The sequence below is a fragment of the Pteropus alecto genome, unplaced genomic scaffold (genome assembly GCF_000325575.1).
Source record: "Pteropus alecto unplaced genomic scaffold, ASM32557v1 scaffold25, whole genome shotgun sequence".
NCBI lineage: Eukaryota > Metazoa > Chordata > Mammalia > Chiroptera > Pteropodidae > Pteropus > Pteropus alecto.
The window spans coordinates 1992729-2053080 of record NW_006441955.1 but is presented as its reverse complement, the minus strand read 5'-3'; the positions used below and the strand labels follow the sequence as shown (position 1 = coordinate 2053080).

The 60352-nt window shown below is 40.0% G+C and overlaps 2 protein-coding genes across 2 annotated transcripts in view; one reads left to right on the top strand and one right to left on the bottom strand.

Moving 5' to 3' along the window:
* Positions 1-9954, bottom strand: part of SLC5A9 (solute carrier family 5 member 9) — a 19916-nt gene extending 9962 nt beyond the window's left edge. The window contains exons 1-10 of the mRNA XM_006919167.1: positions 9741-9954; positions 7701-7772; positions 6611-6715; positions 6128-6292; positions 4937-5042; positions 4005-4085; positions 3505-3710; positions 3190-3325; positions 2629-2736; positions 567-717 (exon numbers count right to left, since the gene is read on the bottom strand). Of these exons, the coding sequence (XP_006919229.1) occupies positions 567-717; positions 2629-2736; positions 3190-3325; positions 3505-3710; positions 4005-4085; positions 4937-5042; positions 6128-6292; positions 6611-6715; positions 7701-7772; positions 9741-9896 (1286 nt within the window). The 5' untranslated portion in view covers positions 9897-9954. The remainder of the gene's footprint in view (positions 1-566; positions 718-2628; positions 2737-3189; positions 3326-3504; positions 3711-4004; positions 4086-4936; positions 5043-6127; positions 6293-6610; positions 6716-7700; positions 7773-9740) is intronic.
* A 12269-nt stretch (positions 9955-22223) lies between these two features.
* Positions 22224-46528, top strand: LOC102879440 (selection and upkeep of intraepithelial T-cells protein 7-like). Its single transcript, XM_015595057.1, has 5 exons — positions 22224-22374; positions 35417-35494; positions 39334-39681; positions 40031-40323; positions 46466-46528. The coding sequence occupies exons 1-5, from the start codon at positions 22224-22226 to the stop codon at positions 46526-46528; spliced, it is 933 nt and encodes a 310-aa protein (XP_015450543.1).
* The last annotated feature ends 13824 nt before the right edge of the window (positions 46529-60352 follow it).

Sequence of the window (60352 nt, the reverse complement as noted above, 5' to 3'; positions counted from 1 at the left end):
CTGCATCCTTTAGAGACAAACTTCCTGTGAGCAACTCCATCGATGCAGGCCCCTCACTGCATTACCTATGTCTCTGCCTTTCTCATTAAATTGTGCACACCTTCAGGGCAGGGACCCAGCACAAAGGCATGATGCAAGGTGGATGCTCAGGGTGAGACTGATGAAATAAATTAATAACCTTTCTGTTACCCTGGAAAAAAGCCAGAGCTGGTCTGAAAGACCTTGGGAGTGAGCGGCTTGCTCACTTCCTCCCACTTATACGGTTCACCTTTCATTTCCTCGTCAGCTTCTCTCATTGACCCTGTTGATCTATTCCAAGAGAAAATTGAACAGGCAGAGAAGAAATTTTTTTTTTCTTTCTTATTCTGGAGAGGGGGAAGCGGTCCAGAGCTGGGGAGGGACTTACCTGAAGTCACGTAGGAAGTTGGTGCTGGAACCGGGAGCTCTGACTACCAGTCCAGGGCCCAGACCCAGCTACATCTCCCCCAGGCAACCAAGGGCAGGGAGGAGAAGGGAGAGGGGGCCTGCCCACGGGAGCGGGCGCCTGGAAGGACGGGCCAGCTCACCTGCCCACCACCATCAGCTCCTGCTCCGTCGCCTTCCTGCGGAAGCGCTGCCACACGTCAATGGCGAACAGGGTGCTGCTGCTGTTGAAGATGGAGGTGAGTGAGCTCATAAGGGCGGCCATGAACACGGCGATCATCAGGCCCCGCAGACCTGGGGAGAGACGGGGTCTCCATGGACGACGGGCTGTTAAGGCTGGCTCTGCCGGGAGGCATGGGGGCTGCAGCACCCAGCAGTGTCAGGAGTCTGGGATGGGGATGGGGTGAGGAAGGTATTGAATGAGGTTCCCAACCCGCACAGATAAGGAATCCAGGGAACCGGAGGCTTAGCTCTGGCCAGGCTCTGCCTCCGCCTAGGGTGAGCCATCTGTCCTCCCTGAGCCCATTTCCTCAGCTACATCACTAAGGGTGTGAGGTTAGGCGATCTTCATGGTCCTCTGCAGCTTGACGTCTCAGTCTGGGTTTCGGGGCTTGTAGACACTTGGTTAGTGGGTTACTGGTGGGGACGGTGTGACTGTTCATAATTTTCAGTGTTTTGTACCATTTTCATTGGCATTGGTGCCAAGCCAAGCCCTGGCCTGGGCAGCAGAAAGCTTAGATTTGTTTCCTGGTTCTGCAAATAACTAGCTGCGTGATCTGTCACTAAGTCCTTCCTTATTGGGCCTATTTTTCCTCCTGTACCAAGAGAGGATAGGCCACACCGATTCTTGAAGTCCCTCTGACTCTAAGACCAAGCGTCTAGAAACACAGCTGCTCGTTCCTGGGGAGACCAGCTGCCTGGCCCCACCTCAGTCCTCCTCCCCACCCCAAAGTCCAAGCCTTTCACCACCTCCTGCTCATCTCCCTGGAAGACTCAAGGTATCCCAAAGCGAGGCCAGCATCTTCCTCTGCGGCCTCTGTTCCTTCCTTGGGTTAATAATGTCTTTTGTGCCTCCATAAGAGACTCCTCAGAGGTGCCCTAGACCCTCCTCTGCCCTGCTCCCGCCCCCTCCCTCTGCGGCTGCTCTGTCATAGCCCGGCCGCCCCGCTTCCCGACCATTTCCACTATTTTTTGGATTCATTTCTTATTCTACTGGGGGGAGGGATGACTCAACTCGTCGACCTCTCTTTATAAACCTGCCTTTTTACCTATCTCCTCAATCTCAGCATCTCCAGCCCGAGACCTGGGAGCCCTCTTTGGATCCCTCTCTCTCTCTGTCCCTCAAATACAGCCGGCCATCCAGTCCTGCCCGTTCCACCTCACAAGGGTCTTTTAAACCTCTCTCTCCCTCTCCGAAGACGCTGACCTGGTCCAAGCCAGGTGACCCCTCACCTGGCCCACTGCCAACCCCGCGAGCATCACCCCCCTGCCTCCCCCGAAGCTGAACCCTCCAGGCAGTGTGGTCCTTCTAAAGCACGAATCTGATCACGCACACTGGCCTCGAACCCCCAGCAACCCTCCATCACCCGCAGAGTAAAGGCTATGCTCCAGAACCAGGTGTGGCTACCCCTCTTCTCCACGATGGCTGTCTTCAGTCCCCCTGTATGCGAGCCTACCTGGAGCTACGTGCCGCTCAGACTTCATGCTCTGCCCAGGCCCTGGGCCTTTGCACACAGAGGTCTCCCAGACATTTCTTGCCCATCTCTACCTTTGTCTAAGATGTTCCTCGGGATGCAGGTCCACCTCCTCTCCTCTGAGAAAGCTTCCCCAAAGTGGGTCAGGTGCCTCCTTAGGACTCCCTCAGCTCCACTGTGTCCCTGCCCTGGTCACATTGTTGTGGCCTCTGTGAGCCCAGATACACTGGAGACTATGTGGAGCCGAGACCAGGGGCCTACCTTTTACCCCTGCATCTCCAGGAGCAGGGCACAGAGCAGAGCCTCACAGACGCCTGTGGAAAGCATGTGTCTGTGTGTCTATGTGTCTGTGTGTGTCTGTGTGTGCATATTGGGAGGGGGGTGTGGAGGTGAATGTTTTTATTCCTTTTTCCACCCATGTCTATCTTCAATGCTGTCCCTTCTGGGCACCAGGGATTGAAGGGAGCTGGGAGGTAGGAGGGACAGGTGGCACGGGGGACACGGGACTCACCAACAGGCATGAGAGCTATGACCAGCTTGGGGTAGGCGATGTTGGAACATCCCACTCGGGCCCCGCAGATGCTTTGGCAGACGTCAGGGTCCACGCAGCCCACCTCGTCTGCAGAAGAAGTAACGGCCGTAGAGCTGAATCATCCACCTGTGCCTCTTCGAGTGGGCCTAATGTTTGCTTTCTGACCCCACATGGAAGTGTTCACTGGTAACTCTGGCCAGGGCCAGCACCCAGAGGCTCAAAGGGCAGGTAGATGTCTGGTTACAATGACTTCGCTCTTGCTGGTAAAGCTTTCGACCATATAGTACTCTGCAAAGCCTGATAAGCTCTTTTGGGTTTTAGGCCTTTTATCCTGATAAAAGACAAATCTCTTTGGAAGGCACCAAAAATGCTTTAACTGATCTTTCCCTTATAAAGGAAAAGCAAGATTTTAGAATGACATCTGGTAACAAGTTCCGTCTGCCAAAATAACTACTGTATGTTCGGCCCACGAAGCCGGACATACTTCCTCGATGCTCTTGATGAAAACAGCCAGCACAGCCCAGGCGGGGCCCCTCTCACCTGGGTACAGGGCCCGGCTGATCATGCCGGGCATGACGATGAAGAACATGGGCAGGATCTTCAGGTAGCCGCCCAGCACTGAGCCTCCCTTGGCGTGGGACAGACTCTTGGCGGAAAGAGACCTCTGCACGATGACCTGGAAAGGCAGCGGTGGAGGCAAGCCGCTAGGGCTGGGCCCGGATACGGTCACTGCCTCTGCCCCTGTGGAGGTCCCAGAGTGGGTCCCAGCCTCTGTGCATCCAGACACCTGGTTTCCTGCAGAGAGCCACCCCAGTGTGTGGTGGGCAGGGCCAGACCTGGCTGAGGCATCATCACCTGGTCCGTGCACCAGCACCAGGTGGCCAGCACTGTCAGCCCGAAAATGAGGCCTGGCCAAGGAATGTCCCCGCTCACAGCATCCCGGAACATGTGGAAGGCATCGGGCTGGGGTAGGTGGCAGGTGGTGTTGGGCACTGTGACGTTAGGGATGGCCTGTCTGTACCGCTGCTCCAGGCCTGGGTACCAGCCCACCTCCTGAAAGCCTGTGGGGAGAGACCACCATGAGCGAAGCAGTCGTGAGGCCCCACTGGGCCTGTCTCGTGTCCCCCCAACTCCCAGTTCCATGGGGCAACGAGGCTTGGAGCTTGCATGGGACCTGGGGATGGGGGAGGGATGCAGGGCTCAGACCCCCGATTTGGCATAGGGAGAATCCTGCCCCTGGCCTGGAAGGGGTGATATGACTCTGTGCTCTGGAAAGTTCCCATCAAACCATGGAGGTGACAGCCCAAGACAGATGAGAGCGGAATTTAGGGGCGAGGGTAGGGTGTATTCCTTACCCAGAAACATGAGGACCAGGGCTCCCCCAACCATGATCACTGTCTGCAGAGCGTCTGTGTAGATCACGGCCGTGAGGCCCCCTGGGGACCCAAGGAGAGGGCTCATCAGTCAGCGCCAACAGGGGCTCCTCTCTGGGTGCCCACCCTGTGTGTGGCCACCCTGGGGAGAGGCCACCCAGAGGCCTCTTCGCGGGTGGACTCCAGCCACCTGCCTTTGCCTGGACTGCGTCCCCTTGGCGGGTGGAGACTAGTCACAGTCATAGGCTCAGCTCCTCACCCTGACAGCCTCTGCCTGTGGCTGACCCGGCCGCAGCTGCTTGTCGTTATTTAATATCCCACGTCTGTTCTTTTGTGTGTCCTTAGCTCCACCAGGTGTCATCCCTCCCTCCCCACTTGAATGCCCATTTAAGTCCCTCAGCTTTCCAGGCCGGCTTAGCCTCTGGAAATCTGCCCCGAGCCTGTCCCAGGGTGTCCAGGTCTGTGAGAGGTGCTCTGGAGGGGCCAGAGGAAGGTGGGTCTGTGGCTTTGGTCTGGAGCCGTCCGCAGCGACTCTGGTCCAGGTGGCAGTCCCCTAATCAGAACCCTGCTCCCTGTTGCAGTAAGTCTCCTCGGGATCTCTTAATGTCTCTCCTTCCTGCCCCTCTCCAGCTGGCTCTATTCCCTCCTGTCCCTGCCCTGCCTGTCTTCCTTAGTCTCTGTCGCTTCAGTCTTCTCCTCTGTGCTCTCTTCCGCTTCTACGCCTCCGTCTGCCGCTCTTTGTCTCCGTCGCTCCCCGTTTCTCAATCTGTCTCAGGGTCTGTTTTCTCTCTGCCCCTCCCTCGGGACCTCTCTCTCCTCCAGTCCTTCCCTCCGTGCCCGAAGCTTCCCTCTGCACCTCTCCCTGTCCCCAGGTCTCTGCTCCTGGCTCCCGCACCCCTCTCTGACCTTCCTACCTGTGATGGTGTAGACGGCTGTCACCACCAACAAGACCGCCGTGGAGAGGTAAAGGTTCCAGCCCAAGGCCATCTGGATGAAGAGGGCTCCAGAGAAGATGTCGGTCTGCAGAGCCCGGAAACAGGAGGTCAACCGGTGTGGCCACCGGGGTGTGTCACCCTCCGGCTCAGCAACGCCAGCTCCTGTCAGCCCTCCTCGCACGACGAGGAAGAAGAGCCTTCAGTGCTGCCCTGGGAGGAAGGGTTCCATCTCGCAGGCGCGAGCAGCAGCGGAAATTTGAAAGCAGAGGAATATGCCGCACAAAACGCCGAGACCGAGAGCAGAGTGGTCTGTCCGCCGCGAAGGGCGAGGCGAAGGAATGGGGCAGAAGACTGAGGAAGTGAAGCAAGGAGCTGGGGCAGAAGAAGAGGCCATAGGGGAGGAGACTGGAACCCCGGAGAGGCCCCGGCTGCTCCCCGACAGAGCGGGGGCGCACCGCCGACCTGCTGAGGAGGAGCCTGGTGCAGATAACCACCCGCTCTAACCCCCGTGTTTGGGTTTATTCGAGGGCCCGAGGCCCTTCGTCCGCCTGCGCTGACTGAGGTGGTTCACAAGCATCGGTGGAACAAGAGGCTCTGCAGTGTTCTCCAGCCCCGGAGCTGGCAACCGAGAGGTTCGGTTTCCTTCGCTGCGTGCTCGCCGATCCCATTCCATGGCTGTGTCGTGAACCCATTCCAGGGCCTTCAACGTGACAGAGCGGCAGGAGGCCTGGACTGGTCATAGGACCCGAACTTTACTTCAGGTCCCAGAGCTGGCCTTGGACTTGGACAAATCATTTGATGTAGGATTTGCTTTCTGAGGCTAGGTCCGTAGAGGAAGAATAAGGACCTTTTTAACTATAACAATCGAGACAATTAATGCACAGTACTGAATGAAGAATCCGTTAATGGAAAGATATGTGAATGAATGGATGAACTCTAGATTATGAGGTCTTTGAATGGAGGGACTGTCCTTCACTCAACAAACATGTATTGTTCATCTCTGATTATCCACCCCTGAGAGGAGTGTGTGATGAAAGTCTGTGGATTCATTCTTCCTTCCTCCTATTCTTCTTTCTATCCAGCCAGCCAGCCAGCCAGCCAGCAGCAAGCTGTGCCCCATACTCGGCATTTTCAGAGAGAGAAGTCAGCCACGCCAGAGCGAGTACTCACCGAAATCTTGGTGAAGATGTAGAGGATGAGCGAGAGGACAGACATGTACACCTGGATCCTCTGGCCCCCAAATCGCTTCTTCAGGTACTGCGGCATTGTGACCACACCAGCGGCAATGTACACGGGGACGAAAATCCAGCCGAGGGCCACAAGCAGCCAGGTTGCCTGGGGAGGTAGGGAGGAAGAGGTATCCATACCCTGGATGCAGATGCAGCGGTGTCTCCTACCCAGAGGTGGTGCCGTGCAGGGGGGAGCCCTGAGCAGGGAGGCGAGGGACCTGGATCTGATCTCAGTGCTGTGTGACCTCTGATGGCCCCTCTGCCTCCTCTGGGCCTTGGCTGCCTCATCTGTAAAACGGGTTCTCCATTCGCCATGCAGCCTCCCAAGGCACATCTTAGGCCGCTCTCAGGACTAAGGCCAGGGAAGGGTGAGGTGGTTGCAGACCCCAGTAGCCCTGAGAAGCCTCCAGGTCAGCTTCCTTACATTCCACTCAAAGCCACCCACAGCAAGGCCTCCAGCAGCCCCTGTCCCAGCCAGGCCTATGAACAGGCCGCTGCCCACGTTGCTGGACATCAGAGATGCTCCAATCTGCAAGACACGAGTGGAGTCAAGGGTCAGGGGTCAGTTTTAATCAGAGGCAGGGCCATGAGCTTCCAGAGCTGGGAAGGAGGCAGGGAGAGCAGGGCCTGGACTCCGGAAATCTGAGATCAGAAAGAGGAGAGGAAGTGGGGAAAGCAAAGAGGAACAGGGAGAAAAGTGACATTTATTAATTGCCTCCTGTATGCCAGGCACTGTCCTAGGCATTTTATGTGTGGTAACACACACTTAATCTCCACAAAGATTTGGAGGCATGAGTATTCGTCTTTCTAATTCACAGAGGAAGAAATTAATATTAAGAAAAATGAAGTCACTGCTCCAGGCCACCTGGTGCGTGAGTGGCTAAGTGGGAAAGATGGGAAGCCATGAGGAGCAGGCTCCATGTCGAGAGGATGAAGCTCTGATCCAGGCCATCGATCTGAGGCCCTTCGGAGAGAAGGAAGTTGAAGCAGAGAATGGAGGAAACAGGTGGGGTGGCCTGAAAGAAGAGCCTAAGTCACAAAGTCTAAGGAGCAATTTCTTGAGGGATTTTACCTCTATAATTTTCCTCATTTAACTGTTCTTCAGTATTAAGCTGATATATCACCTTCCCAAGAAAATCTTTGCTAATCTTACTTCCACTGTCCAGAGGTCGGAGGCCTCCTGCAAGCTCTCAAAAGCCCCTTTGCTCCCCGTATAGCTCAGCAGTGATCAGGTTGTTTATGAGGCCCTTTGCCCAGCTCAATTCAGCTTCTCTAGGACAGGAACATTCTAGATTTGCTCTGGAGGTCCCGTGTCCAGGCTGCTGCCCATTAGGAGATGCCCAGTGGGTGTCTGTCCAAGGTATGTGTTAGCAAGATTGCTCAAGTTGCAGGTGTATTTGGACCAGAGAGGAGCCCAGAGCCAAGAAACCCACTGAGGAGGCCGTTGCCTTGTCAGGAGAAGATGAGACGAGGATGCGGGTGCAGGAGGAGGGGACGGAAGAAGGTCAACTCACTGGCCACCAGCTCATGGACCTCCCCGCCAGGAAGTAGCCACCAATGGTCCCTCGGCTCGCACGAATGGAAGACTGAAAAGGAAGTGGCAGGAGGTGAGGGTTCCTGAGCCTCCCTGAGCCTCCCTCAGCCCTCCCCCAGACCCCTTGCCCCCCGGCACAGGCACTGTGGGGGTGCAGAGGGTGAGAACTGAAGCAGGCGGTTGCACCATCTTTACTCTACATGTCTTTGGGAGGGTCGCCTCCTCTCTGCGCCTTGCTGCTCGTCTCCCAGGGCTGGTATGAAGACCGAAGGAGCTAAGGGAGGCACGAAGCCTCCACGATGGCACGAGCGCCATCTCCTTGTGCAGCGTAGGAGACTGTTCTTATTTATTACGCACTTTCATTCCCTGTCTTTCTCTTCGTCCAAGCTTTGTTTCAGGAAATGAGCTGGCATCTCATCATCAGGTGCACAGTGGCCGCCCTGTCCCTTCCTCTCACAGGACACCTAAGGGTGCAGCTGCAGCTCTGACGGGGGCTTTGGGGCTCAGGCAGGGGCAAGGCTCTGTTTGGGGGCTTCTCCTGCTCTGGCCTGAAGTCAGAGCATGCGGAATCCTGGAACAAACCCCCGCCTGCACCAGTAGGTGGTCAGTTAGTGATCTGTGTGGGGATCGCTTTGAAGAACCAAAGGAGGATGGGGAGTGAAAGAACTTTCTCTGGGGACACAGTGGGTGAGGGCAGGGAGGCAGGGAGGGAAGGATAAACTCAAAGCCGTTATTATGATGCTGAAGCCAACAGGTCTCTGACTGGGCCTGGACAAAGGAGAAATACCGGAAGGGGAGGAAGGAAAAAGGGAAATTTACAGAAGCTTCTCTTCCCCAAAGAAAAGTAATGAATTGGTGACTAGGAAGTGATCAGTGTGTCAGGGGCCTGGTGCTTGTTAAACATTTGCTTGAACTTTCCCATGTCATCTCTGGTCTCGGGGGAGCCCAGATGAGCAGAAAGAATTAATTTCATAGGTGAGGAAATTGAGGCTCAAAGTCGGGGAGCAACTTGTCCAAAGTCAGTGAGGACTTAGTGCTTCTCACAGCTGACCTCCTCCCAGGAGCCAGTGGTCGTCTGCCCACTTCGTCCTCACAGCAGCCCTGGGAGGCAGGGAGTGCTCCCCACCCTCTCTCTTCCACACACCTCCCCGGCCCACCCTTTACAGAAACCAGACTCAGAGAGGATTATGACCTTGCCGCAGCCTAGTAAGTGGCCAGCTAGGCAGCTCTATTCACAGTCTGCCTCATGGCAGAGTCTAAAGGTGCTGGCATTTCTCTCCAATGCCGTGGTGATAACAGCAGTCTTTTATTGCAGGGCACTGTGCCAGGTGCTTAAATGGGTCATGTCGCTGAATTGTCATAACCACTCTACTGTGTAGTCCTTATTCTCATTGTCCAGATGAGAAAACTGAGCCTCAGAGAGGCTTCGTATGTTCCATGTGGCCCTAACTTTTGGAGTTAGGATATGAACCATGGGCCCACTGACCTCAAAACCTGGCCCCTTTCCATGGCACCGAGGTTTCGGTGAACAGTGGCTGACAGAAGGACCTTGGGAGAAAGACCTTCCCGTGAGCACAGGAACCCCAGCTCCTTTAGAAAGCACTGCTCCTTTCTTGCCCAGACACAGACTAGGGGAAGGTGGGGTAGGCAAGGGGTCAAGCATTTGCAGAGTTGAGGATCTCAGCATGGTACAGAGGGGAGAAATGGGGCTCAGGGTGGCCAGGGATGGTGGGGCCCAAGGCAGCAGATGCATAGAGACAAGGAGTCAGGAGACAAGGCTCAGGCCTGGCCTGCCTCTGGCTTGCCGTGTGAATTGGGGCGAGTCACACCCCTCTCTGGACCTCAGTCTGCCCATCTTTAAAAGAAGGGACTGGTGAGGGTGATTCCTGAAGGCCCTTCCACCTCAGCCCCTGTGCTTCCCTGACCTGCCTTCCATCTGCCCACCTGGTCCCTGACTCCAGGACCAGCTGGAGATGAGAGCACGCCTCTGCCTCCTCTGCCATGCCCCAGACCTACTCACCCAGACGCCCACGCCGATGACGAAAATGAAGTAGACGACCAGGACCACGATGTCGTAGGCATGCAGGCTGACTCCGGGGCCCATCGCTGAGCGTGGAGCTGTCACGGTCCTGACCCTATTTCCTGAAGCTCCAGGCCCCATTGCTGCCAGCTCCATGCTCCTCTGTCAGAGTCGGTCACCACAAGGCTGGACTTTGAGGCGCTCCTGGCTTCATTCTTTTCCTTTAATGATTAAACAGCCTCAGGTGCCACTAGCTGCTGAGAAAGCTCTGAGCCCCCGTGGCACGTAAAGTCCTGGCCCCCCTTTACCCTAATCGCTGTCACCCTCTGCAGGACTCCTTTTCCTTGTCCCCACGAACACACACACACGTGCACGCGCACACTCTCACCTCCAGAGGAGGAGCGGAGCAGAGTCTTGGAATCCTGGAGCTGCGAGGAACTTCAGAAGTCAGTGTTCAAGTTCTTGCTTGTGTAGAGGAGAAACTGAGGCCCAGAGAGGGAAAGGTCGCACAGGCGAGAAGAGGCAGAGCTGGGCCTGGATTCCGGTTTCCGAGGAGGAGTCAGTTCTCTGCAGTTGGTCTGCTCTGTGGGAGGAGACGCGGGAGGAGGGAGCCTGCTATTACCCTTGCAAAGCAGCCTCACGTGCTCCCACCTCCAACCCACCCAGGTGTCATCTTCCCTTTTCCTATGGTGCAAGAAACAGAGGCCCAGGAAGAGACACTTTCATTCCAAGCCACAGAACGGGGCCAGAATTCATATCTTCTGGGTCCACAGTCCTGCCCCATGCTGTGACAAATGAAAACTCCTGAAAGAGACACAGAGCTCCCCGGGTACAGGGAACACCATCTGCCCCGAGACCCAGGCAGCCTGCTTTCTAGTCCCAGCTGCACGTCTCACTGACCTGCAGGGTGATCGAGGGCAGGTTGCCTGAGCTTGGTGTCCTTGGTCGGCATGGCCTGTGCCCTGCCCACCTCTCAGTGCCAGCTGAGTGCACTTCCTCCTACCCTCATCACCAGAAGGGCCCGCCCTGGCCCTCAGGAATCTACTGCCCATGTACCCTGCCCCCTAACCCCATCCTCACAGATGCCTGAGGCTGAGTCCCAACCCTTGCACAGTTTATCTCACCCTAAATCAGCAGGTTCAGGCCCACAGCAGCCACTCCCATGTGTTGGCTAATCAGGAAATTTAGCATCCAAAGAGACCAGAGAATGCCAGGAAGGGAGCACGCAGAGGCTTTGAAACCACCTGAGTAGATAAAGCCTGTGCGCACGGCCAAGCCTTGCATATCAGTGAGCCCTGAGCCCCCTACTCAGCGCCTGTCTATTGTTGCTTTACCTCGAGCAACTGTGTTTGTGCTCCAGCTCAGGGCAAATTAGAAACAACAATTGAGCAGCAGGAACGAGGTCGCTAGAAGGCCACAGGGATGGAGAAGAAGGGGAAATGGCCCACCTGAGAGCGGGAACCAGAGGGCGAAGTCTTAACCTTTAAGTGAAGATAGAAGCGTTGAATGATATATGGCACTGAGAGATTTAATTTTGGAATAACATCGGAGTCGAGACTGTGTCTTCAGAGTTAAAGTGCCAGCAGGGGTGGCTGTGGCTTAACAGTACCCAAGAAACACACAAAACAGCCTCAGTTTTAGTCCGAAGGTACAGGAAGAGCTACACTCCGCAGAAGTCGCTTAAGTCCGTGAGTTGAGAAAGCTGCTTTTAGGATCTCGCTGTGAGATGCGCATGGAATAGAGTGTGGATCAGAATCCTCCTCGTGCTGCTGCACCCCCCTCCCCCACACCGCCCTGCCCCGTGGTTCCGGACCAGCCGTGCTCCCCTCTCCTCCAGTTCTTCATCCATGCTGTGTCCTTCACCCCCATCCTTTCTCGGAAGGCTTCTCTGACCCCCCAACCTGGGGAATGTCTACTACCCCAACCTACCCCCCATTTACCTACTGACGGTACCTGTTGATTTGGGGCATGTCTCCCAAAGACAGGAGCAGGGACCTGAGTGCCTCGTTCATTTTCGTGTGCCCAGAGGCTAGAGCAAAGTCAGTGCTTACACAAAGGAGGACGTTTTTAATAGACTGTGTGGGAGTGAGTGCAGTGGGCAGCGGGCAGGGGCGGGCAGGTGCTCCAGGCAGAGGGAACAGCAGGAACACAGCAGAGGCATGTAAGCAGGCATCATGTGAGGTGAGAACGAGGAAGTTGGCACAGTAGTTTAGATATGGGCAGCTGGCTGAGAGGATGGAGAAGAGAGGGTTGTGGCTGTCCCTACTGAACTGGCAGCGTGCTGACCTTTGCAGCTCCCTCATTCCTGGAGTCCCTGCCCTGACCCTGGTGCCAGGGCCCGGGATCCTCCGTGTTGGGTGCCCCTCTCCTTTGGTGGTGCTCCCCCTCAGCTCCCGGTGCCTGCAGGTGCTCATCCCTGCCACGGAGCCCTGAGTGAAGAGCAGCCTGGGGTTTGTTCCAACTCCAAAGGAATCGACATTGTAAGCAGGATAGGTAGGGTAGGCAGCCTTTGGTAAAGGGAAGGAAGCACTAGTGGTGAGATCTTGAGCACAAGGCATAAAATGCTGGTGATACGAAATGAGCCTCAGCCCCTGGAGCCCACGAATTCTCACCGTGGATCTGAGTTTTCCATGTGGAAGAATCCCCTCTCATGCTGCGCCTGGGCATTCCTCTGTCTCCTTCAGCATCCTGGGTCCACGAAGAAATCTGAGAAGGTTCGGCTGTACCTCTGACAGGACTCGCCCTGGCTCCTTGTGATGCAGGGCAGGGCAAATGTCTGCTAGCAGCGGGGGAGACCAAGTCCTGCACAAGAGAAGAAGAGGGTCCTTTGAAGGAGAGTGTAGAAAGAATTCGACACACACGCCAAAGTTAGAGTCAAAAGGAAAGTTTGTTAGAAAAGGGGCGATACTCCACAGACAGAGTGTGGTCTCCTCTCGGAGGCAGAGTGTGAGAGGGACCAAGAGAGACAAGGAAAGACAATGAGTAGACAATGAAGAGGCGAGGACAGTAAGAGAGACAGAGTAAAGGCACGGAGAGGGACCCTGAGTGTTCAGGGAATTCAGTTTATAGATTATTCTTTGGTTCCTGTGAGTTACAGTTTAAAAGACTTTGTTTACCCATTTCCTTTGATATGGACTTACAGTGAGGAAGGGGAAGGGGCAGAGTATGTAGTGCTAAAAGCCAGCTGGCTGGCACTTCCCAGCCTTTAATCCTTAGGTTTCCCATGGTTGTGCCCATAGGGAATGACTCTTGGTTCCTGTTTCCCCGGCACAGGTGTGGGGAATGGGTTGTTAACAATCCCAGCAGAACTCTTCCTCTGTTCTGCAGGTGTCGGACTTACAGTGAGGAAGGGGAAGGGGCAGAGTATGTAGTGCTAAAAGCCAGCTGGCTGGCACTTCCCAGCCTTTAATCCTTAGGTTTCCCATGGTTGTGCCCATAGGGAATGACTCTTGGTTCCTGTTTCCCCAGCACAGGTGTGGGGAATGGGTTGTTAACAATCCCAGCAGAACTCTTCCTCTGTTCTGCAGGTGTCCGCCTGGCCTGGCTGCAGGGCTGATCAGCACATTGCGGTCTCTGAATGTAGCCTGATTAACATTTTAATTCTTTTGCCTCCTCCCTGCATTACTTGCAAGTTCTTGCTGAAAAATCACTCTCACCCATCTCCTGCTGAGAACTTCCTCTTGCAGAACAATGAAGGGTAAAGACTAATATTTATTAGTACGTGCCAGATGTATTGGGGAGGTCACATCCCAAATACAATCGCAATTCTTATACTGATTGTGTGAGTGGACTTCATTATTCCCATTTTGTAAGTGAAGAAGCTGCTGCTCATTGGTGATGTTCCATAACTATAGCTTCTTTGGGTTTTGAATTCAGGCCTGACTCACTATAAAATCTGTGCCACACCACCTGTCTCTTTCTTTAATCCTCTGTCTACGGAGAGACAGCACAGAGGTGTATGCTTCCGGTGGTAGAGTAGAAATCAGCTCTGTTTTGCCCTTTCCAAAGTGGGCTCTGAGCAGAGCACAAAGATAGCTGGGCTGAGGATGGGAACCCCAGTGGGTTCTGGGTTCTGGTAATAAAGACCTTGTCAGATCTCTCTCCTGTCACCCCAGCCCTCCATCACCCTTCCTTCCCTGCGGCCTGTCCCCTACAACACTCTAGCTTTCAGGTGATGCTATTTTTTTTTAATCTCCTTGTATTCCTCTCAATTCAAATCCAAATGCAATTCTATGTAATTGATCCCAGTCATTTACTGAGCACAGGCCCTTTTGTCAGGGCTGTCTGTCCCATTGCATAACCCCAGGGGATGTCATTCCCCAAGAATACGATGTCAGTGGTGCCTCTGGCATTGTGGAAGGCAGAGGCTGTGCTCTCTGCTTTGAGAGATAGAGGTAACAAGACCTGGTTCTGGAAGAGAAAATCGCATTGTCCTTGGAGGCTGGCAGAAGCACTCACTTCTTGGTGCCTCCCCTGCCCCCAGCCACCAAAGTGTCAAGGCATCGGGAATTCTCCCAGGTCCAGTTTGCACAGTGGGGAAGTATGGGAGCCCCATGTAGGCAGGATGGATGCTTAATTCCAAGAAGAAAGGATTCTTATATAGGAGAATAAGGTTGAGGAAGATGGCGACAGAGACTCGAGGATGGAGCAAATAGAGGAAAGGAAAGGAAGAGAATTTCACACTCTAATTACTAAAAACTTATCCCTGCAGACCGGGCTGACCCCTACCTGTGCAGCCTGGCCTTGGACAAAACCTCCCGGGGCCCAGTATCCCAGCATCTCAGCCTCAGGCTCCGGGCGGCAGCTCCCCAGTCTTGTGTGGCCGCCTCTGACAGCCCAAGTCAAAACCTTAGATGAGCCCTGGCTTCTCCTCCGGGTAAGGTGATAGGGAGGCCCTGAGCTCCCACCCCAGCCCACTGCGCCCTGGGTTCTGAGGGGCAGTACCTGCCTTTGTTACCAGTGCTGTCCTGGAGAACAGAGAACTTGTTCTGGACTCAGGGTTCTCGAGGACCCTAGGGTCACTTGGAGGATCACAGCCCAGAGTTAGCTGCAGTGGCTAGCCCTTCCTCCATGTACTAGGGCAAACAGGTTTCTCAAGCCAGGAGGAGGGGGCGGGGCTGACACTAAAAACTTGGCCATTGTTTGGAGCTTAGAAAAAAGTGCTTGGCGTTGAGCCACTGCGCATGCACAGGTGTGACTGGCATATGCGTGCACACACGTGTGCACACACATGACTAGAAGCTTGTCTAGGAAATGCTGTGGAATAGTGACGAATACCCACAGAATTTTGAGTCAGACTTGCCCGTTTAGGGTCCTTTGCTCACCAGTGTATGAGAGTACCTGACATCCAATGTCTCCTCTGCAGATGTCACTTTTATGAGAAACCAGAGTTCTATCCAAGAGTGAACAGCTGAGCCCCATGGCAGCAGGCAAAAGAGGAGACAGGTCTGGCCAAGGAGCGAGAAGAGCTGTGCTTCTATTGCTGGAATGTTGATGATCTTCGAACATGGGTCCGTGTGTCTCTGTGTCACTGTGAGCCCGTTTCCTCATCTGTGAACTGGGATGTCTGGGGTCGTTTCGAATGACCTTAGAGATCTAAAGTGCTGTCCCCTCCAGCCTGTTGGTTCTAAGGGTTGTGGAGGACGTGGGATCCAGCTGGAGCTGCAATTGAAAAGCAGAAGAAGAGTGAGGACTCAAAGTCCACAGGCCTTAAAGTCAGCCACCCCTGGCACCCAAGCCCACCCTGGCGCTCACCAATCATGTGAGGTTGGCCTGCTTACGTTCCCTGTCTCAGCCTCAGTTTCCTTGCATGCGAAATGATTAAAAGAAAATTTACCACACAAAGTCATCTTGAGGTAGAAGTTAAGTGTGTGTGCAACACAGAGCACTGGCCTGGCACAGTAATGCTCTGTCACTAGGCCTTAGTGTTCTATTATTATTATGTGGGTAAGAAAGTGTGTGACTCTGCACTGGTGTTCACCCTGAACAGTCAAGCCATTTGGAGTCTTCCTTCGTCCTGACAAGTTCCAGAGCCCAGAGAGGTCCCAAGTGGGGTTGGTGGTGGGCGGTGCAGGGGTAGGGAGGGTATTGGCTTCATGCCTGAGTCAATACCACCCCATTTTGTCACATCTTCTTCAGAAAGCAGAGCTGTTGGCTACCCCAACCAGGCTTTAGTGAGCTCTCCAACTAGCATCTGGCCCTTGCTGGGAGGAAAATAAACAAGCCCAAGGAGTTGGTTAAGGAGAGGCAGAGGAGTCTGGGATTAGCAACTGGAGACAGAGCCTGGAACCTGGGCTCATGGTCCTGTCCACCACCCCATTCCACCCCATATCATGTCTTTTTCTAGATTCTGGGTTGTATGACACCCCACGCATGCCTGTGTTTTCCCATTATAACTCCTAGCCCTTATGCTCAAATTCCTTGTCTGTTTTCCCTGCTAATGGTGGACCCTAGAAGGCAGGGGCTTTTTCAAGTTCATTGCTGAACCTAGCAAGTGGCATGTGGCCTGGCACCCAGTAGATCTTTGCTATATTTTCATTAAATAAATGAATGATATATGCTACATTAGTTTCCTCCTTTCCTCTGAAAGCTCTTAGTAAACTATAAAACTCAAATCCATTGAGATTGTCCTTAGCAGAACCACATATCTTAGTCAAGATTATGTCTGGCTATAATACACATCCAAGTTAAACAAGTAGCTTAAACAAGCAAGATTTTTTTTTTTTTTTAATGTAAAAATTTGTGGTGGATAGGACTAGGAAGGTAGTTCACAATTTTTTAAAGAGACCTCAACTCATCTACCACTTCACATACTTACCCCTTTTTTAGTGAGAATGTTTACTGTCTACTCTCTTAGTAAATTTCAAATATACAATACAGTATTTTTAACTATAGTCACATGCTGTACATTATACACTCAGAACTCATTTATCTTATAACTGAAAATTTGCACCCTTTGACAAACCTCTCCCCGTCGTCTCCGTTTATTCCCTGGCAGCAACCAATTCTACTCTCTGTTTCTATGAGTTTGACTTTTTCGTTGTTGTCATTCCACATATAAGTGACACTATACAGTATTTGTCTTTCTCTGTCTGGCTTATTACACTTGGCATAATGCACTGAAGGTTCATCCATGTTGTTGCAAATAGCAAGATTTCCTTTTTTTTTAAGATTGAATATACATATATATAATCCATTCATCCATTGAGAGACACAAGTTGTTTATATGTCTTGGCTATTGTAAATAATGTTGCGAAGAACATGAAAGTACAGATATCTCTTTGAGATACAGATTTTTGTAACCAATGTATAATCGGTATGTCATATAGTGGTTCTATTTTTCAGTTTTTGAGAACGTGTATGCTGTTTTTCACAATGGCTGTATCAATTTACATTTCTAGCAACAGTGTACAAGTGTTCCCTTTTCTCCATATTCTCACCCACATTTGTTGTCTTGTTTTTTTAATAGACATCCTAGTAGGTATGAAATAATATCTCATGGTGGTTTGGATTTGCATTTCTCTGATGACTAGTGATGGTGAAGATCTTTTTTAGGTACCCAATGGCCATTTATTTGTTTTCTTTGGAAAACGTGTATTCAGATCCTTTGTCCATTTTTAATTGGATGATGATGATGATGATGATGATGATGACGATTTTGCTATTGAGTTATAAGAGTTCTTTATATATTTTGGATATTAACTCTTTATTCTAAATATTTTTTGCAAATATTTTCCCCCATTACATAAATTGCCTTTTCATATTGTTGAGAGTTTCATTTGCTGTGCAGAAACTGTTTAGTTTGATGTGGTTCCATTTGTTTATTTTTGATTTTGTTGCCTATGGTTTTGGTGTCAGATTAAAAATGACAAATGTCAAGGGGCTTTTCTCTTATGTTGTATTGTTTTCGATCTTACCTTTAAGTGGTTAATACATTTTGAGTTGATTTTGGGGTATGGTGTAAGAAAAAAGTCTATTTCACTCTTTTTTTTTAAGTCGAACAGTGTTTTATTTTTTAAATATTTTATTTTCAATTATGGTTGACATATAATATTATATTAGTTTCGGATGTACAACATAGTTATTAGACATTCATATATCTTACAAAAAGTGATCACCCTGATATGTCTAGTACCCATCTGACACCATACATAGTTATTACGATATTATTGACTGTATTCCCTAGGCTGTACCTTACACCCCCCATGACTGTTTTTATAACTGGTAATTTGTACATCTTAATCCTTTCCCCTTTGCACCCATTTTCCCAGCCCCGCTCCTGTCTAGCAACCATCAAAATGTTCTCTGTATCTATGAGTCTGTTTCTATTTTGTTTGTTTGTTTATTTTGCTTTTTGGATTTCTCATGTAAGCAAAATCATATGATATTTGTCTTTCTTGGTCTGAGTTATTTCACTTAGCATAATTCCCTCTATCTTCATCCATGTTGTTATAAATGGCAAGATTTCATTCTTTTTTATAGCTAATATTCCATTGTATACATGTACCACATCTTCTTTTCCCATTCATTTATCGACGGACACTTAGGTTGCTTCCATATTTTGGCTATTGTAAGTAATGCTGCAGTGAACATAAGAGTGCATACGTCTTTTCAAATTAGTGATTTGGATTTCTTCAGATAAATTCCCAGAGTGGAATTGCTGGGTCGTATGGTAGTACAATTGTTAATTTTGAGGGGAACCTCCATACTGCTTTCCATAGTGGTTGTACCAATTTACAATCTCAAAAACAGTGCACGAGGGTTCCATTTTCACCATAATACTTTTTTTTTGTTGATTTATTAATGATAGCCATTCTGACAGATGTGAGGTGATATCTCATTATGGTTTTGATTTGCATTTCCCTGACAATTAGTGATGCTGAGCATCTTTTCATATGTCTATTGGCCATCTGTGTGTCCTCTTTGGAGAAATATCTATTCAAATCCTCTGCCTATTTTTAATCAGATTGTTTTTTGTGTTTGTGTGTTAAATTATATGAGTTCATTATATAATTTGGATATTAACTGTTTATCGGTTGTATCATTCGTGAATATTGTCTCTCAGTAGATTGTCTTTTCATTTTGTTAATGATTTCCTTTGCCGTAACTCTTTAGTTTGATGTAGTCTCATTTATTTATTTTTTCTTCTGTTTCCCTTGCTTGAGGAGACATATCCACAAGAAAATTACTAAGAGCAATGTCAAATTGTTTACTGCCTATTTTTCTTCTGGGAATTTTATGGTTTCAGTTCTTACATTTAAGTTTTTAATTTAATTTGAATTTATTCTTGTATATGGTGTAAGAAAGTGATCCAGTCTCATCCTTTTGTATGTGTCTGTCTTGTTATCCCATTTGTTCATAGCAGTCTCATGATCCTTTGTATTTCTGTGGTATCAGCTGTAACGTCTCTTCTTTCATTTCTGATTTTATTTATGTGAGTCTTCTCTTTTTTTTCTGATGAGTCTAGCTAAAGGTGTGTCAATTTTGTTTATCTTTTCAGAAAACCAACTCTTGGCTTCATTGATCTTGTCTTTACAGTCTCCTATTTATTTATGTTCTGATAATTATTTATTTCCATTTTATAACTTTGATCTTAGTTTGTTCTTCTTTTTCTAGTTACTTGAGGTATAGAGTTAGATTGTATATTTGAGCTCTTTCTTTTTTTTCTTAATGTAGACATTTATCACTAAGAATTATTTACTGTGAATATGCAATATCAAGAGATGGACAGAAGGTGGTGCTCCTTCCTACTGCATGGCCTTTGCACGTTGTCCTCACCTCTTGCTTTGTGCTCTCATACATTTATGTTCTTCCCATGAGCTCCAGAGAGCCGGGATTGGTCTGATTTTGCTCATCATATTATTGTCAACATAATGCCAGCCAGACGCATAGTCAATACGTAGTTATGGAAAGAATGACTAAATTATCTTTCTAGAGCGAAAGATCTTCATGCTATCAGATTTTCCTTCTGGAAAAGTATGTAATTGTGATCTTTCATTGCTTCTCCCTTTTAATTTCTCAGAGTGGGATTTGGTGGGGCGAAATCTTAAATCATGACTAGGAGGGCTTTAGCATTGGCAAGGGGCCAATGAGGAGGTGGGGGAGGGGTAAAGGTTTTTGTAATACAACTGGGAGAGGGAGAAATTTCTCCTGCTTATTCTGACAAGCCTTCTGCTTTGCCAATGGATATGCTCTTCCTTCGGGGCCACCCTGGGTTCCAGTAATTTTATCCTAATGAATGGAATCATTGATTCATGCAGAAGCCCAAAAAATGTTCCCATTATGAGACAAGGTAATAGATATTTATGAGAAAGGAAAGGGGAACAATTATATGAATAGAAGGAAGGCAATTCTATTGGTGCAGATAACATAATAACGCTAACTCTAAACATAGTTTTTAATTTTCTATCCAATAGTCATTAGTCCGGTAATCATAACTACTTTTTTGTTATTTTTGCAAGTTTTGTGATGCAAGGCCGCTTAGGCCCAGTCCAAAGGTTATTTTGCCCTGTTTTAACATTTCAAAGTTTTGAGGCATAAGACGTGCAAGGTAGATCTTGCACTTAGGTGTCTGCATTGTATAAGAGTATGGGGCTCCGTCCTTGGATCCCCACAAAAGATCTGCTTGGAGGTCCCACACTCGAAGAAGGAAGACAGTGGAAGGAAAGTAGCAGACAGAAGCAATTATATTAAGTAAAGCAGGCAAAGTAAGGTACACTTGAAAGAAAGTCCAGGCCTGCAGCCCAATAAAAACTGAGTGCTCTGAGAAATTGGGTGTCTGACTTTTCATGGGCCACAGAATTTCTTTGTTCTCCTTCTGTCCCTCCTACCTTGAATGGTGTGAATTCCCAGCTCCACTTTGGACCGCTTCCTTCTGGCCCGGGCATGTGCAGTGTGTGCCCGTAGATCTGAAGTCATACTCCTGCGCAGTGGGGGTTTTGAGGGTAGATGCGTGCTCACTTAACTAATTTTGCCCAAACCAGTCACTCGGCCTCCAAAGTAAGTTCATATAATGGTCATCTGCAGTTAACTGACCAAGGGAGAGCAAGGGAGAGCAAGGGGGAGCACAAGGAAGTGAGGAGGCACCAGGCCCCGCCAGGTACTTTGTTGGGTATGTTCTGCTGAGCCGGTCTTGGGGCCTTGTTAACCCTTTATTGTCCCTCTCCCTCTGGCTGATATTTACCTGTCTACCCTGTCAGTTCCTCCGGCTCCATTTTAAAGTGACTGCATTCATGTTATTGTTTACGAGTTGAGCTTACGAATATTCATTATAACTTATTTACAACTATAGACCACTAGCTACGTCTTAAGTGCTTAACAATATTGGGGTGGGGAGAGATGGTGGTGGTAGTTTTGAGGACTGGATTTTTCCCAACTCTTGAGGTTTACTTTCTTGTGAAAGGGGCTTTTGCTATTACTAGAATAATATCCTTGGCCTCTCTCTACCCCTTCACTTACTCCTCATCATACTTCCATGGTATAAATTTGGCATCAGGAAAGGAGTTTGTGTCCTGAAACGTCTCATCTATCTAAAGAATTGGCAACTGACAGAGAAAAATGTATTCTCAATTGCTTTCAGCTGTGGGGTAAGTTGAGCAGTGAAATCTCTGATTCTGTGGGAGTAGGCTATCACGGCCTGTAACGGCAGATAAATTAACCAAATACTGGAGTTCATCATTAAATCGTCCACTCACCCACACCCATAAGCTAACTTTATATTATACCAGTGATTTATAAAGATGATATCTTAAGCTACAGTCTTCCTTATTTTTTCATATTCTTTCTCAATTATTTCAGAACTTAAAAAAATAAAAGTTATTAATAAAAAAATAAAAAAATAAAAGTTATCAATAAAAAAATTAAGTTATTAATTGGGCATGAGTTTGGGAACATGAGTTTTCTGGGAGCGAAGTCTGTGGTTTACCAGTTGTCCCACATGGACCTTGACAGGAAGAGGCCTGAAATTTGGTGCTTTGTGGAATAGCCTAATGAAGGTGGGAATAGGAGTGTCATAAAAGATTGCTGTTTCCTATCCATTGTGGAGATAGTCACAGACTTCTCTCTGGAGTCAACAGCCCACAAAGAACTTTGCTCTCAGTTGCCCTTGGGCATATCCCATGTGGGAATCTCTAGTAGTGAAAGGCTCAAGTGATGGGTCTGGATAGGTCTGCCTGGTTCTTGGATTTAGTATTTAGAAATTCACTTGTCCATCGATATTAGGTGCATTTTCTAATATCAGGTGTTTTTTTTTTCTTTAGCGAAGGTAATTTTTGGTCTCTTGTGTCTCTTACTATTTAGTTTTATTTTCTCAATTAATTTAGAACTTACTCAAGAAAAAGAGGAGATATTTTGGTCCCCTCTGAGCCTCAACAAAATATAAAAATTTTTAAATAAATTATAGGACACAAATATATTGGAAATATGTAAATCCAACTAAAATTACATTTTTTGAAGAGTAAAATAAAGATTTTCATAATATAGGTTATGGAGTGTAAAAAAAAGGAAAGTAAAATTAAGGTGTTTCTCAATTCTTCAAAAAGTGTAGCCTCTGTATTGAGAGTATCAGCATTACCTGGAAACTTCTTAGAAATTCAAATTATTGGACTCTGCCTAGACCCGTTGAATCAGAAACTCTGTGAGTAGAGCGCAGTGGTTGTGTTTTAACTTCTCTAATCATTATGCACACTAAAGTTTGAGAAACACCTGTCTTTAGCACACACACAGTACTGGATGAAAATATACCAGCATGATCGTAGTCATTTTCTTTGAGACATGGGGCTACTGGTGGGTCAGTGTGTGTATGTTTCAGTATAAGTTAATGTTAAAATAAATAATCGCATTTTTCAGATGTTTTTGTGAATTTCTTGGCTTATGTCCTATCAATAAATCTCGTAAAGTGCAGCATCAATTCTTGACGTCATTTGGTGAACTATCAGCATTTAATTTATCAAAGCTAAGCAAGATTATGGATATTTGTAGTTAATGAGAGTAGATTAATTTTTCCATTTAAGAATTTTTATTTTGAAATAATTACATATTTACAGGATTTGCAAAGATAGATCTAAAATAAATCAATTTTCGTATATTAACCATGTATCCTGCAAACTTGCTATAACTGCTTATCAGTTTCACGAATTTGTTTTTGTTTTATTTTTGTGATTCTTTGGGATTTTCTTTATAGAGAATCTTTTTGTATACGAACAGCCTGTCATGTTTTACTGTGGCTTTGACCGATGTTTAAAAATAAAACTCTAGGATTTCAATATTTGTCTCTTTATTTTTTGTCTCTTTCTGACTCATACCTCAAGAATGGGCTCTTGCAATGATCAAGGAGATTCTAATGTAGTGTAGAGACAGGTAAATATCCTTAGGAAAGGAAAGTTAGTGAGAAGTGGAAAATTTCCCATTCTGGGCTAACCGATTATCAACTGATTTCTTTCTGGACCCCTAAAAAACTGAGGTAATAGTGGAATCACTTATTTGTTTATAATCAAGGCATATTTTATTTATTCATTTTTATTAAATTTATCAAGGTGACGTTGGTTAATAAAATTATATAGTGTACAATTGCAAGTGTACAATTCAAAAATACATCCTATGTTCCCATTCTGGGCTAACCGATTATCAACTGATTTCTTTCTGGACCCCTAAAAAACTGAGGTAATAGTGGAATCACTTATTTGTTTATAATCAAGGCATATTTTATTTATTCATTTTTATTAAATTTATCAAGGTGACATTGGTTAATAAAATTATATAGTGTACAATTTCAAGTGTACAATTCAAAAATACATCCTATGTGTACTGCATTGTATGTTCACCACCCAAAGTCAAATCTCCTGTCACTATATTTTTGACCCTTTTTTATCCTTATCTACCTTTCTCCCTGCCCCCTTTCCCTTGTTTGTTGCTTTAAGTTTTATATCCCACATATGAGTGAAATCATATGGTCCTTAACTTTTTCTGTCTGACTTATTTCCCTTAGCATGATTTTCTCAAGATCTACCCGTGTTGTTGCAAATGGCAGTATTTCATCTCTTCTTATGGCTAAGTAATATTCCATTGTATATATGTACCAAATTTTCTTTATCTAGACGTCTATCAAGGACACTCTGTTTTTTTCTATGTCTCGGCTACTGTGAATAATGCTACAATGAACATTAGAGTGCATGTATCTTTATGGATAAATGTTTTCAAATTTTTAGGTAGATACCCAGAAGAGTGATTGCTGGGTCATATGGTAATTCTATTCTTAATTTTTTGAGGAAACTTCGTATTGTTTTCCATAGTGGCTGCACCAATTCACATTCCCACCCTCACTGTATGAGGGTTCCTTTTCCCCCACAGCCTCTCCAACACTTATTATTACTTTTCTTGTTGATACTAGCCATTCTAATGGTTGTGAATTGGTACCTCATTGTGGTTTTGGTTTGCATTTCCCTAACAGCTAGTGAAGTTGAGCATCTTTCTATAAATTTGTTGGCTGTTTGTATGTCTTCTTAAGAGAAGTGTCTGTTCAGATCCTCTGTCCATTTTTTAATTGGATTGTTTGGTTTTTGGTTGATGAGTTGTGTAAGTTCTTTGTGCATTTTGGGTATTAGCTCCTTATAGACCTCATTGTGGTTTTGGTTTGCATTTCCCTAACAGCTAGTGAAGTTGAGCATCTTTCTATAAATTTGTTGGCTGTTTGTATGTCTTCTTAAGAGAAGTGTCTGTTCAGATCCTCTGTCCATTTTTTAATTGGATTGTTTGGTTTTTGGTTGTTGAGCTGTGTAAGTTCTTTGTGCATTTTGGGTATCAGCTCCTTATCAGAGGTGTTGTTTGCGAATATCTTCTCCCATTCAGTTGATTGCCTCTTTGTTTTGTCGATGGTTTCTTTTGCTGCGCAGAAGCTTTTTAGTTTGATATAGTTCTTTTCATTTACTTTTTTCTTTTACTTCCCTTGCTCTTGAGGTTAAATTCATAAAATCCTCTCTAAATCCAAGGTCCATGAGTTTAGTACCTATGCTTTCTTCCCTGCAATTTATTGTTTCAGGTTTTATATTTAGGTCTTTGATCCATTTCGAGTTAATTTTGGTGTATGGTGACACATAGGGTTAATCCACTTGCTTGTTGATGGACTACTTGTAACTTTTAGTTATTATGAATGACTGCTATGAACATTATTATACAAAGAGATTCATGGACATCTTTTTATTTCTCTTGGATGAATACCTGAGAGTAGAATCATTGGGTCATTGGGTAGGTGTATGCTGATAAGAAACTGCTGATCATTGACACAGTAGCAATGTATGGGAGGTCCTGTTATCACATCCTTGCCAACATTTCTGGTTATTAGTTTTTGTTTGTTAGTTAGTTTGTTTGTTTTTAGCTATTTTAGTGGTTCTGCGGTGAAATCTCACTGTATTTTACTTTGATATTCCCTGATACATAGTAATATTGAGCACGCTTTAGTATTCTTATGGCCATTCAGATATTTTCTTTTTTGAAGTGTCTTTTTAAAATCTGTTGCCCCTTTTTAAACTGGGTTGTTTTAAAAATTATTATTGACTTGTAGATGTTATTTATATATTCTGGATAAAAAACCTTTTGTCAGATGGATATGTTGCAAATTATTTTCTTTTGGTCTAAGTCTTTCCCATTTATTTTTTAATGGTGTTTTGATAAGAAGTTTTAAATTTTGATGAAATCCAATTCATCAATTTTTTTTGTATAATTAAGTTTAGATGCAGATTACCATAGACTCTAAGTGACTATGGCTTAAACAAGATAACAGTTTCTTTCTTTCTCTCACAGACACATCAAGTCCCTTCCACAATGACCAGTAACTTAAATTTTTTCCATCATGTTGTTTTTCCATTCTTAATATGTGGGTTCCATCTTGCGGTTCAGGAAATTATCTAAGCAAAAGGAACAAAGGAGAGAGAAGGGAACACATCTCTCTTTGTGGATGGATACTTCCTTGGAGCAGGACCACCATTTACACTTAATATTTAATTGGCTAAGATTTAGTCTCATCAGGTTACAGTGCTGCAAGGGGTGCTGAACAGCGTGTTTTGTATTCCATTTGGCTATGTACTCACCTAAAAATCAACGGTTCTAGTAAGATAGAAGAAAAGGATACCAGATATTGTAGGAGAATTTGTAGTCTCTGCCATAACTAGTTGATTTCTTTTCTGTGAATTTCTTCATTTCCATCTGTTTCAAATATATTGGCATACTATCATTCTTTTCATCTTATTATCTTTATAGTTCCCATTTTTGCAATTAAATTGTGATCTGCAATCTTAATATTGCTTATTCTTACTTACTCTCTATGTCCTCCACACACACCTGATCAATATTGCCAAAGATTTGTTAATTGTATCTTTTTTGAAGAAATAACTTCTGGTTTAGTTTATTTTCTCCAATTGAGTTTTAGAAATTGAGCAATATTGTTAGTTTCTGGGAAATATTTATCAGCATTAATATCTGTAAAAATACAATAAAGATGTCAATCTTACATTCCCAAATGACTAACAGAGAAACTGCTAATCTAGCAAATAAAGCAAGATTTTTTTTAAGATTTAGGGTATGGGCTCAGTAATTTTAAGATGGGTCTTTCCAGGTGATGAACTGGTTAAGATTGAGCAGAACTGTAGAGTGATGGGAACAGTGAGGTAAGAGTGTTAAAGTTTTGATTAATAACCTTGTTAGTCTTTATAAGTAAGCTATTTTAGTTGAGTCGTTGTCTTAATTTCAAAAGCAAGTACTTATATCTGATCTCGGTACTGCTTAAAATAGGGATGGAAAAATACTTTTAATCCCTCTATCACTGAGGTCAGGGAGAAGGAATTATATTAATTTTAATTTTTGATAGTGTCTTGGTTAGTCTATCTATCTTCATCTATCATGAATATATGTAATATTTAAATTGGCTCATGTGATTATTGTGAGGGCTGAAAAATTCAAAATCAAGCCAGGAGCCTAGAGATTCTGGTAAAATTTGATGTTTCAGTCTTTAGTCCAAAATCTGCAGGAGAAGCCAGCAAACTGGAAACACAGGCAGGATTTCTATATTACACCTTCAGACCAATTTGTTTCTTCTTTAGGAAACTTCAGTCTCTTTTTAAGGCCTTCAACGGATTGGATAAGACCCAACCACATTGTGAAAAGTATTTAGTTTTACTTACAGTTGACTGATGTAAATGTTAATCACATCTAAAAAATACCTTCATGGCAATATCTACATTGGTGTTTCACCAAACACCTTAGTGCCATAGCCTAGCCAAGCTTACACATAAAATTAACCACTACAGATAGGTACAGAATTGCTGCTAGACCCTGTTTTATGTTATGCATAAATAATATTAATTCAATGATAAATTCCTTTTTACAACAGGCCAGTATTATTATTAAAAGGTTTGTTTCTAATAAAATTTTACTTTTTAAATTACATATTACTTATCAAAATTGATAAGTTTTTAATGTTTTGTCAATTGTATTCTGATAAAAAAGTTATGATAATAAATCAATAAAGGAGAATTTTTAATCTATGGTCATAAGTATAAAACTAATTTATAACTTTGTAGAAGAAAATTATGATAGGGTCTTCAATAAAATATTAAGCCCAAATATTCATATCAATATAAAATATTCTTAGGAAGATTTATTTGGAAGTACCAGTACTTACAAAAAATGGAAATTATATGTTTTGCAGCTATTTTAGTTTGTATAAAATTCTATTAATGTAGGTAGCTAAGAGAATACAGAGTTGCTCAAATCTTTGTAGAGGATACATGAGCAGAATATTGAAGACCACCAGGATTAAGTGCCAAAGTATAACCCCAAGGGAGCCAGCATGGTACTGTTAAAGATGGTAAGGCAGACCTTATTCAGGACCACTATAATAGGTATAGGGACCACTGCAATGGTATTTTACAGTGTGAGAGATTGTTCAACTCCAAATAGAGCATGGGAAAGTGTGAATTTATAGCCAAGGAGCAGAGTGGAAATCATTGAATGGAAATTACTAAGAGGAAACATGAGGAGTAAGGGGTTTCTGACTAAACCAACCTAACAGGATTCTTTGCCGAAGACAAGTCGGAGCGATTAGATATCATGTAGGGGATGATGGAGGAAGTCACTGGTCAGACATTGAGGGTGACCAGATATCAAGGGTGAGTGATTGTGGTTAAACTGACTTAGCAGGGTTCTTGCTAAAGCTCAGTTTTATAAGGAAGAGCACAGATTGGCCTAGGAGAAGGTTCAAGACCTAGACTAAAGTATGATCGAGCCAAGAATCTTGGTAGCAAGAGACAACATTTCTGTCAATAATTTTGGAGAACAAGCACTTTAACTTAACCATTAACCCATTTTAAAGAGCTTTATTGAGGAATAAATGATATACAAAGAACTGCACATATTCAATGTGTACAATTTGATGAGTTTGGCCTATCCAAACAGCTGTGATACCATCACAGTAATCAAGGTAATAGACATAGCCAGCACCTCCCAGAGTTTCCTTGTGTCTTTTTGTTTTATGTTTGTTTTTTTGTGGTAAGAACACTTAACATGAGGCCTACACTTTTAATAAATTTTGAAGGACACAATATCTCATTGTTGAAAATAGACATTATATTGTACAGCAGATTTCTAGAATTTATTTATTTAGCTTAACTGAAACCTTAAACACATTGAATAAAAATGATTTCTCCCACCTACTCCCAACCAGCTCCTGGCAACCACTACTGTATTCTCTGCTTCTATTGGTTTAACTATTTTAGATACCTCATTTAAGTGGAATCTTGTGGTATTTGTCTTTCTGTGACTAACTTCATTCACTCTGTATAATGTCCTCCAGATTTATCTATGTTGTTGTAAATGATAGGATTTCTATAAAGATTGTGGAGAAATTGAAAACTTTGTACACTGTCGGTGGGAATGTCAAATGTAGCAGCCATAGAAAACAGTATGGATATCCCTCAAAACATTAAAAATAGAATTATCTATGATACACCAATCTCAGTCCTGGATCTTTATTGAAAAGATTTGTAATCAGGACCTTGAAGAGATAATCTGCACTCCCATGTTCATTGCAACAGTATGCACAATAGCCATGGTATGGAAACAAGCTAAGTGTCTATCAACAGATAAATGGATAAAGACAGCATGTCACTACATACTATGGGATATATTAACTCTTTAATTGGATTATATGGGTGGTACTGTGTGAAATCATCTTCCTGTATTGCCATATTTTTCTATTACCAGGAATTATGTGTCTTTAACCATTGTCTTAGGGAATCTAGTTTCCTAAGAAAATATTTGACTTTCATGCACTCAGAGGTTTGGCTGTAAGGTCCATATTCCTACTATAAAGATAAAGAAACAGACTCAAAGATTTAATGTTTTATTCCTGATCACATGGTGGGATTCCAAAAATAGATTCTCAGACTCTAAGCTCTGTATTCCTCTTCTTATTACATACAGACGTTGGATTTACCGTTCCATCTGTTAATGCTGTTCATTGTGAATGAACTTCCTATAGTTTTGTGCCAATTGGTTTTGCAAGTATGGATTTATAGGCTGTTTAGTAGGATGTATTTTCTCAGGTACTGGGTTGGTTTATTAAAAGGAAGGGTGAATTCCCCTTCTCCTCAGTAAATAGTCTGAGGTCTTGATTTCAAAGAAAACTCCTACACAAAGTTATAGATACTAAGTGAGAAAATGTGTGCTGAGTGGTGTGCATATATTATCCATGGTTACCTACTGATTATTGGCAGACAGAAAATGAAAAGGCACGTATAACATATGGGAAAAAATATAGAATTTATAGATAACAGGGAAGAGATTTTTGAGTGATTTTTTTTTAAAGAGGAAGTTAGGCACTGTGGAAATAGCACAGATTTGAGAGTCACACAAATCTTGAATTTTAATCCTATTTTATTGTTTACTGGCTGTGGGACCTTGGATACAATACTTGGCAAGCAGAAGCCACTGAGCATTTTTTGAATATTGCTATTTTTATTATTTTAAAGACCATGTGGGATATTTTAAAATAAGTATACCATGGACTCTTACATGATTTTTGTGTACAAGTTCTCAACTATATTACAGTAATATTTGCCTAAAATAGTCTCTCTGAATAAAATTTTTCTAGTCCCATCATTTAATCTGACATCTACACATTGGCAATTGAGCTTTATCTAAAATTCATGATTATTTTTAACATTTATTGAGTATTAACCTCATTTCCAATTCTTTGTTAATCCAGGAATAAAAACCTTGTTAAATTTTCTGAAGAAGAAATGGTAAAGAACAAAGTGTCTGATCAAATGCCATAAAAAGAGAAATTGTTAACAAAGATACAAATAGCCAAATCATAAAAACTGGGAAAATTTGAAAGAAAAAAATGTAAAGTCTTTTCCTATTCAAATTTTGATCCAAAAAGAAAATAAATAAAATAAAAAACTAGAAATACAAAATAGCAAAGACTGTTAATAATATGCCAGAATTTATGGAATAAGTGATAAATAAGAGGCTAATGAGGGTGAGAACAAGATAAAAAGCATAAAATGAATGGAGAGATTACATTTACCTGAGCATAACTTTATGTTATTTTAGAACTCTCCATCCTAAAATTTTGTTTATGTTTCCCTTCTCCCACCAGCTAGAATTTAATTTTACCATGAAAAGCTAAGTAACTTTTTGTTGGGCTAACATTAAAATTGCCATATCATTCCATGCAATGAATTAAGTTAAGGTAGGCTGAAGTCTTTAATCTTTTTTTTCACCCCAATTTAAAATAAAATACACATAACATAAAATTTATCGCTTTCACCATTTTTAAGTGTATAGTTCAATGATTAAGTACATTCATACTGTTGTGGAACCATCGCCACCATTCATCTCGAGAACTCTTCATCTGTCAAAACTGAAACTCTATACCCATTAAACAATAAATCCCATTCCCTTCTCCCACCAGCCTCTGGCAGGCGCCATTCTATGTTCTGTCTATGAATTCTACTACTCTAGGTACCTCATGTAAATGAAATCATACAGTATTTGTCTTTATACCATTGGTTTATTTCACTTAGCATAATGTCCACAAGATTCCTCCATGTTTTAACTTACATCAGAATTTTCTTCTTTTTTAGGCTGAAAAATATTGCATTGTATGTGTACACCACTTTTTGCTTGTCTGTTCCATCAATGGACACTTGGGTTGCTTCTACAGATGATCCACAACTTAGATGGTTTGACAATATTTTCTGATGTTACGATGATGCAAAAATGAAATTCTCTCAGTGAAAACTGTACTTTGAATTTTGAATTTTGATCTTTTCCAAGGCTATCAATATGGAATATGAAACTCTTTCCTGATGCGTGGCATTATAAAATAGGATTTGTGGTAGATGATTTTGCCCAACTGTAGGTTAACATAAGTGTTCTGAGCACGTTTAAGGTGGACTAAGCTAAGCTATGATGTTCAGTAGGTTAAGTGAATTAAATGCATTTTAACTTAACTATATTTTCAACTTACAATGGGTTTATTGGGACATAAGCCCATCATAAGTGGAGGAGCATCTGTATATTTTAGCTGTTGTGAATAAATGCAGTTATGAACACACACGTACGACACTTCTTCGAGATCCTGCTTTCAGTTCTTTTGGATACATTCCCAGAAATGAAATTTCTGGATCTTATAATAACTCTATTTTTAATTTTTGGAGGAACCACAATACTGTTTTCCAGAGAGGCTGTACCATTTTACATTCCCACACAGTGCACAAGGGTTTCAATTTCTCCACGTTTTTGCCAACATTTATTTTCTGATAATCCACATATATATCTGAAGTGATGTCTTTAACCAGATCTTTCTTCAGTTCTTCTGTATAGACTGTTAATTTCTCTGATTTCTCTGTTAGTTCTTCGTGCCAAATTTCAGAGTGTCTTCATCAGTTCCAAGGCCTTTCATGGCAGTATAGAGTTCATCAGCACCCAACTGGGCTGGAATTTTAATATAGCCAAAGCAACTCCCTCAAGGTGACCCATAAGGGCTTTATTCGAAGCTTCATCCAGGGGCTTTTCTTCCTCCTAGAAATATGTTGCTTTGATCTGTTGATGCTGTGCATTGTTTCTCTTAGAATGTCATTGATGGTTGCTTTATTCACACCTGGAAATCTCAATACATCAATTGTTTTCCATCAATATCTCAGCAGTTCTTGAAACTATAAATTGTTATGTGATTCTAAAGTTCCTGTGGATGAAAGAAGAGCAACTTTTGGATTCCTGTGAAACTTTCTACTCTGGTCCAAGAACAGATTAGTCCTGCCAAATCTGAGGTGTGGAAGGCGGGTGGCATGGGCAGATGACAGAACTCAGCTTTAAGTAGTCCCAGGCGGAAATGTGGGTAGAGTCTTGAGGCATGGGGTGAATAGAGGGCTGACCCCAAACAGCCTTTCCGTGTCCCCCCAGGCAGTGATTTACAATGGAAAAAAAAATTCACTTCAAGTATCAAAGATGTACTGAGGACATCTAGATGGCCCTGGAGGCTCATTTCCAACCCTCCCCCTTTAGTAGCTCAGCAGAGAGAGATCAGTAGGTCTGAGTTAGCACAACCAGTCTAAGACTAGATCTTCTTTAACTCTGAAGCCAATTTTGTTTTAGAATCACATAAAAGTTTCTTACTTTTTCTCCCTTAAAAGTAGAGCATTACAGCAGGAGGGGGTTCCTCTCTAGGGAACACTGGCCCTGATACCTGCGGTTTTTTTTTTCTTTCTGTGGGGAAAGGAGAATTCAGAGGTTTGCCTGTGGTCCTCTACTTATAAGCTTATAAGTTCTGTTCTCCATAAACCTCATTTATACTCGTACTTTGTGGTACCAGCGGTCTATGTCCAGATCCCTTTTAAGAATGCAATCGTTAAAAGTCCCCTATGGATCAGATTATTTCCAGCACAGACTATCTTAGCTTCATCCAGTTTCCTCTTAATTTAAAAATTGCATTGTTTGTTTAATATTAATAATAATAAAGCTTTGAAAATTATTTTCTGAGTGCTTGTTCTATGCTTTTCTCTAAATTGAATGTAATATGGTTTTGGGGAAGAAAAAACAACTGGAGTGAGGAAGTAGAAAAGACAATATTCAGTGGGGGTGGATGAGTAAGATGAAACTCTAAACTGTATTTACAAAGATAACTTAAAGGGCATATAACTATTAATAAGAGCAAGAATTCCCCTTATGTTCATCCCAGCATTCTCATGATGTCAAGGAAAGATCCACGGGAAAATACATAAAGAAAGCCTCCTTGGTTCAGATATCATCTCAGGCTAAGGCATGTCATGTTAAGACCTGTCCTTTGCAAACATAACACAGAGTTCTTTTGGGCGACGGAAGGTACAGCTGCAAATGGATGTGAGAGTTTATCATATGTGAAACAGACGCCTCGCTGTTTTTCCTATGAAAGGATATTGATTTCAGATGGTCAGGAAATAAAGTTCCGCTGGCATGCAATAGGTAGACAGACGCTCTGGCAAACAGAATATCCTTTTGTAACGTATCTATTACCAACCATTGGTGGAAGAGCACTGCTGAATTACCTTCAGACATTGAGGTGGCTTTCTGAAGGACCTGGAAAGAAGTTTTTTTCTGGATTCTGGAGCTTAAGTAAGTGAACTGTTATAAATAATGGGTAACAAGACTATATCCCACCTCCTAAAGCATGGAGTTAATGGTTCTTTTAGTTCTAATTCCGTAATACCTTGCCAATCTTTTTATCACAGAATAGTGATATCTGGGATTGAGAAAGTTAACAAGCAGTTGAGTGTTTCAAAAGAGAAGGTCTACTCTCAAATTTTAGTGTTGGATTGCTAATAATTGAAAACTGGTTCTATCTGCCCTAAATCTCAGAAATGGTGCTCCTTCTCCAGTCTCTTTTCTTTAAAGAAGTCAAAGAAAACTGACTGTGATGCCAATGTTTTAGACCTGACATAAATGGTATAGTTATTAAATATAAATAGCTCCTAAAAGGTTTTTGCTAATATTTTTAATTGTATTTTTAAAAGTAGACTTTACAAAATATCAAATTTATTGAGGTATAATTGACATATAATAAACTACATATGGTTAAGGTGAGTATTTAAGTTTTATGTGTATATACTTGTAAAACAATCTCTAATCAATATGATAAACATATCCATCACTCCCAAAAGTGATGGAAAAGTCATGCACTTTTGTAATTGTTCCCTTCTCTACATTTTCCTGTCCTCAGACACCATTAATCTACTTTTATAGAGATTGCTTGCACTTTCTAGAATTTTATGTTCATGAAATCACACAGTATGATCCATTTTTTCTGTCTGACTTCTTTAACGCAGCACAATCCTTTTAAGATTCATACATGTTATACACCTGAAACTAATATAAAATAATATTGAATGTCAACTCTAATTGAAAAATTTAAAAAAGAAAACTGAAATGGCCAGGTTCTGAAATTAAACCACAATAATAACTAAAAAAATTAAAAATTCACACATGCGTGTAAAATGGTTCATTCTTTTTTACTGCTGAGTATATTACATAATGGTAAAGGAGAGAGATACCAAATAACTATGAATCATTTATTGATTACTACATTTCTTTGGAAATTGTAATCTGACTTTCTGAGTCGTATGCCAGCCTACCTTCCCACACTGGGATGTGAATAGTCTAATGGACCAGTGTTGCTGAGAAGCATTTGTCGTATGTATCAGATATGTAAAATAGGAAAATATAAAGCACCATTACTTTAAATATTTTTTCACATTGGCTTTTCACATTGGAGAAGGAGCACCATTTCTGAGATTTAGGTCAAATAGGCCTCTCAAATTTTTTTTCCAAAGTAGATAGGACCAAAGGAATTTCTTCCTTCAGATCTTGACTCATTTCTTTAGCACATGGCTATCATTTGAATAAAGTCCTATAATTCCCTTTAAAAAATATAGTGTTTAACCACTTTTTATTGTTGTTGTTTTTATGTAATTTTTTTTTTTTTACTTACTGATCCTATGAATCAAGTCACATTTGCGACTATGAATTAGAGTAGGATTGCCAGATAGAACACAGAATGTCCAGTTAATATTTCAACAGCTTTTCTTTTTAAAAAATAAATAATGTATAAAAATATTAACAAGCTCTTTTATCTCTACTGCAATTTGGTTTCACCTTACTTGTTCAAGGACATGAATTCAAAATACACTTTCCTTATTTTACCATGCACATTCAGGCATTTATGCTTTTGTGCTTATCATTTTTTGTTCTTTCTCCCATTCATTCACTTAGAACATTTTTTCTGCTCCATGTTACACCTGTTAGAGAAGATGTTCACTTAGTATGTTAGGTCTCAAAGTGAAGGAGAAATAAACAGCAGAGTGTGAATTAGTGAGAGAGAGGGACTGAGAACGCTTCTTTTGCTCAGAACCCTTTGGGAGGGTATGGTCATTTTATTGAGCACTGAAAGGAGTTATACTCTGCAAGGAGAATCTTGAGGTTGTCCCTCTATATGTTCTTGATTTAATTTCATGTACCTTGACAATTCCTATTCAATATGCAATATTGAATATTGAATAGGAATTGTCAAGGTACAATAATTTCATGTACCTTGACAATTCCTATTCAATATCGCGTAGTCTATGACTTTTTTCTTGTCTTCTTTGCAGGCATGAGGAAGCCTAAATCCTTTTCTTTTTCTGGGTGCTATGTGAGCTTGCTTCTTCAAGTGATGATATCAACGTCAGGTAAGAACATCTGTTTTTTTCTTACTGAGTCACAATGATGGAAAGAACCTAAGACAGACTTCTAGTGTTCAGTCCAGTATGTAAAAAAATCAAGTAAAAAAGCTGAAAAAAAAAAACCCTAAAAGTCAACGACTTGTTTTTAGGTCCAATAGAGAAGTGAGGTCACAGAACAAACTGCTGCCCCTTTCTCCCAAAATGGGTCAGTTAGACAAGTAGAGAGTTAGAGACTCACAACCTCCCAGACCAGAAACCTCTGTGGGAAGCAGTACCAAGGTAGGAAGATATAAACTGTAATTACTGAATTGCTGAAGGCTCAGTGTAGTCAACTCTGATGAGAGTTAAAAACTCCAAGAAGGCCTAGTCATGGGAGAACTCACTTTTGTGAATTTTGCCTCCAGGATTTTTACTAGGTTCTCACGATGAATACTGGAGAAAAATCCCCTCCTGATACAAATGAGGAAAGAATCTATAAGTTTGAAGATACATCAATAGAAACATCTAAAACTAAAAAAAAAAAAAAAAAAGGAAAATAGTTTTTTAAAAAGAAGAGAAAATCCAAGAACTGTGGGACAACTACAAAAAAAATGTGATATGTATTATATACCTGGAATAACAGAAGAAGAAAAAGAGAAAGGAATTGAAAAAATATTTCAAATAGTAATAACTGAGAATTTTCCTAACTTAATGTCAAGAACCAAATCATAGATCCAGGAAGCTTAGAGAACACTAAGCAGGATAAATACTAAAATACTACATCGAGGCATAGCATTTTAAAACTGTAGAAAATGAAAGAAAAAGAAAAAAATCTTGAAAGAAGCCTGAGGGATAAAAAACAGCTCACTTATAGAACTTAAAAGAAAAAGTTCTTCACAGAGAAGGAAAATGATACAGGTCAGGAAACCAGAGCTCATAGAGAAAAGAAGAGCAATAGGAAAGGAATAAATAAAGGCAACATTAAAACTTTCATTTTTTCATTATTCATTCATCTAAAGATAATAATAGTTTGTTCAAAATAATTAACAACAGTGTAATCAATGATTATAGTTTATGAATAACTGAAATAACGACAGTGATGATGCAAGGGACTGGAGAGAGAGACTAGGAAATCTTGGTTATTATAAGGTATTTGCATTCCCCCATAAAACAGTATAGTGTTATTTTTTAAAATACCCATTGAAAAACAACCCCCCATTGTCCCCTCCTTCCAGCCAAAGAAAACTATCATTTTACTCTATGTTTTTATGAGTTTGACTATGTTAGATACCTCATATAAGTGGAATTATTTTATTTGTTTGTTTGTTCGTTTGTTTGTTTTTGATAATAAAGTCATTGCTATAAGCTTGATTTTATTAGTATTTGGTCAGTGAGTCTCCCAAGAGTACAGAATGAAAGCCAGATAATAACGACTGGAAAACTGGCCCCATATTTATTTTTCTATTCACATTTTATACACCACCAGTTTTAACAAAGGATTTGAGGAAGCCAGATACCATAAATGAAACTGTGTCTCTCTCTCGAGGTAAGGAGACTCACTGATCTTGCTTTATAATTATTTTTCAATTACAATACAACTACTAAGAGTTTAAGCTCCCATTGTCCTCCTGTGACTGGTTTATTCAGTTTAATATATTCTTTTCCAGGTTCATTTATGCTTTAGTATATGACATGATTTCATTCTTTTTAAAGGCTAAATAACATTCCCTGTTTTGTATATGTCACACTTTTTCTCTTGTAAAACTGAAACCATTTATATTAAAAGTGGATATCTCGTAGACAACATTGGGTCTTGTTTTTGACTCACTTTGACAATCTCTTTTTTTTTTTACTTTTTTTATTCACTTGATGTTATTTACATAACTTCCAGTTTTGCACATTTAACTCCTTTTACCCTATCTACCTTCCTCCTGCCCCCTCTGTCTTTTAACTGACCACTGACATTTAAAGTGATTATCAATTTATTTGGATGAATATCTAACATATTTGTTACTGTTTTCTATTTGTTGCCCTTGTTCTTTGTTCGTAATCTTTTTCGCCATGTGTGGTTTTATTTTCTATCAAGTATAAATTTTTATTGTGGTAAAATACACATAAAGTAATGCTAACTACTTTACCTATTTTTAGGTATACAGATCGGTAATATTAAATATATTCATAATGTGCAATCATCGTTATCTTTTCCTTTTGCCTGGATTATCTTTTTCCATCCTTTCATTTTCACTTTATTTGAGTCTTTGGCTCTAAAATGGGTCTTTTGTAGATAGCATATGGTTGGTTGATGTGTTTTTATTCATTTTGCTAACTCTGTTGATTGGAGAGTTTAATCCATTTACATTTAAAGTAATAACTTATTTTTGTCATTTTTAATTTATTTTTCGTATGCCTTATAGCTTTATTGTGCCTCATTTTCTTCATTACTTTCTTCTTTTGTGTCTATTGATTTTTTTGTATTAAAACATTTAAATTCTTTCCTGATTCCCTATTTTATATATTCTAATGCTATTTTCTTTGTGGATATAATGGTGATTGCATTTAACATCCTAAAATTATAACACTTTAATTTGAATGTATAACAGCTTAACTTCAATAACATACAAAAACTCTGTTTCTTTAACTGCTCTCTATGCATACTTTTTTCACTTGTTGATGTTACAAAATTACATTTTTATACATTGTGTTCCCTAAGACATAAATTAATTCTTTTAAATGCATTAGTCTCATAAAATATAAAATGTGGACCTATAAACCAAAGTTACAAAAATGCTAGCTTTTAGACTAATAACTATTTCTTTTTAATGTATTAGTCTCTTAAATCACATAGAAAACAAAAAGTGAAGTTGGAAACCATTATTAAAATAATAATAGCTTTTATAATTGCTCATGTATTTACCTTTATTGGATACTGGATATTTGCCTCTAGTGTGTAAACTCAAAGTCATATTATCCTCCTTCTCCAGGATTTGCTGGCTTTTTTGTTATTGTTTTCTTTATTGTTTTTGCTTTGTTTTACTGTTGTCGGCTGTGTGGCAAGCTTCAGCCTGAGGTGTAAAGTTCATATCTCCTCAGGTCTTTTCTGAGCCTGTCCTTTTTCCTGGGCATGCAGGGTCACTTTCTAATTTCCCCCAAGAGCATTTGCTTTTGAACGTTTTAATCTTTAATTTCTGGACCCCAAAAGGGAAAAAGAGAAAAATGAAGGGGTGGATGAAAGGATGTTGACCCTTTAAATTCCCTGGATATCACTTCAGTTAGAGGGAAGGGGCTCGAAAAATAAGGAAAGGTACAACAGCACTGGCTACTTGCCTCTTTGTCTTCCAATCTCTGTGATTGGAAGCAGCAATCAGCAATCACAATACAAATCCCCAATATTTGAAGGACAGAGTCCTTTTTGCCTACATTGGCTCCCATAAGCTATGTGAAAGTTGCTGCATGGACAGCTGAAGGTGGGGAATGGGTAGCTGTTACTGTGATATGCACTGAAATTGACCAAAATTAATGCAATTTACCATTCAAGCTCTCCCCTGAAATTGAAGGCCCTCAATAGACTCCAGAGTTTTACAATAGTTTCAGTGTAATTATTGTCTAAGTAGGGAGTCAGATACTTGCTGCTTTCTGCACTGCCATCTTCCCAGAACCCAGCTGTGTATATTTTAGAGAGAATAATGTAGTAACACTGGTCTTTTCAAAAAAATAAACTATTGATTTAAACAGAAGGGGATATATTCAGAGCTGGACATTTAGAATGGCTAGGTCAGATGGAAAAAATACGATGTGCCCTTCAGTGTGTAGCAATGGAGATGTTTGTTGGCCTCAAATTTATTCTAGTTTTCTGTCTTTTGCTACAGAAAACTGGACAGTGAACACTTCCCCGGGACACTTGGTGGCCATAGTAGGAGGACAGGCTGAGCTAAGCTGCCACTTGTTCCCACCACAAAGTGCAAAACACATGGAGGTATGCTGGTTCAAGGGTGACCGATCCAAGCTTGTTCATCTATACAGAGGTGGCCAAGAAGTAAATGAAGAAGCTGCCCCAGAATATGTGGATCGCACAGAGTTTGTGAAAGAGGCCATTGGGGAGGGCAGACTGACTCTCAGACTTCATAATATCAGTGTTTCTGATGATGGACCATACCAATGTTCATTTAAAGATAGTGATTTCCATGGTGTGGCCAGCATGAATCTCAGTGTGGCAGGTAAGTTTTTGGTGGAACATTGCATACCCATGGCCTTGTGACCCCATGAGCTGAAATATGCGAGAAAAAATATCAAATTTTTTCTTTTTATTTCTTGTCTTTTTATTTTATAAAGTTTTTCAAGTATTATAAATAGTGAGGAAACCCCATATACCTACTGCGTAAATACACTATGCAGTGAATAGACAGTGATGAGTGAACAGAGATAATCTAACTTGTAGCTTAGATGAGGATTTGAGTATTACCCCTTCTTATATTGCAGAACATAAAAATAATAAGACTTTTTCCTTTCAACTTTCAACTCAACCTCAACGTAATAACTATCTTGCTTTCTGTCTCGTTTACTCAGCATTAGGCTTGGAGACACAGATCCATATAAAGACTCCTAGTGCTGATGGACTCATGGTGGAGTGTAACTCAGGAGGTTGGTTCCCACAGCCCCAGATGGAGTGGAGAGACAACAATGGAGAGGTAGTTCCACCTTCATCAAAATCCTATTCACAGGATGGAGCCAAATTATTCCACGTAGAGATGACTCTTCTCCTCAGAAACAGATCACAGGGCAATATGACTTGCTACATTCGCAATCCTCTAATAGGTGAAGGGAAACAAACAAATATCATCATAGTTGGTGAGTATTCGGCAGGGGTTCAGTTGTCAATAAAGTGACATGAGAAAATTAATGAGATAATTAACCTTAAAAAGCTTCGTACATTATCAAGCACCATTTGAATGTGACTCTTTATTGTTGTTATGGGTTTTGGTGCTACAGATATTGTCAAGTGCTGAGAGGAGGGGTTTAGAAGAAAAAAAATTAGAAGAAGGATAATGATGACCCATAACTGAAATACACATTACAACTTTAGAGATACTTAAAGTTCATTATTTCATTAGACCCTCACACTATTGTTGACAAATATGTCCAAACCTGTAGAGAATTTTTATGAGTTTATTTGAGCCAAACTGATGACGTGCCAGGAAGCAAAATCTCAAATGCTCCCAAGAATGTCAGTTTTACAGTTTAGTTATATATACATTTGTAATTAAAGAGAGAACATAGGGAAGATTACAAGAAGGTGCAAGAAAGCAAGCCAGGGAAATCTCTATGATTATAGAATAGGTAACAAAATTGTGTGCTCCCTTAAGGGTGATTATGACTCCCAGGGGTCTGAAAAAGAAGATTGCTCTGGCATTTCAAAGTTGTATTAACCTAGATTCACAAGAATAATGGACAGGGCTTGCTTAAAGTGAAGTTAAATCTTTTACTAAGGAAGTCATAGGCCTGAGGTATGACCTGCCCACCATGACCTGCCCAGTTAAGACTTTATGATCAGATCGCCTTTTGAGGTTACTTTTGGTTACTGATTTATTAGAGCCTCTTTTTTATTCACAGTATTCATGTGTAAGCGCAACAAGATTCTAGCTCAGTGACTTAAAGGATGTCACTTACCCTTAACTATAATTTTCTCATCTTAGAAATAAGTCTAATCATACTTCTTGGGTTTTTGTGGCTCTCAAATATATTAGTAGAAGTAAAATATCTTTGCTCGTTGTCATGTAATATTCAGTATGAACACTATCTTTAAAACTTCTTGAAAATTTAGTAAGGGGGAGTTATTATAGTCATTTACAGGCAGACAGATGTTGAGGGAAGCCAGTCAAAGCAACAGTAAGTAAATGTGGAACTACAGCACAGGTTTCCTGATTATTGGTCAATAAATATATCACCCCTTAGAACCCAGTGGGTGGACATCAAAGGCCAAACAGGAAGAGACCATCTCCTAGCTAAAGTATCCTTAGCTAACACCTATGCAAAAAAAATAAAGTTTGATTACAGGAGCAGAGTAATGTGTCTCCAGATGTCACTTCAGGGAGTCTCTTTCTAGACAGATGGCACAACTTTTTCTCTTAAAAATTGTCTTCAATTCTCTTGGAAGATTAGAAAATGGACTGAAAGAAAAAAAAGAAAAGAAAAAGAATGTTACGGAGACCAGTCAATACGGCAGAGAAGGTAAAGGCTGTGTATACCTCCTCTCACAACCACACCAAAATTATAACGAAACTACAAAGCAACCAGCGTGCAGAGGCATCTGAGGTCTGGCTGAACAGAAGCCCTACATACAACTAATGACAAAAATAAGAGGTCACCTCAAACCAGTAGGAGAGGCAGAGAGGTGAAATGGCCTGGTCCCACAACCGCGTGTGGCAATCAAGAATCAGGAAGTTATCTTGGCTGCAGAGCCCCCTCCTCCACCTGAGGAGTGAGGGGTTCCTGGCCACACTGGGCTCCCCAGCCCAGGGTTCCAGTGCTGGGAAGAGAAGTTCCTACAACCTCTGGCAGTGAAATCCAGCAGAAGTTGTGGCCGAGCAAAATGGAAGGCTGCAGAAATTGGAGATGTTCCTCTTAAAGGGCCCATACCTGGCCTTACTCACTGATGAACTCATTCTCTCTGAGCTCCAGTGCTGGGGTAGCTGCTTGAGGAGGACCAGGGACATACAAGGAGACACCAAGTTGTTGGGCTTCAGGTTAAGGGCTCAAGGAGTGTCTTTCTCCCGGACAGAAGTGCTGGCAATATCTGTTGTTCCTTTGTGAACCCTTCTTCCTCCCAGCCTTTGGACACAGGTACCACCAGATAGACAGAAGTGCTGGCAGTATCCATTGTTCCTTTGTGAACCCTTATTCCTCCCAGCCTTTGGCACAGGTACCACCAGACCTGAGTTGTCATCTATCTGATTAACACAAATCACTTTGCTCAGGTGATTCCCTGAGATTTGTGGGCCCAAGCCATTTCCAGTAGTTTAAACCATACAAATGGCCTGTCTTGGCTTTTGTGCGGACATTCCTAAAATCCCTCAAGGCTCACAAAAACCAAGGAAATAGCATCTGGCCTGGGTGTTTTCTGTACCTCTTGTTGAGCAGCCCTAAGCCCCACACTAATGGCAGCCAGCCTCAGTTTCTGGCTTGGCCTCTCAAGGCACCTATAAACCCAGCACAGGTGGCAGCCATCTGTGGATTGCTTGGTGACATTTACCAGGTGGCCCTGGAGGTGACAGGCTGTGGCCAAACTTGGCCTGCAGCTGGGCCCCTCCCAGGATTGTGCCAGTGGGCCCCACAGGACACCTACCACATAAAGCCACTCTACTGAGACTGGGACACTTAGGAGCCCCACCTAATACATAGAAACAGACACAGGAAGGCAGCCAAAATGGTGATACAAAGATGCATGTTCCACATGAAAGAACAGAAAAAAGCCCCAGAAAAAGAACTCAACAAAATGGAGACCAGATGCAGAATTCAAAACACCAGTTATAAGAATTCGCAACGAACTTAGGGGAAGAGTAAATGAACTCAGTGAGAACTTTAACAAAGAGATAGAAAACATAAAAGAGAATCACTCAGAAATGAAGAATACAATATCTGAGATGCAGAGGGAATCAACAGAGTGGATGAAATAGAGAATTGAATCACCGAAATAGAGGCTGGGGTAGTGGAGGACACTCAATAAGAACAGCAAGAAGAAAAAAATGAAGATAATTTAGGGAGCCTCTGGGACAATATCAAGCATAACAACATTCGCATCAAAGGATACCAGAAAGAGAAGAGAAAGCAAGAAATTGAAACCCTATTCGAAGAAGTAATGATGGAAAACTTCCCTGACCTGGTGAAGAAAATAGAAATACAACCACAGGAAGTTCCGAGAGTATCAAACAAGATGAACCCAAAGAGGTCCACACCAAGACACATCATAAATGCCAAAGATTAAATACAAAGAGAGAATCTTAAAAGCAACAAGAGAAAAGCAATTAGTGATCTACAAAGGAGTTCCCATAAGACTGCCAGTTTCTCACCAGAAACATTGCAGGCCAGAAGGGGTTGGCACAAAATATTCAAAGTGATGAAAACCCAGGACCTACAACCAAGATTACCCAACAAAGCTATCATATAGAATCCAAGGACAAATAGTTTCCCAGATAAGAAAAAGCTAAAGAAGTTCATCACTACAGGAAATGTTGGAGGGACTTCTTTAAGAAGAAGAAAAAAGTATGTATCAAAAATATGAATAAAGAATGGCAATAAGTACACATCTATCAACAAGTACTTTAAATGAAAAATAATTAAATGCTCCAATCAAAATACAGGGATGGCTGAATGGATTAGAATACAAGACCCTTAGATAAGCTGCCTACAAGAGACTCACTTCAGATTAAAAGACACACACAGACAGAAAGTAAAGGGATGGAAAAAGATTTTTCACGATGGACCTAGAGGGTATTGTGCTGAGAAGAGTAAGTCAGATAGAGAAAGACAAATGCCATATGATTTTACAAACATGTGGAATCTAAAGAATAGAATAAACAAAAAAAGAAACAAACTCATAGATACAGAACATTTTGAGGGTTACCAGATGGGAGGGGGTTGAGGGAGTGGTGAGAAAGGGGGAAGTGATTAAGAAGTACAAATTGGTAGTTATAAAATAGTCATGTATATAAAGTATAGTATAAGGAATATAGTCAGTAATATTGTAATAACTATGAATGATGTCAGAGAGGCACTAGATTTATTGGAGTCATCACTTTGTGAGTTACATAGATGTCTAATCACTGTGTTGTACACCTGAAACTAATAGAATGTATGCCAACTATAACTGAAAAATAAAAAATATTTTTAAAAAGATTTTTTAAAAATGAACATTGCCTTGATCAGATAGGAGTCTGTAACAATGATCTGGGAAACAAATATAGCAGAAAAGATGCTAAGAGTTGGTAAGATTCTGTAAATATTTTAAATAAAGTGCTGAAGAGATTTACTGATTGACTACGTAATGAAAGAGAAAGGGGAATAAAGAATTATTCCAAAGTTAGGGACCCAAGTTGTGAAAGATATGTTTTCATCTACCGAGATGAGGAAGTTTGTGAGATGAGCGTATTTTAGCGATAAGACCATGCCTATAAGACTTGCAAATGAAAATGTTGACTAGAAGTTAGATATGAGTTTAAAGTTCGGTGGACAAAACCAAGCTTGAGACATAATGTGAATTCAACCTACGAAGCATATTTAAAGCAATGAAACTGAACAAAATCACAAAAGGAGTGAGAATAGATAGAAAAAATTAAAAATCATTCCCTAGAACTAAATTTTGGAGCATTCACCTTTTAGATGTCCTTTAGATGATTAAGAGAAATCTGCAAAGTATCTGAGAAGGAATAAGGATAGAGGTAGGAAAAAACAAATAGACACAACAGTCAGAAAGCAATATTTATATTTGTTTTGATTTCATTCTTTTATCAATGATGAAAATAATCTGCATTTTAATCTTTCTTATCATTGCAAATCAATAAAAATTATTAGTATATGTGCTGCTGAAGCAAGCATAATAAAAATTATTAGATAAACTCAAATATTAGTTTCAGATAGATTCAAATTGGATAGAATATAAAATAAGCATAATATTTGAGAAAAAAAGCCATAGCAGATAGAATTAAAGAAATAATATCTAAAATTGGATTCTATCATAATTAATACGTTTTAAGGAAAAAGGCTTTCATGGACTATATGAGCAATATTGTTATAATTTTTCACATCCTAAGTAATAAATAAAGCTCTCACACCTTCATTGAATTCATAAATATTAACATAGGTTAAAAATTTGACATAAAGTAAACATGAAATCTGCAAAAACACTGCACGGTACACTTTGTTTTTTTTTGAAAAGCTATCTAAAAAATGTTGCTAACATTCAAAAGTACCAAATATATGGGACAGGCATATATGCAACCGAAATATAAATATTTAAGATATTTTCTTAGTTATAAACTAGAACAGAGATATAATAATAAGAAGTAAAAAATCTCAAGAAAAATCTGAGAAAAAATAACAAGTGCTTGACATTAGCCACAAAATACAGAGTCACAAGGCAAATACAGAACCTATTTGAAAAACAATACATATTCTGTCTAAAAGACCTCAAAAGGACATAAATATTTGTGGAGGAATACTTTGTTTTGAATGGGAATATTTATGTCCATGAAGATAAAAATAATCCAAAATCAATATGATCACTTTATTGTAGTTAGTTTTTTATCTGATAAAAGATATTCTACCTCATTATTTATTTAAACTTTTTTTCTACCATTTGCAGATATTCATTTTTCCATACTAACTTCAAAATTACTTTATTCAACTTTTTTTTAAAAAGGCTTCCGAAGGATTTCTGTTCAGAATGTCTTTAAATGAAGAAAGTGATTATGAATGATGAAAGTTAAATAACTTGTGATAATTCATGATCACAGAATGTTATTTATTATCACAAGAATAGGCCATTGTAACAATAATAAAAATTAGGAAAGATAGAAAGAGATCCAGATCATAAAGAAACAGTGTGTAAAAAATTATAATGTATGAATTTGAGTGCATTTTTAAAAAAATGAAACAGTTCCTGTGAGATGTTGGACTAATTGACTACATAGCAAGAAGAAAAAACTCATGCATATAACTATATACAGAAATAAATTTCATATGGGTTAGAAGTTAAATGCTAAAACTGAAACAAACACTTTTGATGGAATATACTGTATAATTCTAGTATTAGAAAGAAATTATCAAAAATGCAAACCATAAAAGAAAAGAAAGATCTATCTGTCTCCATTATCTTATTATTTTGGCTCCATTATCTTTACACTCGCTAGAGACAATTCGGAGGCTCTCTTAAAACCACTGAGTTTCTCAACTGCCAACATGAGTTATGGTGTCTGGGATTCTGCTTGACTGTTTATAATTAGGAAGCATTTGTACTGGAATATTATTAGTAAGAGACAAGAGGGAGAGATTTCTTTCAATCCATTCTAGCCTCAGTTTAAATTTTATCTCCCAAACAAGTTCAATCCTAGGCCCTATACCTGCCACTAAAACGATTCTACTGATCTTTAGCCTTTATCCAAATACAACAAAGTAAAGAAAATGCAAGACCTGAAGGGGAATCCTGCTTTATTAGCAGTAAAATTCCTAATCCATGTCATGAGTTTACTGAACTTCAAATTGCTCTGCTCTTTCTTTCAGATGTCCAGTCTTTCGGAGTCACCATTTGGCTGAAATTTTCCATTTCAATTCTGTGTGTGATATTGTTTCTGATTTCTGTGGGCTTTTGCTGTCAGTGCTTCAACAAAAGAGGTAACAGTTGCAACAAAGGTGGAATCATTTAGGGCATCTCTCATAATATGATGCCTTAGTCGCATGGGGTGCTTAAGCAAAGCCACATGATCTTTGTCTACCAATACCAAGCCTTGCATAGGGCATCTTAAGTCTTGTTTCTCACTTTAAAAGTGTTAAACTTCACAGTTCTCAATTATGAGCTTCCTAGAACAAGGATATTTTGAGAAATGAAGTCAGTATATATGTCTCCTGAGCTGCTCAGACCCACAGTTATTTCTGCATCCTTATAGGAGTGCTTTCTCTCTCAAGTCTATTCAATCAAAATAAAGTGGATCCAACCTCTGCTTTACTCAAAATAATTTAGTAATGGGTGAATCCTGTGTGTCTTGCTCAGGATGCACTTAATTTGATCATAATCTTCTTGCCTACACAGATTGCCATTAATTTTCAAGGCAAGAAACCAAGTCCTTTGCAACCAGATTCTTTCTTCAGGTTTTATGGTTAAAATACATGACTATATCACCCTTATTTATGAATATACAGTGGCCCATCAAGTACATGGACATTGGACATTTTTAAGAACAACTCTTTTTTTCAATGGATGACCAAGCAAAATAGATCACATATAGTTGAGTACACTGCTAGGTGGGGATGTGAATTTGGAGATACAATTTAATGGAGATAAGTCAAAAGATAAGATACAACTCATTGTGCTCATTTCCCTATATAATTCATACACTTATTCAGTGCCTACCCTATGCTAGGCATCAGAAGAATTATTTACAGAATTTATGTGAATTAATCATAAAAGGCAATGCTATTTTATAGATGGTTCACATAGCTCATAAGTGACAGAGCTCATAAGTGACAGAGCTGAGATTGGAATGCAGATGTATTTGGCTCCAATTCTCATGCGTTAGTAATTATGCTTCTTTCTGGTATTTAGTTTCAGGTTTCTGCCTGTACACTTTAATGGTTGAGGAGGTTATTAACTCATGAGGTAGCCTGTTGCAGTTATCATGGGATTTTTTTTCATTTTGAAAATCTAATCTATTGATACATGACATCTACCAATTATATCACAATGAGTAGCTCTTCTTCGTCATTTCCACGAAAGTCTTTTAATGACTTGAGATCATAATTTTACTCCAACTGAGTTTCTTTAAAAAGTACCTCATTGTTTCAGGTTATTTTCCTCTGGAAGGTGATATAAATCACAGAACATATATTTTAGTATTATATGGGAAAACATTTTAATGATCTCTGTTTAGCTTATAGAGAATCCCCTTGACAGTGGGATTCAAGCTAAGGTGTGTAAGTATGCTCAGAGTCTGTGGATCCAAGACAATTTTTTTTTTTCTTTCGCCAACTCAGTGTCACCACAACTACATCTGTTCAGTCCCACAATCCTCATAATCCTCAGAAATCTGATGAAGATTTCCTTCCTAGAGACTCTCTTCAGTGCCCCCAGCCAGATTAATTTCATGCCAGATTAGGTGGTGAGAATTAGGAAACTCCTCTTAGCCCAATCTTACTAGGCCCTGCCACCACCCACAAACTACTGAACTCACTTCCTGAGCCTTATCTAGGTTAAGTGGGCATGGAACAATGACTATGCTTTTTCTGATAATGGTTCTTAGGTCAGTGATGCCCCCAATTCCTGCATTCCTCCTTTGCTAATTCTCTCTCTCTCTCTCTGTTCTAGCATTCCGTTGTGACTTCGTTCATTTCTTGAGCAAAGTCTGTGCTCAAGTCATGTGTTGGATATGCTTTTTTGGAGTGCTCATTTTATATATGATATTCCGGACAAGAGGTAAATGGGATCAGTAGTGGTGGACTCTCCCTTTTCTTGGGGCTTGTCAGCCAAAGCTGTGTGGCTCTTTCATCATCACCAGGAAGATTGGCGGTTTGGGTGGCATCTCAGAGGACCAAATTCCAACACTAAGGTTGTCACAGGTGTCAAAGACCGAAGCTGCTGTGACTGTTGCCAATGTTCTCAGTATTGAGGATGTAGCACCTGCTACAAGGAGGAAGAAATATTCTGGCTTCAGAAAATATGATTGGGTCCAGCCGCTTATTTACTAGGGCTACCAAAGTATACATTCATAACTCTAGGCCAATGTTTCTTATCTTTTGGGGGCTTAGAGTCTATATCGAATGTATAAAGTCAAATATGGATGTTTTCCATCCAATTATCGGACTCACATATACCTCTTCTGTTCACATGCAAATTCAGGAGGCTTATCAAACATTGAAATCCTTCCTGGACCTATTGTCTATGAAATGTGGCTATCACTTAGAGGTGAAATCGACAGCTATTATATATAATAAGAAGTATAATAATAATATTAGCAGAAAATATAATATTCAAAAAGATGACTGATGCTTGACAATTTTTCATTATTTAGAAGTTTCTAAAGAAATGTATATAGAGGACAATTACCATGTAATCAAGGCAAAAAAAAAAAATGTGTTATTTTACTTGAGGCATCACTTTCAAACCACAAAGAAGAATTTTGGAGAATTCGAGTGGTCGCCAGCAGGTTCCCTCGGTTCCCATCCTCATGCTTGATAGGTCCTGAACCACAACATGCACAGGCCTTTATTTCGACTCTTTCTGCTGAAAATTACAAAACCCTATCTTTGAACTTATCAAACCAATAGCTAAAAAAACATATTTTCCAGTACTAAAGGAAAACTAATGTTTGTATGAACAAATAAGCACCTAGATAAAAATGTGGGAAAAAAATAGTAAACCTAAGCCAAAGTTCCCTGGGACTTCTTAATTTCAACTAAGTTTCAGTACTTACTCCTGAAGATTTGGTAGTAGTAAATATGAAAAGCCAAAGACCAGGATACAGACCAACTCAGCCATTATCATTAGAGGCAAATATAAATTGTTCCTAATTGTAAAGAGTTTTTCGAGTTTATTGACCTCCTAGCTGTGTGGTCAGAATTTTTAAAAATAAATATCTAAGAATTGAAGGGATCATATGTTAAGTGTATATTTAACTTTATAACAAACTGCAAAAGTGTCTGTATCATTTTACTCCTCACCAGCAATGGATAAGAGAACACTTATTCCTCATGTTTTCCAGTATTTGGTTCCATTAGTCTCTCTAATTTTAGCTTAGAGTTTGTAGTGGTATCTCCTCTTGGTTTTAATTTCCTTTTCCTAAGCATTTCATATAAATGGAATCAAATAATATTTACTCTTTTTTGACTGGCTTCTTTCACTTAGCATATTGTTTTAAAAGTCCATTCATGTTTTGGTATGTATCAGTTCTTCATTCTTTTTTATTGCTGAATACTATTCTATCATATGAATATAGAACATTTTATTTACCCATTCTTCAGTTAACATACTTTGGGTTGTTTCCGATTTGGGCTAATATTAATAATTTTGTTATGGGGGGTGGCTCCACAGTGTAGTGGTTAGCACGTCTGCTTTACACGCAGAAGTTCCTAGGTTTGCACCCCAGGTGGAGCCATGGACCATACCCCGGGTGCGCCAGGCCTCGGGGGCACCAAGCCAGGGGTGCATGCCTCGAGCATGTGGGAGGGGACGCTCCGCCTTCAGAACCCCGGGTGCGCCAGGCCTCGGGGGCACCAAGCCAGAAGTGCACGCCTCGAGCATGTGGGAGGGGACACCCCGCCTTCAGAAATCCAGCTCTTAAGGAGAAACGGCAACATCCATAGGTCAAGGGTGGAATTGGAGGGGGGAGGAATTAAAGAGGGGAAACAAATAATTTGTTATGAATATTTGAGTATAAAGCACATGGATGTCATTTCACTTATTTAGATCGTATATAATTACTTTCAACAATGTTTTATGATTTACAGTGTACAAGTCTGAAGATTTTGTCATTTAATTGCTAGGCATTCTATCTTTTTCAATGTTATTGTAAGCAGACTTGTTTTCTGAATTTTACATTTACCTTGATCATTGCTAACTATGGAAATAAGGCTGGCATTTGTGTATTATTTTTGTATCCTGAAACTTTGCTAAATTCATTCATTTATTTATTTGTTCTAATAGTTTGTGTGTGTGTGTATGTGTGTATTTCTTAGTATTTTCTATATATAAAATCATATTATCTGTGAATTGAGTTTTACTTTTTCCTTTACAATCTGGATACCTTTTATTTCTTATTCTTGCATAATTGCCCTGACTAGGAAATCCAGTGCAGCACTGAGCATAGTGGTTAAGAGCAGACATCCTTGAAGTATTCCTGATCATAAGGGGACAGTATTAATTCTTTCTCTAAATAGTTTATCATTAACTGTGGGTATTTTCATAGATGGCTTTTTATCAAGTTGAAAGTTCTATTATGTTTCTGACCTGTTGATTGTTTTTATCATGAAAAGGTGTGTTTCATCAGGTGCTTTTTCTGCATCTATTGGGATGATCTTGTTGTTTTGTCTTTTATTTATTGTATTAGTTTGATTTGCATATATTATATTTATATAATATTTTTTATATAAGGCATGATTTGGTTTGCTAGTATTCTATTTTTTTTTAATTGAGGAATAATTTCTTCTGGTTCAGGATTATATGTCTATATTTATAAGATATATTGGTCTATAGTTTTCCTGTAATATCTTTCTCTGATTTTAATATAAGAGTAATATTATATTACTGGTCTTGTGCAATCATTTAGGAAGTGATCTGCTTTTCTTTTGTTTCGAAAGAGATTGTTAAGGATAAATATAAATTTTATAAATGTTCAGTAGAATTTACATGTAAAGCCAAGTAAACCTGAACTTTTCTTTGGAGAATTTTTAAACATATTAATTCAATTTTTTTTTTCACATTTTATAGGTCTGTACATGTTTTCCTTTTCTTCCTGAATCAAATTAACTGCTTCGATCTTTCTAGAAATTTATCCATTTCCTCTGAGTTATCTAAATTTGTTGGTATTAATTTCTTCATAGTATTCCCTTAAAATCCTTTTTACTTCTGTGGTCTTAGAAATGATGTTCTCTTTCATCCCTGATTTCACCAGTTAGAGTCTTTCCTCTTTTTCCTTTTCTTTCTTGACTTGATAAAGGTTTGTTAACTTTATATTCTCAAGTAACTTACTCTTGGTTTCATTGATTTTCTCTATTATTTTTCTATTATCTATTTCATTTATTTTTGCTTTAATTTTTATCATTTCCTTCATTCTGTTCGCTTTGAATGTAATGTGCTCTTCTTTTTCCATTGTCATATGGTATAAGGTTAGCTTACAGATTTGAGATTTTTCTTCTTTTTTAAATTTAGTCATTTTATAACTAGAATTTTTTTTCTGAATGCTGCTTTATATGTTCCTCATGCATTTGATATGTTCTGTTTTAATTTTTATTCTTCTGAAAGTGTTTTGTAATTTCCCATGTGATTTCTTCTTTGACCCATTGGTTATTTAGGCATGTGGATTTTAATTTTCGCATATTTGTAAATGTTGCAAAATTTTTTCTGTTGTTGATTTCTCATTTAATGCCATTTTTGGTCAAAGGACATACTTTGCATTATTTCAATTCTTTTAAATATATTAGGTCTTCGTTAATGGCCTAGCATACTATCTATACTGGAGAATATTCCATGTGCCCTTGAGAAGAATATGTACTTTTTTTTGTTAAATGGAGTATTTATAGATCTCTGTTAGGTCTACTTGTTTTACGATATTGTTCAAGTCTTCTATTTCCCTGTTGATCTTCTGCCTATTTGCTCCTCCCATTATTGAAAGCGAGATATTGTAGTATCCAGCTATTATGTTGAATTGTATATTCCCCCTTCCAATTCTATCAGTTTCTGCTTCATGTATTTTAAGGCTCTGTTGTTAGTTGCATACATCTTTGTAACTTTTATATCTTCCTGATAGTTGGACTCTCGTCATTACAAAATGTCTTTCTCTGTCTCTGGTAACAACGTTTCTCTTAAAATTAATTTAGTCTATTTTTAGTATATTTACTCCAACTCCTTTTTTGTTACTATTGGATGGCACCTTTTCCCATTTTTTGCTTTCAAACTATATGTGTCTTTGAATCTAACATCTGTCTCTTATAAACAGCATATATTTGAATCGAGTTTTTAAAAAATCAGTTCTCCAAGTGTATGCCTTTCTCTTGGAGTGTTTATTTCATTTACATTTATGTAATTACTAATAGGATAGCATTTACATCTGCCATGTTTCAATTTTTTTCTTTATGTCTTTTTCAGAGGGGGGGGTCCTTTTTTCCTTGTGTTAAATAGATATTTTTTAGTGAACCATTTTTCTTTTTGCTTTTTTTTTACTATTTTTATTCTTTTATTTTTGGAGTTTTTCTTAGTAGTTGCCCTGGGTATTACAATTATCATCTCTGGTAGGCTGAATAATGGCTCCTAAAGATTTTCATATTTTAGTCCCTGAGATTTTGGATATAATATCTATGGTAAAAGGTAATTATGGGCATGATTAAGGTAAGAATGTTAAAATAGGAAATTATACTGGATGGCATGGGTTGGTCAATATAATCATAAGTGTCCTTACAAGAGACAGGCAGGAAAATCAGAGTCAGAAAGAAAAGATGTAAGGAAAGCAGTGATGTGCTTTGAAAATAGTAAAGTAAGGAAATGGATTCCTCCCTAAAGCCTCCTGAAAGAATGCAGCATTGCCAATACTTTGATTTAAGCTCAGTGAAACTGACTTTGGACTTCTGACCGTCATCACTGTAAGAAAATAAATTCATGTTGTGGCAATTTAGTAAACCATCAAAAGGTAACTAATGCAGATTTTGGTAAATGGGAGCACAATGCTACTATAAAAATATTTTTAAAAGTAGAAGTATCTTTGGAATTGGGAAATGACAGAGGCTGAAAATATTTTAAGAAGCATGATTTTGAAAACCTAGATTGCCTTAAACAGACTGTTAGGAAAAATATGAATGCTAAAGGCACTGCTGGTGAGGGCTCAAGTGGTAGTAAGGAGCATGGTAGAGAAAAATCTGTATCATCTTAGAGAATTTTTAAATTACTATAAACGGATTTCTGGTAGAAATGTAGACTGTAAAGGTGGTGTGGTGCAGTCTAGGAAGGAAAAAAGATAATGTTATTGGAAACTGGAAGAAACAAGATCCTTGTTATATAGTAGCAAAATACTGAGCTGCATTGTGTCTTACATTTGTGTGGAAAGCACAACTTCTAAGTGATATAATTAGATATTTAGATAAGGAGGTTTCTAAGCAAAGGTTTGTGCACTTGAGAAGAATGCGTACTCTGATGCAGATCGGTTTCTTCTCACTGCTTATGGTAAAACGTGAGAGAGAAAAAAATGACTGGAGGAACAACTGTTAAGCAAAAAGGAACCAGGACTTGATGGTGTGGGAAATTCTCAGCAATTCAAATTGTAAAAGATGCTAAAATTAAGAGAGCCACCATCAGGAAAGTGTATTTTAGAGAGAAAACCTAGAATGTGTTTGGGTAATATTTTGCTGAAGTCTTGGAGGGATCAAAAGATCAGAGTATTCAATCATGCCGAGGGCTGTATGATTAGATGATGAGATGAGATGAGATGAGACGAGATGAGATGAGATGAGATGAGATGAGATGAGATGAGATGAGATGCGAGGACGAGATGAGATGAGATGCGAGGACGAGACGAGATGAGATGAGACGAGACGAGATGAGATGTGTGATTGATTCATGGATACTTTCAACAATATCAGCAGAAGCCAGGAATAAAGATGATATTATCCAGGGAATATCTATTGAAGAATCTTTTATCTAATGAAGTTTGTCCCTGTGACATACACAGGAAAACTTCAAGGCTCTTGAGAATGTTACACCAGCAGAAGCACTGCTAACTTGTACTAAAAGAGTTAGAAAGATGAAATGAAAGAAGACTTTCAAAATTTTCTGACAGGAACAAAGACAATAAAACTACTCAGTTGTAAACACATTGTATTACTTTCTTTTGGCCTTTACCACATTATCACAAACTGAGTGTCTTAGAGCAACATACGTATATTCTCTTACATTTCTGAAGGTCTGAAATAGATTTCACTGGGCTGAATCCAAGGTGTCACAAAAACTGTACACCCTCCAAGAGGGTCTAGGAATAATCTATTTCCTTGCCTTTTATAGCCTCTAGAGCTGCATTCTGGCCTTTCTTGGTTCATGGCCCCTTCCTCCATCCTCAAAGCCAGCAGCATAACATCTTTAAATCTCTGTGTTCTGTCTTTACATCCCCTCTCCTCTGTGCATAATCTTCCACCTCCCTCTTATAAAGGTATTTGTGATTACATTGGGCCCACCCAGATAATTCAGAATAATCTCTGTACCTTAAGATTCTTAACTTAATGATATCTGCAAATAGTCTTTTACCACATAAAGTACCATGCATGAGTTCCGTGGATTAGATCTTGAATATCTCTAGGGTCCGTTATTCAGCCTACTACCCATGTGCTCTACCCTTTATGAAAATAGAAGAATGACCCCAAGAATGGAGCCACAGGTCCAAAGGCCAGAGCCATGAGTCATAGACCCCAGGATCTGAAACCTCATGGAGTTTTGCTCAGTTGAATTTTGAAATTCCTTGGGAGCAGTAACTACTTTTTTCTTCTCATTTTCTCCACATTTCAATGAGAATGTCTATAACTGTTTTCCTATGCCTGTTATACCATTATATTTTAGAGCAGGTAGTTTGTTTCTAGTTTTACAGTTCCAGCGATGGAGAAGAATTTTGCCCCAGGATAGTTTGTACTCACTCATCCTCTTCCAAATTTATAAAGGTCATTGAACAATTTCAGTTCCTCGCAGTTGTATGACTGAAATTTAACTCTTTGCTGACTTCCAGCTGGGGACCTAGAGGCTGCCTGTATTTCTGAACATGCTTTCCATGTGGCATTGCTAACATAATGGGTCAAGTCCCCTTCACCATTTGAATCTCTCTTTTTCATTAGCCACATCTCTTTGACTACAGCCAGAAACAGTCTCTGCTTTCAGGTGCTCATATGATTAGATTGGACCTACCTAAATAATTCTAGATAATCTTCCTATTTTAAGGCCTATAACTATAATTACATCTGCAAAGTTTCTTTTTCCATGTAATGTAAGATATTCACAGCTTTCAGGGATTGGAGCATGGACATCTTTGGGAGTTCATTATGCCTATGACATTCTGTTTGGCCCCCAAAGTTTCACATTATTCCCAAACACAAAATTCATTTTATTCATGCAAAATCTCATTCTATTACAGCATCAACTCAAAGTTGATAATGAAGAAAATCACAAAAGAATATTAAAGAATCTATTTTATATAGTTGTTGTGAGGGTTAATTGAATTAGTCCATTTTAAGTTATAAAACAATGACTTCTAAAGAATAAATTCTCAGTTATATTAAATGTTATTTCCTGAATATTCTCTCCCTGTAGTTTCTTAATTCAACTAATTTCCTGATTTTAACACCTTTCTCAGTCTTTATTTCAGATCCTTTGTTTCTCTTGTATGAAGACTGGATACAGGACATGGCAATAATGATATCTATTTTTACGGTGTTTTACACTGCACTAATCTTTTTTTTATACCTGACAATGAAAAAGGTAATTGAGCAAGGTGAGTCATGACTCTAAAGCTATCATTTTTCCAGCACATATTTATTTTTCATTCACTGTAAGGCCTCACTTTCTGCCTGGTTATTAGTTCAGGGTCCATCCTGTTTCCAGAGAGAGAACAAAGTCTCAGACTAGGTGTTGTCAAGTTATACATTTATATATAGAGTTTCAGTTGAAGCATCTCAAATGTACAAAGAGTGACTCTGCTTCTGCTCTGATCTTCAGGCTTCTGCTCTGTACTTTAGCTAGTAATACACACAATCATAACTGTAATTCTCAGATTTATTACTCTCCTCCGGCAACATGCAGGTCAATTTTTCTATTGATGTCTCTACTTCTAGCACCCAAAGAGAAGAATGCAACACAAGTCTCTCCAAGCACACTTTGTGTATCGTTTCCCACATAGATCAGTTTATCCTGATTTTATGTATTATTCCACTCACTGAAAATTACCAAGACTTGATTCTATTGGACATTATTTAACTCTGTTCACTCTGCCTCCCTGAATGAATTTCACCATTTCTTCACTTTTATTCAGCCAAGAATCCTAAGTAATAGGTATTAAGGTAGAGATGCTTCTGATTTTGTTACTAAAATTTTGTTTCTGACATAAATGAAGTCCTCAGATACATGATCTTCCCCTTAAAACTTTCAGGTCGCAATTCACCAAGCCATGAGCAATTCTCATTGCTTTCTTGATTACTTTATTTAAATGAACATGGTATTAAATGGACAGTGAACAACTTATGTGTATCATTAGATGTTGGAGGAAACAATAACAATATAATGGAAGTCTGAGGGAAAAATATGTTTGAGGTCTACAATTTTACCTGTTCCAAATAATTTCTCATAAGAGCAAAAAATAGTCAAGAACAAACTGAATGTACTATTACTGTAGACTATATGAAAATTATTTAAGATAAAATATCCCCAAATAGAAATGAGGATATATGAAAAATCACATGAGTAACTAATATGTAAGGAATAGGTTAAAACAATTTAACCAATGAATTATTAATTAAATATATAGTTATATTGTGGTTGCAAATATAATGACTATATAAATAAAGTAATTTGAAAATATATTATTGAACCTAGTCACTGAACTTCAATAGTTGCTAATATTACAGAAAGAGAGACAACCAGAAATTATTCTAGATGTAATAACAAAGTACTACCTATGATGTGGTTTAGCTCAAAAAAGAAAAAAAAAACAAACCTGAATCTGATTAAACCTTTATTTTAACCTCCTATTTCTAGGAACTATAAGATCAAGAACCAAGAAGAATATATTAAATAAAACGACAGAGATGTAATCAGCTAAATGCAGACACAAGAACACTACAAAACAAATGATCCAAGTTCTTCAGTAAATATGTTGCAAGAAAATAAAATGAGAGAGATGGAAGAAGAGCTCTATAGTTTGAAATATAAAAGGCATATCAACCAATCACAACCTGTTCATATATTTTATGTCTATTTAGACCAATAAACTAAAGTAATTTTGACATTTTTATAAAATTAGAAATATGAGTACTGGCTCTACTTCTGATGATATTAATGAGTTATTAATTTTAAGTGTGATAATGTCACTTAACTATGTTGGAAAAATCCTCTTTTAAAGATGCATACTGAATATGAATTAAATGATATGATGTCTAGGATTTACTTTAATGAGAAAGATGTGAGTAGCTTAAAACAAAACTAGAAATAAGTTGATATTTATTAACTTGTTTCTTGGTGACAAGAACATAAATTACACAAATATTTCTATTTTTGTATGTGTTTAAAATAAGTTTTAAAATAAATTTTACTAATAAAGGCTAAAATGAAAAGCAGCATAAGGAGAACTCTTTGAGAATTCAGAGGAAAGAAAAAAGACCTAACAGAGTGTTTAGAAAAATGATAGAGTCACAGAAATTAAACAGGAAATAAGCTGATAAATTAAAGATCATGGACAGAATTGGACAAAGAAATAGTGAATCATGAAAGCATATAGAAAAGTAAACTAGTAAAAATGAATAATGAAATAAAACATATTCGACAGGGCTTAAGATACATGCATTACAGAATGAGAAGTCCAACACACACCTAATTATGTTTACAAAAATTAAGTGATAATGAAATGCAAAGGGGTTATATTTAAAGAGATAATAGCAATTATTTTCATGATTGATGAAAGAGATGAAACCTTAGTTTTCAAAAAAATTAAAACAATCAAATAACCTACCAAATTTTTTTCAGTATTCAGTTATTCTTTATTTAGCCTTTTCTCTTTGTTTTATAGCAATCACATGGTGGTGAATCCTTATAATTTATCCATTGATCCTTCTTGATAGCATAGACTTGGCAATGAGAAACTTTCAATGTGAGATGGATCATTTTGACTCAAAGAGCCAAGAACTGATTTCTTGTTTTTCTTTTTGCTTTTTATTTCACAAGCTGGAAGGACACTTTATTTTATTTTTAAAAAAATTTTTTAATTAAAATTGTTATGGTGACATTGGTTAATAAAATCAAGTAAATTTGAAGTGTACAATTGAACAATATATCATATGTATATTTCATTGCTAAAATTGTTATGGTGACATTGGTTAATAAAATCAAATAAATTTGAAGTGTACAATTGAACAATACATCATATGTATATTTCATTGTGTGTTCACCATCTAAAGTTAAATCTCGTTCCGTCACCAAATATTTGATCCCCTTTCCCCCTACCGATCTTCCCTCTCCCCCTTCTTTCTGGTAACCACTAATCCACTGTCCATGTCCATGAGTCTCTGTTTGTCATGTTTGTCACTTTCAGTTTTATATTGCACATGAGTGAAATTCCATGGTTCTCAACTTTTTCTATGTCACTTAACATGATTATCTCAAGATCCATCTATGTTATCATAAATGGCAGTACTTCATATTTTCTTATGGTTGAGTAATATTCCTTTATGCATATATATGTATTACATCTTAAGCCAATCATCTATCGTAGGACACTTTGGTCACTTCCTGTTCTGGCCATCATGAATAATGCTGCTATGAACATTATATATCTTTATGATGTTCATAAGATGCATATATCTTTATGGATAAATGTTTTCAAATTTCGGGAGGAATTGCTGGGTCATATGGTGATTGTATTCTTAATTTTTTGAGGAACCTTCATACTGTTCTCCATAGAGGCTGTATCAGTTTACATTTTCACCAGCAGTATATGAGGGTTCCTTGTTCCCCACAACCTCTCTAGCACTTGTTATTTGACCTGTCGATGATAGCCATTCCAACAGGTGTGAATTAGTATCTCATTGTGGTTTTGATTTGCATTTTCCTAATAGCTAGTGAAGTTGAGCATCTTCTCATATGTTTGTTGGCCGATCGTATATCTTCTTGGGAGAAGTGTCTGTTCAGGTCCAATGCTCATTTTTTAATTGGACTGTTTTTATTTTAGTTGTTGAGTTGTATAAGTTCTTTGTATATTTTGGGTATTAGCTCCTTATCAGAGGTGGTGTTTGTGAATATCTTCTCCCATTCAGTTGGTTGACTCTTTGTTTTATTGATGGTTTCTTTTGCTGTGCAGAAACTTTTTAGTTTAATATAGTCCCATTCATTTATTTTTGCTTTTACTTCCCTTGCCTTTGAGGTCAAATTCATAAAATCCTCCCTAAATCCAAGGCCCATGAGTTTAATACCTATGTTTTCTTCTTTGTGTATGTTTTTGACTCCTTTTTTGAAAATTATTTGCCCACATATGAGGATTTACCTCTAAACTCTCAATTCTGTTCCATTAGTCTGCGTGCCAATACCAGTCTGTTTTAATTATCAATGCTTTGTAGTATAACTCGATGTCAGGCAGAGTGATACTGCTGGCCTTGTTTTTTATCTTCAGGATTGCTTTGGCTATTTGGAGTCTTTTTTGCTTCCATACAAACTTGACATGGTTTTGTTCTATTTGT

Bases quoted from the DNA above. Each gene is read 5' to 3' on its own strand.
- LOC102879440 (XM_015595057.1), top strand. From the start codon at position 22,224: ATGGAGTGTAAAAAAAAGGAAAGTAAAATTAAGGTGTTTCTCAATTCT. The intron at 35,495-39,333 runs GTAAGAACATCT...CTTTTGCTACAG, and splicing joins AGTGATGATATCAACGTCAG to AAAACTGGACAGTGAACACT. The intron at 39,682-40,030 runs GTAAGTTTTTGG...TCGTTTACTCAG, and splicing joins CATGAATCTCAGTGTGGCAG to CATTAGGCTTGGAGACACAG.